Consider the following 72,089-nt stretch of genomic DNA (forward strand, 5'->3'; position numbering starts at 1 on the left):
CGCAGGGACCCCTGGTCCAAAAGATGCGTGTGCACCTGCCTCTTTTTGCTTGATGGTAATGAGCTCCATATCTGCTCTGCTCGATTCTTTTTTATAACTCAAAGGAGATTAACTCAAGATACAACCTAATCCTGTAGGTTGAGTCCTGCCTCATAACTGCCTCTAATCCTTTCTCATTAACATCATAGAGGTTAGAATTTACAACACATAGGGTAATTGTATCAGATCACAAAATGAGGGACAATCACACAATACTGGTAATCATGGCCTAGCCAAGTTGATGCACATTTTTGGGAGACACAAGTCAATCCATGACATTCCGCCCTTTGGTGCCCAAAAATTCATGTCCTTGACACATGTAAAACACTTTCACCCCATCATATCATCCTAAATCAACTCCAAGTCCAAATTCCACCCTGGGGCAACATTCCTCTTCATCTGTGAAATCCAGATGCAAGTTATTTGCTTCCAAACTCCAATGGTGGAACAGGCACAATGAAGACATTTCCATTACAAATCGGAGAAATTGGAGGGAAAGAAGGGATAAGGGGCACCAAGCAAGTCAGAACACATTACCTAGCTCTCAAGGCTTGAAAATGATCCCCTGTTCTCTAAGACCATTTAGGCAATAGCCCTAACCTTCAGATTCTGGGTGTTGAGCACACTCTGCAGATTCTGGGTGGAGGGCCTCCAATCCTGGGTTTCAGCTCTCCCTGCCAGGCCCACTGGAATGGCAATTCTGTTCCCTCAGTTTTGGGAGGTCCCATTCTCCTAATTCATCTGAGTGGTGAGCCTACACACTCGGGCCCAGCAGGCTGTTGTTTTGCCCCTTGGGCATGGCATCTCTACCCCCTCAGCTTTGGGCAGTGGATACGGACCCATTCCATTGGCATTCCTGAACAGCAGCCCCACACTCCAGAACTGAGTGGTGAAGATCTGACTCTTTGAAACCTAGGAGGCTGTGGCCCCACCCTTTGCATCCCCAGAGGCCATGGCTCCACACTTTTATACCCCAACGGTCATGGCCCTACACTTTGAGACTGAGGCAGCTCTGCTTTCTGTGTTACTTGTCTCTTCAGCTTCTGCTTCCTGGTTCCTTGGCCTCTCAGCCCCTCAGGCCTTGCTATGTGTGTCTTCCCTGCTGGGGCAAGTGTTCTGAAGCTCTTTAGCTTCACTGCTAAGTGCCTGGAGGCATCCTACTCTGCACTCTGCCACTAAACTTCGGTTGGAAGGTGCTCAGCTCTCTTGCTCCATGGGCCAGCAAGCCTAGCTCTGCTGATAAGTGCCCAAAGGGACCCCACTCCTCCAGGAAGCCTCCTTTGCAAAGCACTCAGCTCTGTCACTCCATGGGTTGTCATCAGTGCTGTTTCGTGCTGGTCTCCTGCTGCTGTTTCTCTGCTGCTGCTCATCATTGTCTTTGCCATCTCCAGTGTTACAGCTCTCCTCCCTCCCTTCTGTGTCCTTCACCAGAATTGTCTTTGATGCCCATAATTCCACCAGCAGCCTTTTCAAGTCAATCTAAGCTTTTAATGTTAGGCACTTTAAAACTCTTCTAGCCTATTTAAAACTTTTCCAGCCTCTACCTGTTACTCAATTCCAAAACTGCTTCTACATTATAGATATCTCTTAGAGCAGCACACCACTCTTCTGCTACCAGATTTTGTCTTAGTTATGTAGTGCTGCTATAACAAAAATATCATAAGTGGATGACTTTAACAAACAGAAATTTAGTCTCTCACAGTTCAGGAGGCTAGAAGACCAAATTCAGAGTGCAAGCTCCAGGGGAAGGCTTTCTCTCTCTATTAGCTCTCGAGGAAGGTTCTTGTCATCAGTCTTCACCTGGTCTAGGAGCTTCTTATCTCAGGTACCCTGGCTCTTCTTGCTTGGTGGTAGTGAGATCCCTATCCACTCTGCTTGATTCTCTTTTATATCTCAAAAGAGATTGACTCAAGATAAATCTAATCCTGTAGATTTCATCCTGCCTTATAATCACCTCTAATCCTGACTCATTAACACTCACACTTATATTTATAAAAATATGATCACAATATTCCCTGACTATTTGTTAGGAAGGTTTGGGCATGTGGATTGAGGTTGTTCTTCAATGATTTTAAACATGTGCTAAATGAGAATTGTTATTGGGGGAGGTAGGGCCATGATGCTGGGGATGGGGAGGGGATGCCCAGTGCTGCATAAAGTCTACTCTGATACCACAGCCTAGTGTAGTGAAGGCTCTGCCTGAGGTTAAAGACCAGCTTGCCTAATCGTAACAGTTGTGACCAGAATCTGATCTGGGAGTCCACTTGCTCTAAAAGTGTGATTCAGCAGCATAAGCCTGGTATGGAAAAGCACATCTTTGGCAGTCAGTGGACCTGGGTTGAAATTCGGGGCCCACCCTTTTGCTAGCTGTGTGATATTGGGCAGAATGTCCAATATTTCTGATCTTCAATTTACTTCTCTGTGAAAGAAAAATATAAGAACCCGCCTCATGGGGGCTATTGAAGATTAAATGTATGTTGAATGTGCAGATATGGGAAGTTTCAGATTCAAGACTTACCTCTGTCCTTTGAGGGAGCAGTGATGGTTCAGTGATAGAATTCCCGACTTCCATGCAGGAGACCTGGGTTTGATCCTAGCCAATGCACCTCATGTACAAGCAATTCCTATCTGCCAGTGGAGGCTTACATGTTGGTATGATGTTGGACAGGTTTTGGGAGCTTCCAGACTAATACAAATTAGGAAGAAATTCCTGGCAATCTACTTCTGAAAATCAGCCAGTGAACATCCTATGGACCACAATGGTCTCATTCCATTGTGCATGAGGTTGCCATGAGTGCCAATTCGATGGCAACTAACAACAACTTGAGGGGTAGTGTGTTATGTGCCCCATTTCAGAATATCTGAGCAGTAATTTAGCTGAAATGTTGCTTCATCCATTTGTTCATTTATTCATTCATTGCTCCATTGGCTCTGTAGGACATGTCCCTCTGGACCACGCCATAACTGTAAGACAGCACTCCAAATCTGCGTGGTGTTCATACATTGTACCCGATTCCTAGAAAGCCAAGACACCATTAGAAAAAGGGCACCGATAACTAATACGGATTGCTCCATAAATACCACATCCTTCCCACCAGAGCCTGAATGCACGTTTGCACATGGAAAGTAGCTTTTATTACTTCCAAGAATCACACCACATACAACAGGGAAAGTTCCATAATGAGCATTCCCCCCTCAAAAGCTGTCTGGGTAGAGGTGACGACTTTTCCTTGCACATCCCACTTTGTGCCATGAGTGACGTGCTTAAATGGGACCCTAACCTACTGCAAGTCTCCCCCGGCGAGGTAGGTTCACTTAGGTGGACTGTAAGCTTATGCTATGCATGCCCAACCTGTGCCATAGCTGAGGAGACTAAGAAAACTTCCTCTCCCAGCTATTTTATACCTCCAGCCTAAGTGACTAAGGAGCCTGGGTGGCACGAGTGGTTAAGTGCTTGACTACTAACCAAAAGGTTGGTGGTTCAAACCCACCAGCCACTCTGTGGGAGAAAGATGTGGCAGGCAGTCTGCTCCTGTAAAGACTACAGCCTTGGAAACCCTATGGGGGCAGCTCTACTCTGTTTTATAGGGTTGTAATGACTCGAAATCAACTCCATGGCAATGGATTTGGTTTTTGGATTTTAAGTGATTAATTGTATCTTTTTAACTCCACTTTAACAAACATCCTACTACTTCATGTTCCCAGTAACTTCCTGAGGAGGTAGGGTGATTAGCCCAGAATTGTAACTTTTTAACCTTGTGTCTCAGCCATCTAGTGCTGCTATAACAGAAATACCACAAGTGTATGGCTCTAACAAAGAGAAGTTTATTCTTTCACAGTCCAGTAGGCTAGAGGGCCGAATTCAGGGCACCAGCTCCAGGGGAAGGTTTTCTCTGTTGGCTCTGGAGGAAGGTCCTTCTCATCAGTCTCCCTTTGGTCTGGGAACATCTCAGTGCAGGAACCTCAGGTCCAAAGGACACGCTCTGCTCCCGGCACTGCTTTCTTGCTGGTATGAGGTCCCCCTCTGTGCTCGCTTCCCTTTCCATTTTATCTCTTGAGAGATAAAAGGTGGTGCAGGCCACACCCCAGGGAAACTCCTTTTACATTGGATCAGAGATGTGACCTGGGTAAGGGTGGTGTTACAATCCCACGATAATCCTCTTTTAACATAAAATTACAATCACAAAATGGAGGTCAGCCACACAATACTGGTAATCATGGCCTAACCAAGTCTCCACATTTTGGGGGGACACAATTCAATCCATGACACCTTCCTAACAAACAGCAGGCCTCAGTGGCGATGGTGGGTTTTTCTGAGGACTAAAGATGCCAGCAGGGAGAGGAATGGAGAAAACCATGGCTGCCTGGCTTGTCTGCAGGACTTGCTCCTCACAAGCTCATTTCCTCAAGGCTGAGCATGAAATACATGACACCGGGCTGGTGTTGAGGGTATAATTTTGATGAAGTCAGACCCTATCTTGGTCCTGGCAGTCTTGTGGAGGTGCTGACCACTTAAACGGTGATCATAATCCAGGGTGATTCAGGGCTACATTAGGGGATGCGCGTGGTGCTCTAGGGGCATTTGGAGAGTACACTAACCTGGCTGCAGCGGGGCCAAGGAAAGCCGAGGTCCAAAGGATAAGAAGATGAGGCAAAGAGCAAATCATAACACACAGAGGCCAAAGAGCTGGAGACCATGTGGCCCCTCTATACACTTTGGTAGGGCTGGGATGTCAAATATGGGTCCACCATGGGTATTGAATGTCAAATAGAAGATTAGAGAGACAATAAGCTACTCATGCCCAAGAGTACTCTCTTTGCCTCCCTGATGGAGTCCCTTACCTCAGATGTTGGTACCATGGACATCGGCATCACCAGAAGATAGCATTTTAAACCTTAAACCAAAACTATTCCCTGAAGTCTTCTTTGAACCAAAAAATACCTTATCCTGATTACTAAATTATGTCTGCTTTGCGCATTGTGCTGTTTTAAAGAATTATCCATGTGAGATCAAATTGACAATGACAACTCGAAAGACTGGATGGGAAGGTTAGGAGGCAGAGAGTTTAAGTTAATGGTGGTAGAATAATTTGGAAAAGGATAGCAAGATGGTAGCACAACTTGAGGCATGTAATAAATGTCACCGAATTGTGCACGTAGAAACGGTGAAATAGTGTATCTTTAGCTGCGTACTTCACCAAAAAAAAAAAAAAAAAGATAGGATGCTGAGGCATTCCACACATTTGGAGTTTGAACTTGACATGCATTTTTCCCTAGAAACAATGTGGTAAATAGAGACAGGACTAGGTTAGAGCAGGGCCGGTTAAGCTTCCCCCACCTTTCCCCCTTTTTGCACATAGACTGGGGGCGGGGGGTTGAGGAGGAGAAGACAAGCAGGGCAGAGAGTGGAGTAAACAACCTGACCCATCCCTTGGAGATCAGAACAGAACACACGGGCCCCTATGAGCAAGAGGTACCCGCTGAGGGGTGTTACGAACTGAAATATTGCAAATAAACTTTTAATGTAGATCTTGCAGGACTCCACAGGAGCAGAGTGTGTGCAAAAGAAGTAAAAGCAAACACTGTTTGTCCTTTCCGTGCCCACCAAAAGGGGCGAAGTGACAAAGGGACCCAGTGCACCTGCCTCACATCCTATAATGAGTTATGTCAAGGGAAACTGAAGGACTTCCATCTTGAAGAAATCCTATTTGCACATCTGTATTTACATAACCCAACCCCTTCTCAGAAACCTCTGCCCTTCCCCCCAGAACCTCATGAATAAACATCAAAAGCCCCTCCTCCCCACCTTGTTGAAACCCTTAAATACTTGGCTCTTAGGCAAATCAGTGAGACAGTAGTCTCTGTGAAGGTTCTAGCCCTTACTGTCTCATTTTGCTAGCTGCTGGCAAAATAAATTTGCTTGTGTGACTCCAGGCTGTCTCAATAGTCTTACTGGGTGGCACGAATCCAGTTGGGTTCAACCGAGTAAGGGGCCCTCAGTGACAAAAGGTGGTTAGATGTAGTTATGATAGTGCTATATATAACATCTTCAGGTGCATTATTCATATAAATAGGTAAGGTATAGAAAAGTGAGGGAGGGGGGCCTGTCTTTCCTGCCTGGACTCCTTTGGAATGCTGTGCAGAGCTGCAGTCCTCCATCTGGCCTCTGAGCCTGACTCAGACCCTCAGGTGGGGTGTGCTGGTCCCACGGTTGGAATTTGAAAGTTTTGGTCAGAGGAGGCTCTCTCTACACTGTTTCCATGGTTCTGCTGCTCCCTGTTGTTTACTATTTGGCCCATGTCCTCACATTGATGCTACCTGCTGGCCCCTGAACGCACTGGAGTCTGGAACCCTTTCCTGAGGCAGTGGAGGTTAGAGATGACATCATCCCTTCTGACTGAGTCTTTACGGCTCTGTGTTAGTCCACGTACAAAGTCAAGCATGATAGTTGAGGAAGAGTCCAGAGGTGGCCTCTCACTTTTCTCTAATCTTCCTCCCTTTCTTCTTATCTTGCCCACCTAGTACTTTTCTAGCTCAATTAAATTAAATTCATTTCAGCAGAAGCATGCGGAATACCCACCATCTGCCTGGCCCAATGCAAAGACTAACAAACCACAGTGCTTACGCCCATGGGCCTTCTGGTCTGGTTTCAGGCGTGGAGGATGGACAGGGACAGGCGTAGTGGCCAGCTCTACACCAGGTGATAGGTGCCGTGGTGAGTGGATTCCAAAGAAGGACCCAGGAGGAGTCCCTTTGAGATCTTTTTTTTTTTAATTGTAAAAATATGTATAATGTATTTGCCAATTTAACGGTTTTCACACGTACAATTTACTGATATTGATCATATTAATCACGTATGCAACCCTTGCCAACTCATGGCAACCCCATGTGTATAGAGTAGAACCGCTCCGTAGGGTTTTCAAGGCTGTGGCTTTTGGAAGTAGATCACCAGCTTTTCTTTGAGGCACCCCCGGGTGAGTTTAAACTACCAACCTTTTGGTTAGTAGCCGAGCTCTTGATCATTTGCACTACCCAGGGATTCCACCCTCCTAAACAACTGTTGCCAAATTTCCCATCACCGTAGACAGTAACTCATTGCTTCCTTATCAATGATCCCCTTTCTCTCCCTCCCACCCCTGGTAACCCTGACGACTGGGGCATGAAGAAGAGACCTGAGGGACCAGCGGGAATTAGCCAGACCAATGCACGTGCACTCCAGGCTCAGAGTAAAACACGAGCAAAGGACCAGACACTTAGCTAGCGCAGTCAGGATATTGTGGGATGGAAAAACGGCTGGGACAGAAGCAGAGGGAGTGGAGGCGGTGAGAGGTGAGAATGGGGAGGCCAGCTCTGACCTTTGCTGTCACTCCCAGTGGCATGGAGGGTGGTACTTAGCACCTCCTGGCAGCACTCCGAGCTAAGATGCGTGCTGACTCCTGTCCTACAGGAAGTCTGTATTTTTCAAAAGTTTCCTTAGAGGAAAGAGTCCCAGAAGAGCAGAGGGGCTGAGTCTTTGCTGGCAGGAAAAGTGAATTAAATGCAGGCCAACCCCAAAATAGCTCCTGGAGGTTGACCAGATGGAAATTAGATTACTGGTCTGTGTGAGTATAACCCTCAAGAGGCCAGTAAGGCGGTAAGAATGAGGGAATGATACCTTCTAGACTGCCGGTGAGCAAATGCTCCTGCCTCAGTCCCAGCTCAGGAAACGTTACAGGAAAAAAAAAAAAAATTCTATGCGCCACATCTTTTAAAAAGTTCAAAACGCAAACTGTTTTTGAGTGCCCTAGGGGGAAAAATTGCCTTATTAATAGAAGAGAACTGAGAAGATTGGATCCTGGGTGGTGCAAACGGTGAATTCTCTCAGCCGCTAACTGGGAGGTTGGAGTCCACCCAGAGGTGCCTTGGAAGAAAGGCCTGGTGATCTACTTCCAAAAAATCAGCCATTGAAAACCCTGTGGAGTGCAGTTCTACTCTGACACACATGGGGTCGTCATGAGTTGGAGTCGACTTGAGGGCAACTGCTAACCCAGAAGATTATTGACACTGCTGTTTAAGATATTAACATCCGAACGCGTTTGAGAAGTAACAATCTAGAGGCAGCTTTTCAATCATCCTTCCTGTGCTGGGAAGAATTCAGCTATTCCCTGTAGGTTATCTATCACCGACTGTGTGGTGCCCCATTTGGAAATTGCACCCAGCCTCAGAAAGGCGTGGGACACTTTGGTGAGTGGCATCTGGGATCTTAAACACGAGCAAGCTGCTGTCTAAGGTACATCAATTGGTCTCATCCCAATTGGAGCAAAGGAGAATGAAGAACACCAAAGACACAAGGAAAATATGAGCCCAAGAGAAAGAAAGGATCACATAGACCAGGGACTCAATCAGCCTGAGACTGGAAGAACTAGATGGTGCCTGGCTACTGCCAGTGACTTCCTGACAGGAAACACGACAGAGAATCCCTGATGGAGCAGGAGAAAAGTGGGATGCAGACCTCAAATTCTAGTAAAAAGACCAGACTTAATGGTCTGACTGAGACTGGAGGGACCTCAGAGGTCTGGACTCTCTGTTAGGCCAAAACTAAAACCATTCTGGAAGCCAACTCTTCAGACAAAGATTAGACTGGACTATGAGACATAAAATGATACTGGTGAGGAGTGTACTTCTCAGCTCAAGTAGACAAATGAGACTGTGTGTACAGCTCCTGTCTGGGAGCAAGATGAGAAGGCAGAGGAGGGCAGGAGCTGGGTGAATGGACATGGGAAATACAAGATTGAAAGAAGGAGTGTGCTGTCACATTGTAGAGAGAGCACCTAGGGTCAGGTAACAATGTGTGTATAACTTTTTGTATGAGAAACTTGAATTGTAAACTTTCACTTCAAGCACAATAAAAAAAAAGGATGGGAGTCTGTGGGTGTTGCAAATGGTCAAGCACTCAACTACTAATCAAAAGGTTGGTGGTTAGAACCCACCTAAAGGCACCTGAGAAGAAAGGCCTGGTGATCTGCTCCTGAAAGATCACAGCCATGAAAACCCTATGGAGCACAGTTCTACTCTGACACACATGGGGTCACTATGAGTTGGAATCAACTTGGTGGCAACTGGTTTGGTTTTCAGAAAAAGGCAAGTTTGCAGTCTTGACCTCTTGCATGTGTCTGGCCTTTAGCAGAAGTCCACGTGCCTGAGAAGACCCAGAGCCAGGATGCTATGTAAACATGTAACGTGGATGCTGTTTTGCCCTCCTTCTTTCATCACCGCGTTGTTTTGGGAACTCAGTTCAGGGAAATGACGAAGCCCAGCCTTGCAGCCTGCCCTGAGCTGCCAGCATCCCCTGGACACCCAGAGGCAGGCCCATCTGATTTCCTCATCTTCAAGTTGCAGGAAGTAGTGGCTCAGGGACTGTACACACACCTCAGTCTCTTGAGAAGGCTGGGCTTCAGGAAAGGAGCTTTAGATTTAGAGTAAGCAGGAGAAAGGATTTCATCCAGCTTCTCGGAAACTCCCGGACCTGATGCTTGTCATCTGCTGCTAAATTTAGCCTTAGCATTTGCCTTGCACAGGATATAACGCCAAACGTGGCCGAAATTTTGGGATGAATTTAGATAAACAGCTTGGCTACTGAAGATTTTTACCTGTTACCGGTCCAAAACTTGTCAAGGACTATAAGCATGACTCAGAACAATTTCAATTAAGGTGACAAGAATAGAAGGAAACAGCAATATAAATACTCAGTGGCTCTCTCTCTTTTTTTTCCTATATGCATAGTTTATATGACTCTAAAGTGGTTAGAGGTAAACCATTTTACTCTTTTTGGTTTTTATGTTGTGTGTAAGCTGATTCCTGTGTTTGGGTAAGATTGAGAAGTGCTTCAGTACCCCCTCATTGAAGGCTTACTGGACGCCCTCATTCCCACCCTCTTCCTGGACAGGCAGAATAAACTCCCTGGCCCCTTGAATTCCCAGAACACCCAGTATGTGCCTCTGTTACAGTACGAGTTGCTTAGAGCATAATGTTTGTCCATGAGTCTGTCTACCCCGTCGGGCTTTATACTCCACTAGGGACCGTTTCTCGTTCACTTTTGTGTTCTCAGTGTGAATAGTGTCTGGCACATAGTAGGCATGTATTTGATGCTAAGTGGTGGTCCTGGCTCTGAGGGATGATGTTTTTGACAGTCAAGTGACAATGAAATGGAGTATAAGCCTCATGTAAAGAGAGTAGGGGGTAGGGGAATGACCAAAGGAGCCGGAGACCAGAGATTGTTCTTTTGTTCATTACAAGTTTTTGTCATCTTGGACAAGTCATTAGTTTCACCTTTTTTTACCCATGAAGTGATAATACTGATTTCCGTGTAGATTTTTGGGAAGGTATCAAATGGTGTAATAGATATGAAAATGCTTTTTACTTTTTTACTGTGGTAAAAGTATACACAGCAAAGCATATGCCAGTTCAACGATTCCTACACGCATGACTCAGTGACATTGTTTACATTCTTCAAGTTTTCCAATCAACTCGCTATCTTTTTCCAAATTATTCCATCACCTTTGACATAAACTCAATGGCCCCAAACAAAAACTCCCTCTTCCCCTCTCCCTTCCACTCCTGATAACCACTAATAATCTTTGGTTCCTATATATTTGCTTATTTCATATAAGTGAGATCGTACAGTATTTGTCCTTTTGTGACTTACGTATTTCACTTACCATGATGTTCTCAAGGTTCATCCATGTTGTGGCATGCATCAGGACTTCATTTCTCTTTATGGTGGAGTAATACTCCATTGTATGGATAGACCACATTTTGTTTATCTGTTTATCTGTTACTGGACCTTTGGGTTGTTTCCACCTTTTGTCTGTGGTGAAAAGTGCTGCAATGAACATTGGTGTACAGGTTTCTGTTTATATTCCTGCCTTCACCTCTTCTGGGTATACACCTTGGGAAATGCTTTGTAAGCTGTGATGAGTGAATGCAGGAGAAGCATCAGCATTGATTGGAGAGACCTATCTGAATGATCTTGGCCATGTGAATGACCTTGACCACGTAAATTATTTAACCTGTTGTAGATTCTTCATCTGTAAGAAAATTGTCAGTGCTATTTCCCAGGGTGGTTGTGAGGATCAGAAGACATACCACACCTGGATATGCTTTGAAGATTATTAGGGTCTGTGAACCAGAGTCATGAGATCATTAGATAAGGAGGGAAGGAACTTGTCCAGAGTCCCCCTCCTCCCTGCCCATCTCCCCACTAGAAATTCTAGGCGTGGGGGGTGGGGGGCGGTGGGCAGGAGGCAAGAGCCCCTTGGACTCTGAGTTCCCGCAGCTGCAGGGGGGAGAGCCCTGCTGTACAGTAACCCAGATGGACTGAATTCTTGGCAGACAGCTATGAGGCCGGGGTGGGAGAAGGCAGTCTAGCTGCCGCTGGTGAAATCCCACTGCCAGGTGTACAAACAAACACAATCATTTCTGGTCTGTCTGGACCCAAACTGTATGGGTAATGTTGCTCACTCTTTAATGGACTAGATCAGCCTTTCTGCCAGCCAGACAAGATAAGCAAGAAGGGTTCTTATCTGTGCGCTGACAATAAAGCTTGATTAAATAGAACCCTAATAAGCCACCACTACAGCCAGTGCCATCGGCGATCCCCACTCATAGCGATCCTAGAAGACAGAGTAGAACTGCCCCACAGGGCTTCCAAGGCTGTAAATCTTTACGGAGGCAGACTGCCACATCTTACTCTCGCAGAGCTGCTGATGGGTTCCAACTGCTGACCTTTCCATTAGCAGCTGAGCGCTTTAACCACTGCACCATGAGGCCTCCTTCCCTCATAAACAGGGCACTCAATTAGCCAGAATTATGTTGCTACGTTTCGCATTTACAAGAAGGATTAGCGAGCCAACACGCAGAGCATGAGCGTCAGGATAATACGTTAAGGTATTAAATGGTGCCGCCTTAGAAGAATGCAGCTGATTGAGAGATTGTTCTGCTTTACTCATTTCATCCCAGCTGTCTCATGCCAGGAAAGTTGTTGCTGTGTGCTGTCGATTTGATTCTGACTCATAGTGACCCCATGTGGCAGAGCAGAACTGCCCCATAGGGTTTCCTAGTTTGTAATCGTCATGGGAGCTTATCACTGAGTCTTTCTCCCAAGGAGCTGCTGGGTGGGTTTGAACTGCCAACCTTTTGAAGTTTCGTTTGGCAGCCAAGTGCTTAACCATTGCACTACCGGGGCTCCCTGCCTGGAAAGTAGACAGGTCTTTTAGGTTCACTTGATTACAAGCTCTCGGCAAAGAAGAGAGGGGTGAGCACCTCTGGGGTTAGCAAGTGGAAGCTGGGGTGCGGGAGTGGAGGTGGAGAGATATCCTCAGACTGGGGAGCTAGTTGACACTGGGGGTCTCCCTGAGTCACAGCGCCCTCCCCCCTGCTCTGTCTATATTCAGCTTAGCAATAGGACCTTGGATGGAAATGGTTGTGTATGGTTTCCAGGGGGCTGAACCCTAGGAAATGGGGCCCCCAACCACAGCCCCCGCCCCAGCCATGACTGGATTCCTCTCCACCTAACAGGGATGGTAAATAACAGACAGAATTTCAGGAGACCATGCGGGCCTTTGTATGACTCCAGTAGGTCTGGAAGCCCCAGTAAGCGTTGAGATTGGAATTTGGAATCATAGCTCCGAGTTGGGTTTAATGACAGTAAATAGGTGTGACATTTTCTGCACAGCTGAATACGAGTTTGCAGAGTTAGCCTCACTCGGCTGCCAGGGTTTATTTCAGAGGTCAGTTGATATTAAGTCCGGTTTCCAGCATCTGCAGCTCAGGACTGTAGGAGCTTGGAGAGTTGGGGTAGAACAAGAGGAGAGCTGACGGCGACGTTTCAGAACTCAGGGTGGTGGCGTGTGGCTAAGACTGTGACTCACCTGAGCCAGAGTTGGAAGTGTCTCTCATCTCTCTCCCCCTGGGAATCCCAGAAAACCTTGGAGGTTGTGACAATGTCAAACCATTAATGAGTTACTGTGCTAAACATGTTTCACACTCAACTCATTTAATCCCTGTAACAGCCTTGGAAGGTGAGCATTGTTACTAACCTCGCATTTTACAGGTAAAGAAACTGAGGTACAGAGATGCTCAAGATCACGTAGTCAATAAAGGGCAAAGCCAAGAGTGAACCAGCTTCTCTGGCTTCAAAGTTCACGCCCTTAGCAACTACATGAGCCTGGCTGTGTGGCTTCAGAGTGTATTCTCTGAGCAACTACACTCTTCTACCAGCCGACCTTGAACCATCACCTCTGCGTTGGGAGTTGTTCCTGGGCAGCCACCATGGGTGCTCGGGATGTTAATCCAAGCAGGATTCTAAATCATCAAGGATAAATATGCATATTCTTTTGTGATTAGTAAGAGGCAAAGTATTATTTTTTAGGACAAATTATACAAGTCCTAAAACAAAAAGGGATTTCTGGATAACCGTTGGTTATTTCATCTCAGCGATACAAAGCAATTCTTTCGGTGGCACATTTTGGTTACTCGAGATTTTATTTCAACAAGCAGCTTACAGTAACTAAGGCATTCTTGAAGTGGATTCAAGCGAATTCCTCTTGCGCCACTCTAACGAAACCAAATCTGGTCTGCTTTGTAAGGCTCTTCTTTGGAAACATTGACAATCTCAGCCTGAAACTGCAAAACCATTCTTTGTTTTCTGGCAGGAACGTTGAATTCTGGCAGAGGGGATGTGGCAAGCAATTTCCTTTGGACCATTCCATTTAAATTAAATTTGACTAGGGATTTGGAGAGCATTATTACTACCCTGGGGAATTCCTGTCTGGATGGAAATAGAGCTTAGTATTTGTTTATAGGTAAATACCCCAAAGACATCACAGGTGAGGGCTTAGAGGATAAAGCAGCAATAGCATTTTCGACAAGGCCTTTATTTTGTATGTGGGCACTTTCCACGTAACACTGTTTTCTGGATTTGAAGAGAATATTTCTCATTGTACTCCCAACCTGTGGTTGAATGGAAGCAGGGTCCTATGAAAATGGATACATTTAGATTTTTTGTGGGTTTTAATTTTATCCTCACTAAAAGAGATCAACAACTAAGGGACTGGAAGCTTCCTTTGTTAGAAGCCTTGAGACCACCCCATCCCTCCCACTATTCTCCCCCTTGGGAACTGCTGCAGGGGTGTCTGCCTCAATAAAAACAGGTCCCAGTGGTGAGAAAATCATCGAATGAAAGACATCTGGGTGGCTTCTGACAACCATTTGTCCTTAGTATCTTGCTACTCCATTTTGTTTCTGATTTAGCTTTTCCTTTGGACCTGAAAAAGTCATCAATATGTCCATCCATCCACCACCCACCCACACTTCCACCCATCCGTCCATCCAGTTGTCCGTTCATTCTTCTCTTCAGGTATTATCTACTTTCTCTGTGATAGGCTTCCCTCAGTGCCTCAGGCTCTTCTGTTCTGCTCTCCTTGTGGGACCTGGGAACTCTTGGTGGCACCCTTCTTTCACCACACTGGGGCATAGGGGGCTCATTTTCTGAGACCCTTCCCTTGGCCAATACTACTGATTATAGTACCATTTTGAATGGCCTTTGGTTTCTATCCAGCACTTCCCCTGCAAGATTTTGAACCCACAGGGCTGGAGTGGGGGCAGGGAGGGGTCCTGAGGGAAGGAGAGACCAGGACTGTTCTCTTCCCCAAAGTCCTGCGGGGTGGGAGCCACCCTCATATCACACCCTACCTTCTTTCACTTGCTTTTTATGGTCAGCTGAAAAGATTTGGGTCTATATATATTAAAAAAAAGCTTTGGGAATCCTGATAATACCCTTTCTCTTATGTCTTTCTTACAATGTCCATTGCCTTCAGGATGGAGTACAGTTTGAAATTCACAGCATAGCAATGGTGTCTCTTTTCCAGTTGACATCCCCTTCCTGAGGCCCTAAATCTTAGTAGTGTGCACCAGTTTTGATGGCAGATGAGCTGCAAAGTAGGGGGCAACATGTGACCACTGGGAAGACATAGCGTGATAGTTCAAAGCATCCCTCAACACATGTGAACCTGTGTAAGCCCCACCCTGGAGTAGCTTGACCCCATCTCCCACAGAGGACACTGCCTTGAATGATGGTACTCCCTTTCATGTGACATGGAGTGGCTGCCTTCCTCCTTATACTGGGTTCTGATGGATGCGGCCATTTCGAAGATCAAAATTGGAAGTAAAGCTCTTGTGTGCGTGTATATGTATATATATATACAGAGAGATTTACCTCAAGGGCTTGGCTTATGCAATTGTAGGGGGCTGGCAAGTCGAAAATCTGTAGGTCAGGCAACAGGCTGTGGATCCTGTGGGCTTACATCCTAAGACCCACAGATCAGGTGACAGGAAGAGAGCAGAGTGGCGGCGGGGGGAGTGGTGGCAAGAGAGAGAGTATGTATGTGTTCTGCCAAAATATTTATAGTCTGGAGGTAGAACGCACCCTTTTCAACTGAGTATTGATTGCGTCACATTAGGTTACATTATGGAAAGTGATTACATTGCGTTGTATTAGATTATTTTATGGAACTGCAACTAGTTTAGTATTTGGCCAAACCACTGGGAGCCACAGGCTAGTCAAGTTGACACATAAAATTAGCCATCACAGCTCCTGCGCTGGGAATCCCTATGTATGATTCTAAACCCGGGTGCTGGTCTCAGCTTCTCCTGGACAATTTGGCCCCATGTGCAGAAGCAGTGGCTGTCACCATCTGCAGGCCAGCAAACTCGCAAAGCTTCTCCAGTCTGCATTCCTTATCTTTAACTCGCTGGACTTTGGCATCAAATGCAAGCACCCTGTCAAACTTAGGTAGGTTCAAGACTGCTTGTCTATGGCCAGGGGGACAAAGCCAGGCTACCTCAGAGGACAATTTGGCTTTGGGGCCCAGTTTGTGACCATAATGTGCTCCTTCTGTCTGGCATTCGGAGCTTGTCCCAGCCCTCTCAGGGGAAGCAATCTAACCAGACCCATGGGGGTAGCACTTGCTAAATTCCTCATCATCATTATGGTCAAAGGACTCAAACATTTCATTCTCTGTCACACCTCTGTACCTTTGCACATTCTATTCCATCTTTTTAGGACTCTTCCTATTCCTAATCTTTCATTCAACAAATCTATTAGAACTAGCTGGGCACTGCTCTGGGTACCAACACTGGTCTAAGTGCTACTTGTCCTTTTGGTCTTGCTCCAGCATACAATTCCATCTTTTGGGGGAATACCTTGATCACCCCCTCCCCCTTTTGCATCCCTCTTCCCTCTTCTTCTGGCCGTGAATTAGAGGCTCCTCTTCTGTTCTTTTAGAAGGAGGTGCCTGCTCCTATCACAGCCCTCATCACAGTAGATTGTCACTGTGTTCTGGGCCAGCCTCCTTTCTGAGCTTGTTCATTCCACAAAAGGCAAGGTCTGCGTCTTATCCTTCAGCACCTAGCACACTTTCTGGCACACAGTAGGCCCTCAGTGAAACGCATTAAATGAATGAATACAAGAATGAATTCTGTTAATGCCCTTTCTAAATTACATTCTGGCTAAATATTGTCGAAGACGACGTACCTGAGGCTGTGAAAAGAAACCGGAGCAATTTAGTGTGATTTTAATTTTAACCTGACCTTGAGGCTCTAGGGTGAGAAAACAGAAGATGAAAGACAAAATATTGGATTTAAGAAGTGATAATTTCCTCAATGTTTAGAGTTTTTAAAAATTCTGTGCAATTTTATTCAGAGAGGAAAGAAGAAGAAGAAGAAAAAAAAAAAAACCCAAAAAACAGTACTGTAGGAGAGGGCTGTGCATTTTATCTTGTTTCTGGGGCAACTAAGTGAGTAACTGTTAGCGAGAGGAGAAAATTTGAAGCAGAGCCTCAGAGAGTGAATTCAATGTTAAAACAAAACAAAACCAAAACAAATCGCCCTGAAAACTCTGCCTAGTAAAGCATTTATTAGGGATTTGGAAGGAACTGATCACATTCAACAGAGACAACACCAAATAGGATAGTAGTTTGGGGTCATTTAGCACTCCCAGATGATGCAAAACAAAACACAAAACACAAATATCCAAGAGCAGAAGGGTAGGAATTGAAACCAAAATAAAAGGAGCTGCAGTAAATTCCGTGTATAGAATGTTCTCCTGGTGGAGGCTGAGGAGGCGATGGTGAAACCGTGGAAATTTTATGAGTGTTCAAGTCCACAGAGACACAGCAGGGCCGTTTTTCTGATGTTTACAGCAAAGAAGACATGTCAAGTTGGAACGGTGCAGGTAAGCCATCTCGCCAGGCTAGCTGGGAAATGCCATCAGCCTGAGGGTGCGTGCAGGGAAACAGTGCTGGGATTTCCCTGAACAGGGCCGGCAGGGAGACCGTGGTGCTCTGAGTACCCCTGCATCTCACCTCTTGCTGTTGTTCTCTGGCCAGGAGCATTCTCATTGGGGCTCCATCGGGAGAAAATTTCAGGTCTATTATTGTTCAGCGTGGTTGTTTTCCTCCTAATTTTGTTCTGCGAATCAGTCAGTTCGTTGTCATGGGGACAACCATTTAGACAATTCATCTGGCAGGGGCCAGGGATGGAGAGTACCCAATAAGCAAGGTATGCACGGGCTTGCTTGTGCTTACTTACTAACCTGTAATGCACATTTTCACCTGTTTTTCACCGTGTGAGATTGTGCACTGCAGATTAGTAAGCAAACACAATTAAGCCCTTGAGTACCTTGCTTACTGTAAGCCCACGCGTACTCTGCTTACCGGTGAATCCGCCCCTGACAGTGGCCTTGTTAAATGAGCAGAACAGGACTGAAAGAAGCATCTCTTTTAGGACACAAACCTGTTGCCTTGGAGTCAGTTCCAACTCATAGCGACCCTGCCCCCATAGAGCTTCCAAGGAGCACCTGGTAGATTTGAACTGCCAACATTTTGGTTAGCAGTCGCAGGGCTTAACCACCACGCCACCAGGGTTTCCTTAGGACACAAAAGACCCCCCTCATTCCCTCAGGAACATTCTGTCTCTGCCGGGGTAGTAGCTTCTCACAAGGCTTCCCAGAGCCCGGGCGTCTCCATCATCCATTTTTCTCAGCAACTACTTGAAATACATTTATGTATTGCTTCATACATGCCCTGATGTGTGACTTCTGCAGAAATTGCTGACTTCCCTGAATGTCGGGATTCCCCCTGCTCCCCACATCTGGTCATGACACGCCCAGTCTACAGGAGTCCCCTCCCTGTTCCCAGCCTAGAATGTGCAGATGAGCTGCTTCTTTCTGTGTATGGCATCAAATATGAGACCTCTGCTGCTTCGGGCCCCCGGAACAGTTCCATCTGCAGTAGGTGTCTGTAGCACCAAGCCTAGTGGTTAGAGAACTGGCCCCCAAATCGTGGTGCAGGGGGCACAGCTGCAAGCCTAGAGCTAAGGAAAGGTACTGTAAGAGCCACGGGGAAGGATGCAGTTGTTGGTGGTGGCTGTCCAGTTGATTCCAACTCATGGCGACACCATGCGTGCAGAGTAAAGCTGCTCCATGGGGTTACCAAAGCTGTGGCCTTTCGGAAGCAGATCACCAGGCCTCTCTTCTGAAGCACCTCTGGCTGGGTTCAAACTGCTAACCTGTTGACTAGCAGTTGACTGCTTAGCCATTTGTGCCACTGAGGGACTCCTTTGTGAAAAACAGCTGGGCCCAATGTGTTTTATTCCATAGAAGCAAAGGGAAGCCATTCTCAGGACATCACTCTGGAGACTGTGTGTAACAAAGCATTAAGCAGGGATTTGTAAGCAACCGATCACATTCACCAGAAACAACAACATCTAACAGGGGGTCATTTAACACCCCAAATAATACTGGGACAAACAGTATTGCATATCTCAATAACAATTATCTCTATTACCACGAGGCACAAATATTGGTCATTAGAATGATAGCAACAGTTCTGAAGAAAAGCTAACTATATACGCATATATATGAACAGTGGTTAAGAGCTCGACTGCTAACCAAAATGCTGGCAGTTTGAATCCACCAGCCGTTCCTTAGAAACCCTATAGGGTGGTTCTACTCTGTCCTGTAAGGTCACTATGAGTCTGAATCAACTCAGTAGTAATGAGTTTGATATGCATATGGAGCCCTGGTGGCACAGTGGTCAAGAGCTCGGCTGCTAACCAAAAGGTCAGCAGTTTGAATCCACCAGCTGCTCCTTGGAAACAGTATGGGGCAGTTCTCCTCTGTCCTAGAGGGTCGCTATGAGCTGGAACCAACTTAGACGGCAACAGGTTTTTGTTTTTGTTTTTTTAATATACGCACACACAGACACATATGTTTTTAAGGAGGTGAAATGTACAGTCTGTTTTAGGACTACCAAATTGTTAAAATAAGAAAAGAATATCTGTTTATGGAAAATTAAATTATGTCAACTACTACCTTATATTATGATGCTGGTAAAATTAAGAGTTCTTATATGTGGATTAAAAACAAAAAACCATTGCCACTGAGTCGATTTTGACTCATAGTGACCCACAGGACAGAGTAGAACTGCCCCCACAGGGTTTCCAAGGAGTGACTGGTGGATTTGAACTGCCAGCCTTCTGGTCAGCAGCCATAGCTCTTAACTACTCCACCACCAGGGCCCTGAGAGCATTGGAAACCGTGGTGGAGTAGTGGTTAAGAACTATGGCTGCTAACCAAAAACTCAGCAGTTCAAATCCACCAGCCGCTCCTTGGAAACTAACATGGAATGGATTCGGTTTGGGTTTTTGTTTACATGTAGACTGGAGCCCTGGTGGCTCAGTGGTTAAGAACTCAGCTGCTAACCAAAGGTTGCCAGTTCAAATCCACCAGTCACTTCTTGGAAACCCTATGGGGCAGCTCTACTCTGTCCTATAGGGCCACCATTAGTCAGAATCAACTCAATAGCACAGGTTTTTGGTTTTTTATATGTGGATTAAGGAACCGTGGCAGTGCAGTGGTTAAGCACTTGACTGCTAACTAAAAGGTCAGCATTTTGAACCCACCATCTGCTCCGAGGGAGAAAGATGTGTCAGTCTGCTTCTGTGAAGATTACAGCCTTGAAAATTCTATGGGGCTGTTCTACACTGTCCTATAGGGTCGCTATGAGTTGGAAATGACTCTATGGCAATGGGGGTATATATGGATTTTGCAGAAGCACTGATAGAGTGGGGAAGGCCTTAGCAATCATCTGTTATGGTGGGTTTAAAATTATTATCCTTTCTGAGATGGAATCTTATGTAGAAGCGCCTCTGTATAAAACCCCTCTAGGGTCGCTATGAGTCGGAAGTGTCTCGACGGCACTGGGTTTTTTTGGTTTTTCTCTGCAGGTATGTGGGAAGAAGTTTTAAAAACCACCAGTTTGGGGCACCAGTGCAGAGCTGAGACAGGTCCTGTGATGTCTCCGAGGGCCTGCGGCTCGTCCAGGCAGAGGGGGAGACTTGTGCCCAGGTCAGGTGATGTCTAACCCAGAGCTCCTTGCCTTCCACTGCACAGCGTGACTTCCAGAGCAACCATCCTGGGTACTGGCTCCTCAGCCTAGCCTGTTCTTTTGAGAACTGGGTGAGTTTAAGAAAGCAACTCCTGGAGGCTGCCTTTTCCAAAGCCCATCAGGAGCAACCTTAATAATTATACTGAAAATAACTATCATTTATAGAGCCTTCACTAAAGTCAGCCCTGTTCTAAGAAATTTACATACGGTATCTCACTGAACCCTCACAATGACCCCTAGTGTTGTTTTTGTTGTTGTTCGTTGCCATCTAGTTGGCTCTGACTCATGGTGACGCTGTGTACAACAGAACAAAACATTTGCTGGTCCAGCGCCATCTTCATGAATGTTGGTACGCTCGAGTCCACTGTTGCAGCTACTGTGTGTTTTGAGTATATTTCAACCAAGGGGATCATCTTCCACTACTTACTACATTGGACAATGCTCTGTAGTGATCCATAAGGTTTTCATTGGCTAATTTTCAGAAGTAGATCACCAGGCCTTTCTTCCTAGGCGGTTTTAATGTGGAAGCTCTGCTGAAACCTATCTGCCATGGGTGACCCTGCTGGTATTTGAAATACCAGTGGCAAAGCTTCCAGCGTCACAACAACACACAAGCCACCATAGGCACGACAAACTGACAGACAGGTGGTAGGAACCTAGGGTAAGGTGCTCTTACTCCTTCTCCATCTTACAGGGAGTGCAGAGATGTTATGTTGTTGTGTGGTGTCATGGTAAGAGGCACAGCTGGGGATGGAACACCAGCTATCTGGCTCTGGAGTCTTAATTAGCTCTGCCTTTAGGACAGGGTAAGGGTCACTCCTCTGTGAGCTGGGTGTCCTATAATACACCAGTAGTCCTCTGGTCAGGGCTGGGGCTAGCACATGAGGCTGATTTTGTGCAAAGGTACAACTGTGATTGACATATGGGTGTTTCCCAAGCTGAGAACACCGGCACAGACTTGAACCCTGTGCCTCGTTCAACATCAAGTAATGAAATAGAAAGCCAGCTGCCAGCCATAGCCCCACATTCTTGTTTTCTATTTGCACAGAGATCAAGGGTCTCTTGATCTAGGATCACACAGATCAAGGGGTTAGAGTTTGTTAAACCACCAGAGATCTTTTGGTCCCATTTGACAAGACCACATGGAGCAGGAAGCCATTTTAGTATTAAATAGTAACTGCTGGTCTGTCCTCTGTTGTTGTGTGCAGAACCCATAGGGTTTCCAAGGCTGTAAGCTTTACAAAAGCGGATTACCACATTTTTCTCCTGAGAAGCAGCTGGTGGGTTCCAACTGCTGACCTTTCGGTTAGCAGCTGAGAGCTTAACCATTGAGCCAGTAGGTCTTCTTTATGGGAAGAATAGCATTATGCTATTATCTCTCCTGGAAACCCTGGTGGCATAGTGGCTAAGAGCTACGACTGTTAACCAAAAGGTCAGCAGTTCGAATCACCAGGCACTCCTTGGAAACCCTGTGGGGCAGTTCTACTCTGTCCCGTAGGGTCACTATGAGTCGAAATTGATTTTTTTTGGTTTATCATCTCTCCTTTGCCAGCACTTTGCTGGCAGAGAAACACACACAGACACACACACAGACACACACACACACGCCATCCAGGTGGAATTGGAAGCCGAAGGAATTGTGATTGGCTGAGAAAGAAGGTTAGGAAGTTAACCACGGAGATGAAGCTTGCAGATTTAACTTAATGTTGATTTCAGTTTCAGGAGAAAGAAACTTCCTGGAATGCAGCTGAGAGCATGCCCTCGAGTGGGAATCTCTGGTGTTTCATTCTGCCCGAGGCTCTCCCCCTTTCCCACAGCCCCCCACATGCATGTGTCTTACACTGGGGGCATTTTGAAGGGCTGCGCCTTCATTCCAGAGAGGGAGAGTGGCCTAAAAAGTGTCTTCAGTCTAACGTACTTCTGTAAAATGTGACTGGGAAATCCCAGACAGATAAATTCCCAGAATAAGATACTTTTCTTTCCTATGCTGCTTGAAAAACATCGGGGCCCTTTCTTAAGAATGATTTTTAGGAAATAAACAACCACTCTGGTTTGGCCTTTTTAACACAAAGTGATTTTAAAATAACCAGCCATTGGGATCAAACACTGGGCTAACTATTGCTTGGGTCCCTGTTTCTGGTGTGAGTTCTCTTCTCGAGGCCTGGAGGAAAATGGCACCATTCAGGGCTGGGGCTGCCTAAGATGGCATCTTCCTGTGACTGTTAGTACAAACACTCACCCATTCATCCCTGGCCGCCTGACCACCCAGAAACAATGTGACTGACACATAAACTGTGCCGAGCAAGGGACAGGTGGGCTCTCTGAGCTTGGGGCCCTGCCAGTCCTCCCAACTTGGAGTGAGACGCTCTCGAGTAAACACTGTCCGAATTAATTGAACCTGACCTAGGAGATAATGGTTTTTACGGAAAGTAATTATGGCAGGCAGCTTGGTATATTTTAACGCGCTAAATCTAACTCATGCCAAACCCTTGCACTGTTGCCGTGTGTGTGTATGTTTTTTAAATCTCTCTCTGTCTCCCTTTGCTTCTGTTTCTTTCACTCGGTTTACACTTACTGACATCTCTCCCTCTTCTTTCTGGCATGTTTAGATCTTACATAGGGGTTGTACTGAATGATTGCAACCAGTGGACATGGACTACAGCATTAAAACTTCAGGTGCCCCGTGGTCCACTGATTTAGTAAATGTGTATAGTTCTGTGCGCATGTCTGTCTGTCTGTCTGTCTGTGTGGACCTCTCTGTCTGTAATGGATATGGGAATTCAGGATAGAAATGACATAATGCATCATCTATGGAAGGCAGCAGTGGGGACCAGCGGATACAAAAATGCTTCAGACAAATTCTCTGCCTTCAAGTAGCATATTGTTGGTAGTGCTGGTGGGTGGTGTGAAAGGGGGAAGAGGGAAGTTATGTCAACAACTAGCCTTGGGAACACAAGGCAGAATGAGGTCCAGACACCTGTCACGAGAGTGCAGATGGAGAAGTTACTAGTTCTGAGTAGGGCTTCTAGGATTGGGAAGAGTATTATGGATTGAATTGTATCCCCTCAAAATATGTGTTGAAGTCCTGGCACTTGTACCTGTCGATGTGGTCTTGTCTGGAAATAGAGATTTTCTTTTATGTTAATGAGGTCATACCAGTGTAGGGAAGACCCTAAACCTAATCACTTTTGAGTAGTAAAAAGACCAGAATAGATACAGAGACCCACACAAGAGGAACACGGATGTCAAGGAGTGCCAAGGGAAGCCAAAGATTACTGGTAAACACCATAAGAAAGAGGCTTACAGAAGGAATCTGCACATCCAAGGCCACGATTTGGACTTTTAGCCTCCAGAACTATGAGAAAATAAATTTTTGTTCTTGAAAGCCACCCAATTGTGGTATTTCTGTTAAGACTGCTCTAGGTAACTAAGACAACAGGCTAAGTTTATCTCCTTCCTTTCAAGGGTTACCTTCTGTTTCAGTTAGAACTGTTTTTGTTTGCAAGTAACAGAATACTTGACTAAGTATTATGAGTGAATTAACTCATAATTATACTATTGACTTAAGAGGAAGTCTGGAGCTAAGTGGTCCCACAGTTTCTTCTGTGACTTGATTGTCCACTCTTTTTCCATCCTCTTTTGCCACCCTGATATTTTGTTCTCATGCCTCATGGTCTTAAAATGGCTGCTGTAATTCCAGACATCACCTGAGCATCTTAAGCTTCGAAGATGGGGCAAGGGCAAAAGACCTCCTCTTCGTTAGGTGCTAGGTTTTTATTTTTCAAGAAACAACCATCTCTCCTAAAGCCCCCAATAAATTTTTCCTTATATTCCATGGTCTGAACAGAGTGGCTAGTAGCTGCACGGGATGGGAATGTGAATATCTAGCAAAGAGGACTGAGAAGACCATGATTCAGTGTTGAATTGGCCAACCAACGCCTTCCTCTAGTAGCTTGGAGAAAAAGAATATTCATCTCACACCTGCTACTGAGCTGTCCCCTGCTGTAGAAGTTCTTCTCACCAAGTACCCTTTTCTGCCATTTGCTTTATAGCTGGATCCCACCAGAATCCTTCAACTATAGTTCTCTTAAAACAATACTGCTTCCTCCACACAGGTCTCCACAGAGGATTTCAGATCCGACAGACCTGGGTTCAAATCCCATCCCAGAGGCACCGCTCAACAACACTGGGATGTTGGGCAAGTTACTGAACCTTGTCACTCACTAAAAATGCATGTAATGATCTGTTTCTCCTTACATTATTGTGGTGATTAAATAATGAATGTAAAGTACTAGCACTGTCCCTTGCCCAGAGCGGTGCTCCATAAGTAGTGGTTTTCTCCGTCCCCACATTTTCTTCATGATAGTCCCTGACACTTATTGAGTGCTTACTGTGTGCCAGGCACAGCATTATGTGCTTCATACAAATGAACTCATTTAACCCTCAAAACAACCCAATGAAATCTGTGCTACACTAACTCCCTTAACAGTTGAGAAAATGAGGGCTAAATGTGCCCCACTTCCAGAAATAGCGAGAGGCAGAATGAAGACGGAGTCCAGGTGATTAGTGGATCCAGAGCCCTTACTTACTGAACTATATACTTCCTCCCACACACACACACATTTGTTTCTTTCCTAGAAATGGTTTCATGCCCAACTAGGACAAAAGCTTCCTATTAGACAATAAACATTAGACAATAGGCAAGCCGAGTAACCACACATTGTGTGGCTGCATAGCTTGGGGAATGGTGAGCATCCCAAAGGGCGTAAGGTCTGTGTCCTGTCTGAGGTGGTGACACGGCAGGAGGGCCAAATCACAAAAGGAATGAGAGGGAGTAAGTGCTCAGCCCTACACACCGGGCTATAACTCAGCAGAGGGTTTCCTTCAACCTCGAGTTTGGTTAGCCAATCCTTCAGTAATACTACAGCATCCAGTTCCTACGCAAGGAAGACGGCCCTCCAAGAAGCAGGGACTGGAAACCTCCTGCTTCCAACAGGGGCCCTGAGCAGCTAGATTACTTGCCAGGTGGGGACCACTGAGGTGTCAAAAAGATCAATATCAGAACCCAGTGGATTTGGCATAAAGTCATTTTTTTTAATTAATATTTTATTGTGTTTAAGGTAAAAGTTTACACCACAAATTAGGTTCCCATTTAACAATTTGTACACGAATTAATCAGTGATATTGGTTACATTGTTTTCACAATGTGTCATTATCTTCATTAATTCTGTTCTGGTTGTACCATTTCCAGTACTCTAGTTTCCCTTGATTTTTTTATGCGTTTCCTTTCATTTTTGGTGATTTCCAATTTTCCTACATTCATACTTTGTACATTCCACGTTCTGATTAGTAATGGATGCTTGGAGCTGTTTCTTCTCATTATGAGTCGCGCCGCATCAGTAAGTGAAGGTCCCGAAAGTTTTACTCCATCCACATCATCAAGGTCGACTCTACTTTGAGGAGGCATCTCTTCCCCAGTTGTATTTTGAGTGCCTTCCAACACGAGGAGCTTATCTTCTGGTACTATATCAGACGAAGTTCTGCTGCTATTCATAGGATTTTCACTGGCCAATTCTTTTCAGAAGTAGACCATCAGGTCCTTCTTCCTAGTCTGTCTTAGTCTGGAAGTTTAACTGAAACCTGACCACCATGGGTGACCCTGCTGGTATTTGAAATACCAGTGGCATACCTCTCAGCATCACAGGAACACACAGCCCCCACAGTACGACAAACTGACAGATGAGTGGTATCAACAGTGGGCTGCAACAATGGGCTCAAACATAGCAACAATCGTGAGGATGGGGCAGGATTGGACAGTGTTTCTTTCTGTTGTATATAGAGTTGCTCTGAGCCGGAACTGACTTGATGGCACCTAACAACAACAGTTTCCCTGCCCCGTTACCTTGTCATCTTCACTTTAGAGTAATTTTTGACCATTTGGCCTTCTATGGATGATTTTTCTTAAAGAAGCTCATTATTCATGGGTGATACTTTTTATTCTATGAAATCATTTTTATATTTTTCCTAGAATACGGCTTTTCCAATGGAAATAAGACAGAACAGTATTTCATGGGGGAAAATAGTCACCTTTCCTTTGGCTTCAGAAAAGGCTGTTAGTGAAAGCTGTTGTCGAGTCCTATGGTGACCTCACACACGATGGAACAAAATGTTGCCCAGTTCTACACCATCTCCATGATGGGTTAGAGATTGGACCGTTGTGACCCATAGAGTTTTCATTGGCTGATTTTTAGAAGTAGATCATCAGGCCTTTCTTCCTAGTCCATCTTAGTTTGAAGGCTCCACTGAAAACCCTTCAGCATCATGGCTACACCCAAGCTTCCACTGACAGATGGCTGTGTTTGAGATGTATTGGCTGAGAATCGAATCTGGGCCTCGCACATGGAGGATGAGAATTCTACCACTGAACTACTGCTGCTCCCCTTCAGAAAAGCCTGCCCAGGTTGTACTGAATGGCTGCCCAGGTTGTACTGATGGATACTGGCTATGGCATCAAAACATCAGGTGTTCCATGGCACATAGGACCTAATGCACCTTTAGATCTGAGATTCTCAGAAAACCAAGGAAGAAAGAGAATTAAAATGGAAAACTGAATCCCTGCTCTGTTGGCTGTTGTCTGTTTAAGTAATTTCAATTTGATTTTTGGATGGCGATATTTCTTTCCTAAGGGAACCATGGAGCCAAACATCAGTGCCTGCGTTAAGGTACTTTCCATTAAAAGAAACGGACGAATCACAAATCATGCTGGAAGGTCTTTTATGAGGTCATAACATTTTTTATTTTATTTTGTTTTTAATGGAATTACAAAAGAGTTTATGAGGTGGGGGCAGTGGTGGTTCAGTGGTAGAATTATCGCCTTCCATGCAGGAGAGCCTGGTTTGGTACCCAGCCAAAACACCTCACTCCCAGCCACAACTTGGCATTCAGTGGAGGCTTATATGTTGCTATGGCGCTGAACTGGTTTCAGTGGAGCTTCCAGACTAAGACGGAGTAGGAAGAAAGGCCTGCTGATCTACTGAAAATCTGTCAATGAAAACCTTACAGCTCACAATGGTCTGATCTCATTATGTGTGGGGTCACCATGAGCCAGGGCCAACTTGACCACAGCTAACAATAACAGAAACAAAAATTCTCACAACTGGACCAATAAGCAACATCATGATAAATGGAGAAAAGATTGAAGTTGTCAAGGATTTCATTTTACTGGGATCCACAGTTAACACCCATGGAAACAGCAGCCAAGAAATCAAAAGATGCATTGCACTGGGCAAATCTGCTGTAAAAAACCTCTTCAAAGTGTTAAGCAAAGATGTCTCCTTGAAGACTAAGATGCAACTGACTGAAGCCATGATGTTTTCAGTCGCCTCATATGCATGAGAAAGCTGGACAGTGAATAAGGAGGACCAAAGAAGAATTGACACCTTTGAATTGTGGTGTTGGTGAAGAGTATTGAATATACCATGGGCTGCCAAAAGAACAAACAAATCTGTTTTGGAAGAAATACAGCCAGAATGCTCCTTAGAAGCAAGGATGGTGAGACTACATCTCACAGACTTTGGACATGTTGTCAGGAGGGATCAGTCCCTGGAGAGGGACATCATGCTTGGTAGAGGGTCAGCAAAAAAGAGGAGGACCCTCAACAAGAAGGATTGACACAGTGGCTGCAACAATGGGCTCAAGGATAACAATGATTGTGAGAATGGTATAGGACCGGGCAGTGCTTTATTCTGTCGTACATAGGGTCTCTATGACTCAGAACCAATTCTACGGTACCTAACAACAACAACGACAACAATAACATGCAGTATGTGATGGTTAAGGTTGTGTGTCAACTTGGCTGGGCCATGATTCTCAGTGGTTTAGCAGTCTTGATGTAGTTGGCAGTCGTATAATGATGTGGTCTCTCTCAGCATTGCTAAACCCTTGATAATACAGGTTTACCATTTTAAAAGTGATTTCTTGATATTTTATCTTACATAATCCTCACAATAACCTTGGAATGAAACTAAAGATAGAGGAGATTTTATTATTATCCCTTTTTAAAGAGGAAACCTGGGCTGGAGCAGTTAGGTGTCTTGCCTGACATCATGGATTGAATTATGCCCCCTCAAAAATGTGTGTATTAACTTAGGCCATGATTCCCAGTATTCTGTGGTTGTCTTCCATTTTGTGATTATAATTTTATGTTAAAGAGGATTAGGGTGGGATTGTAATACCACCCTTACCCAGGTCACATCCCTGGTCCAAAGTAAAGGGAGTTTCCCTGGGGTGTGGCCTGCACCACCTTTTATGTCTCAAGAGATAAAAGGAAAGGGAGGCAAGCAGAGAGTTGGGGACCTCATATCACCAAGAAAGCAGCACCAGGAGCAGAGCGTGTCCTTTGGACATGGGGTCCCTGTGCCTCAGAAGCTCCTTGACCAGGGGAAGACTGAGGACAAGGATCTTCCTCCAGAGCCAACAGAGAGAGAAAGTCTTCCCCTGGAGCTGACACCCTGAATTTGGACTGGTAACCTATTAGACTGTGGGAAAATAAATTTCTCTTTGTTAAAGCCATTTATTTGTGGTATTTCTGTTACGGCAGGACTAGATGACTAAGACACCTGAGGTCAGACATATGACAAGTAAGTGATGAGGGAAGGCCTGAATTCTCTTCTTTGGAATGCAAATCCCACCGAGCCATACTGCCTTTCCACTGGAAACTGGGCTTTCTCCCTAAGTTTCCCTAAGAGTTGGGGATTCTTTGATTCACAATGCATCAGGAGGGTACTGTTCAGCACAAATGATGGAGACAAGAATGTGTTGAGTCACCAGCATGCTGTTGTCTTATGGCCAAAGCTGCTGTTAGGTTCAGCTGGGCTTTGGAAATATGGTGGCTCATGAGGAGGCCTAGAGTATGTCAATATTCTAGAATCGTAGAGTCTTAGAATGTGGATTATGGAAGGGACTCCAGTGGTTTCTCAGGCTAGTTCTCACAGACGAGGAAAATGAGACTCAGGGAGGCTAACTGACCTACCCAAGGCCACAGAGCTAAGGCAGAGCCAGCAGTTGGGTTCAGATCTATCTTCAGGTGCCCAGCCCAGTGTGCTTCTTTCTGTTCCTAGCATTTGGGTATCTTTTTGTTGTCTGAAACTACAGAATGTAAGCGGGTAAGTAAGTGATTAAAAGGAAGCAATAGAACATGATGGTTGGAGTCAAGGGCTTTGAAGTCAGCGAGACCCAAGTTTGCGTTCCACCTCTTCTAATTGCCATTGGTTGTAAGATGGTTGTGTACCTCCAAGTGCCACATTCAAGGCAGGAAGAAGGGGAAAGGGCAGGGTCAGCCAGCCTAGGCTGTCTTTTTTCCTAAAAAATAAACCAAGAACTAAACCCATTACCTTTGAGTCAATTCCAACTCATGGCGACCCCATGTGCTACAGAGTAGAGCTGTTCCATAGTGTTTTCTTGGCTGTAATCTTTACAGAAATAGATCACCAGGCCTTTCTTTCACAGCACTGCTGGGTGGGTTTGAACTGCCAACCTTTAGGTTAGGAATCAAGTGTAAACCATTTGTGTCACCCAGGGATAATTTATTCTGGAAGCTGCATTCAGGAGTTTTCTGCTTACACTTCATAGGCCAGAATGAGCCACCTGGCTATGCAGAGCTGCAAGGGAAAGTGAACCTTAAGCTCTGGCCTCTATAGTGGGAGGCCACAGAAGAAGGGCCTTAAGGAGGTATGTCACAGCATCTGCCTCAGATCAAGCTCAGAATTTCAGGGATTGGGGGAGTGTGATACAGTCCCTGGCTCAGCCTCAGGTATTGAAGCAGGTCACCTGTAGAAGCAAGACAGCAGCCGAGGTCGATACTCCTGAGCTCTTAAAAGCCTGGTGGGATTCTCTCTTCTTTGTGACAATTCTGTCTTCATTTCCCAGGACCACCTGTGGGATAACAATAATAATCTTTCTCTAAGTATAACTCAGGGCTTTTGTGAAGATAAAACGCGGCCATAATTATTAAAAGAACTTGGTTGAAATTAAAAAAAAATTAATTCCTAGAATATAAAGTGATTTCCTACTGTAACACGGATATCATCTAGGGGCTTTCCTACTCCTTAAGAAGCAGGTTTTTAAAAAGTTTTCAAAAGAGAAGATGTCATTTCGAGGGCTAAGGTGTGTCTGACCCAAATCATGGGCGTTTTCATTGCCTCATATGCATGCAAAGTTGGATAGCGTAAAAGGAAGACAGAAAAAGAATTGATGTATTCAAATTATGGTGCTGCTACAGAATATTGAATATACCATGGACTGTCAGAAGAAACAACGAATCTGTCTTAGAAGAAATACAACCAAATGTTCCTTAGAAGCAAGGATGGCAAGACTTCAGCTCACTTACTTTGGTTATGGCATCAGGAAAGACCAATTGCTAGAAAAGGACATCATGTCTGGTAAAGCAGAAGGCCAACAAAAATGAGGGCAACTCTCGATGAGATGGATTAATACAATACCTGCAACAATGGACTCAAACATACCAACGATCAAAAAAATGGTGTGGGACTGGGTAGAGTTTCCTTCGGTTGTACAGAAGGTCGCTATGAGTCGAAGCTGACTCAAGGGCAACTAATAACATCAAAGGGCCAGGTAAAATTGTTTCAAGTCTTCATTTCGTACTTGGTGGTATTTCCCAGGTTGTCTCCAAGACGTCTTCATGTCCAAAGGAGGCTTAGTTTCTCACAGTCAGCTCTAGCATGGAGTCCCATCTCGGCTGCGTTGGTTCCCTTTAGGGACAACATCGCTGCCTGTGTGTGCTATCCCTCCCCCTTTGACCCAGAATGGATCTCAGGCCTGGGCCTCAGATCTTTCTTCTATTTCCAGCAGCCTCCCCAAGGTCCAGGTATGTGCATTTTACTGAAAAGTGAGTTGAGGACCAAGCAATTGACATCAAAGCTAGGGAAAATCCAATGGAAGAAAAACAAAAAACATTGCACCATTGTTTTTGCAATAGCTTAGTTAGAATTATTACTTTCAAGTGCGTTTTCTCCTTTGGGGCAGGCTTATAAAAAGACTCTGTTTGGGCCATTGTTTGCATAGTACTGGGTTCCTGGACAGGGTGGGTGCTTAATTAGCTAAGTAAGAGCAGGAAGCAACCACTCATATATTTGAAAACTTTTAAGAAAGTTTGGGGAATAGGAAGTAGAATGTCTTTTTTGGTTAACTGGGGTATAAAAAGGCATTTTTTTTTTCCCTTAAACTTTCATTTTCTCTTGTGAAAATTTTTCTTATCGTTATCTTGGTGGATGGGGTAGATTTCAGTTTGAAACTCTGGTCACCTCCCATGAGGTTAGGGGGACTTTGCTGAAAAAATTATGTACAGATACATTCTGGTTATATATATATATATATATACACACACACATATATATATATTCTGGTTATATATATATATATATATAAAACCAGTTAACCAGTTGTAATCCAGTTGATTCCAACTCCTGGTGACCCAACTATGTCAGAGTAGAACTGTACTCCACATGATTTTCAATGGCTGATTTGGGGGAAGTAGATTACCTTTCTTCCAAGGACTTGAACCTCTAACCTTTGGATTTGCAGCTGAGTATGCTAACAGTTTGCACCACTCAAGGACTCCACATATACATACATATATATGCGCATATACATAATTATAAATAATATAGATTAAATAGTTTAATATTTGCCTGCACCCTATGTTATTTCTCTCCGCACCCTACCCACTCACCAAGGTTCTTTGCGGGCTACAGAAGCTGCATCCTTGAGATGGGCTTGAAGAAATCAGTTCCAGGGTCTTGGCCATACATAACCTCACTGAGTGTTCTCGCCTTTCTGCTTGGGAACTCCTTTGGGCCTTGAATATACCCCATATGCTTGCTGTGAAGATTGGAATTGTCTTTACAAAGCTTCTTCAATGCCCTGAAGACTCTCTGATGGACTTTTCTAGGCAGCTTGTGTAGGAAGCTCTTCCTAACTATGGTTTCAGGAAGTCAGACTCTGATGTCAGAAGCTGCAGCGATAAGATTGAGCAGGGAGATCACTGCTGAGAGGATATAGACTATGTTTTTCTACGACGAGAATGGAAAAGATGCCCCTGTTTCAGCCTATTGGAGTTGATGGGTCAGATTACTTAATAGATCAGCTCCTCGCTTAAGGCCTGATAGATTTCAGCTGCATTTTATTTTATTGTATTGGTGGGAGAAGAAGCATGCGGGAGCATTGGTTGGGAGGAACTTAAGTACTTTTACTTGTGTTAATGTTTCCTCCCTTTGAGCTGTAATGTGAGATCTCTCCTCAGAGGAACCAGGAATGGAAGCAATCATCTGGGTTTGATTTCTCCTCATCCTGCAGGTGAGGAGCAGAGGACCACAAAGAGAAATCAACTGGGACCATGAGGAGAGAGGAAAAATACCTCTTCAACGTGTTTATTACCTATCGTGAAAAGTCAAATAGATTTCTAGAAAGTTGTTTTGTGTGATCTTCTTGAAGGATATGTTGAACAGCCACTTTATTCAAATAACTGGTTGCTGACAAGTTGACTCTGATTCATGGTGGCCCTGTGTTTGTCAGAGTTTGCCCCCAAATAGTTTCACTCAGTGGGTGATGGGAAACTGAGTTTTTCATGAAGTTCTTTCTTTGGAAGGAAGAACAGTCTCCCCCAACCCAATCTTATTTTATAAATGAAGAAACAGAACTTTAAGAAACATTTGTTTACATAGAAAACAAGGTCTGAGAAAAGCAATGTGGTGCAATGGATTGCTTTTGTGTGGCCTTTTTCACCATGGTCTTGTAACTCCCACTCAATTCATTGGATGGGACTGTGAAAATAAGGCAATTGTGGCCCACCAAGGGGATTGGTCAGTTGCCTCAAAAGAAAGCTAAGTCCAGAGCAGAAGGAGCATCCCACTACCACCAAGGAAAAAGGATCAAGAGCAGAGCATGTCCTTTGGACCCAGCACTGAGAAGATCCTGGAACCAGGAGACTGAGAGAGAGAACTGTAACACTGAATATGACTGGAAGTGGTGGCAGAGAAACTTACCGGTGCAGTGGAATTCCTCTGGGCGCTTATTGGCAGAGCTAAAAGAGCTTATCACAGTTGCCCAGTAGGACCAGAGAGAAGCAAGCCTGTAAGCAGAGCTGAGACGAGGCTGTCATGATGGAAGAACTGTATCCTGAGCGTTCCTGAACCTGAACTGTAAGCTGTTACTTTCCTATTAAACCCCATAATCATGAGTATTCTCTGTGAGTTCTTTGTGGTCATTGCAATGAGTTATTGAACCCAGCAGAGTAGAGAGTACCATTAGAGATGGTTGGTGTCAGAATTGGTAAAGATGGTGGAGAAAGGAGGCATGCCTGACCTCCACCTCATAGGAATCAGCTTTAGGCTGTTGGTCTTGATTTTCCTTCCCCTTTGTGAAAAGAGGTCAGATGCCACCCCCACACCATTTTTGCAACCATTTACATCATATTAAGGCTTATCTATTGTTCTCATGACTCCCTTGCTGCCTCTGTGGCTGGGGTTGGGGGGAAATTAGATGACACAGCCAGTCTGATCATCTTATTGGTGTTTCCTTGGGTGCCCTAGGCCAAATTGTTATATCGGCAGAGTAGATATCCATATAGTCCTATCTTTCCAGATGAATTTCCACCTATTTTGTTCTAATAAGGAAATCCTGGTAGCATAGTGATTAAGAGCTATAGCTGCTAACCAAAATGTTGGCAGGTTGAATCTACCAGGCATATTCTCCAAATACGGCATTTTCTTTGCTGTTTCTTTGCCTTTACATATTCCTTCTCTCTAGATCCCCACTCTTATTTTCTCCTCTGGGTAAACCCCGACTTACCCTTCAAGACCATTCTCAGGGGTCACCCCTTCAAGGGACCCTTCCCTGATGCCCCAGCCACTTTATAATATCTCTGTCACAGCCCCAGCCACACTGAAATTTGTTGATCTTTGATCAGGCGTCTCCATCTCTCTTTGTCCTGTATGTACTCCTTGAGGACAGCGAGCCGGGCTCTTTCAACTGTGTAGACTTTCACCTCAGCAATACCTGACACTTACCATAGGTCTGTGTACTTATTTTTATCAATCAATCCTGCCATTCTCCAAGCTGGAAAAGTACCACCAGTGACATAACTTCCACGGAAACCTATGTTGATTCACTCCCATTACACCTAACCTCTTGTGGGAGTGGCTGGAAGCTCATAGAAAGCAGCTCACAGCTGTGAAGAGTGGTCAGGCGAGCTGAGCAGCCACCGTTTTACATTCAGATTCTAATCTTTATTGACTATCAACCTGCACCAGGCATTTTCTGTCCACTATCTCATTTAGTCTTCACAACAGCACTGTGAAGTATTAATATCCTTCCTTAACATGTGAAGAAACTGAGGCAAAGGGATTAGTACTTGGCTTAAAGTCACAGATTTCCCAAATGGAAAGCCAGGTTTGGATCTTGGTCCAGTGAAGGCTAAAGATGGTGTTCTTGACCTTTGAGTTACATTGCCCTTTAATACATCTGCCACAAAATGCTTTTAAGTAGAGAGGGCTGGGATAGGTGGCTCACCCTGGGCGGTTCACCTCTTGGCTTAGAGTAAGATTCCCAAATGGAATTAGGCCTGGAGGCTTGAACTAGTGGTGAATGTTTGGTGATCTATTTGGAAGGGCACCCATGGGCCACTTGGAAGCAGGGGATCTGCAATGTCTACAACCAGGAGTGTCATTGTTGAAGACCATGTATAATGGGCTTCACACACACACACACACACACTCACACATTCAAGCACACAAACACACTCACGCTCAGGCACACACACACAAAGACACACTAAGGCACCATCATACACACACTCATACACACTCACATTCATAGGCACACAAACTCACACAGAGACACCCCACTCTCTTATATACACACACACACATACTCACATACACTCACACACTCACTCTCACACACACAGACACCCCCACTCTCTCACACGTACACTCACACAAACACACACATACTCACACAGACATTCCCCACACAGACACACACACAGATACCCCACAGTCTTACACACACACTAACACACTCAGACACACACATAGACACACACAGTCAAGTCTTATACACACAGGTATCTCCCATTCTCTCACGCACACACACACACATACACACACACACGCATCCACGTGAGTCCAGTCCCCAAGACAACGTCAGCTGTTTGTTTGAGACCAGGCAGCAAAGGCCCCCACTGGCAAGGGGGAAAGTCCTGTGTGGGGCTTGGCAAGAGGCCCCACAGCTGACTTCAAAACAACACCAGTAAGAGCAAGCCCCAGGGAGCTCACTGCCCTGTATTTTCTCAGGGTTCTGAACAGTGTTTTGGGGTGAGAATGGGAAGTGGGGGGTGGACTAAGGAGCAGGCGGGGGGGGGGGCTTCCAGCTGTTCTAGGCCAGTCCTGGTCAGTGGTGAGAGCCTGGCATTTGTCTGGGCTTGGCAACCCTGGAGGCCTTTGCTGCTTGCTGCAGACCAAAGAGCTGCCAGAAAACGCTTGAGAACAAAGCGGCAATAAACACACGGTGAACCCTTTTACCAGCTGGCTCCATCCCAGACCAAAAAGAGAAATGAGTTGCTGGGGTAAGAGTGTGTGTGTGTGTGTCTTAAGTTGATGGGAAAGAAAAACCTTGTTTTAGATTGGAATGTCAGTTTAGGGCATTTAAAGTTCTGATTAAATGAATACAGCAAATTTTATTTGCTCAAGCAGATCCCCTGAAAAAGCTGACCTGTGAAATATGCTGGAACATCTCAGCACCTTAGATTTTCCTAAGTATTAACATTTCAGGAGGAAAAGGCAAAGCATTTACTTGGCTTAAGAATGTGTTTTCTGAATAGGGGAACTCACCATCATCATTCTCATCATCTCAGGGTCATTATCATTATCATCCTTTATTGAGCAGCTTTTCCAAACTGCCAATCTGCTAGAAGTTTACAGATATTATCTATAATTTTCTAGCTTGTTGTCTTTGTCCCCACTTTACAGATGAAGAAATCGGAGTTCAGATTGGATAAGTAATTTATCTGTTCACAGTCACACTGCTGGAGTTTGAACTTAAGTCTCTCGGGCTTCAAAATCTATCTTATTTCTCCGGCCATTCTCTGTGTGTGAATATTTATTATTACTAACTTGGGGTCCAATGCAGATCAAAACTAGGCAGTAGAATACAGGAATGAGTGTTTTTTCAACATTACGGGCTTTTTATAGAGAATTTCACGTAGTTGTGCTTTTACCGAAACAATGGATCCAGGAGTCAGGGACTGGATTCCATTTCTAGTTCCAAATTACTTCTGTACTTCTCTGGTAAAATAAAACTTGCCTTTACCTCTATTTCATGAGACTCAGTGAATTCATGTGTGCAAGTTGCTCCCAGTGTCTTAGAAGCAAGGTATTGACACGTTTTGCTAGTTGTTATTGTTGTTTTGCCTTTTTTTTTTTTAATATCAGACCACATATACTTTCTTTTTAACTGGACTGAAGTTTCTGGAAAGGTTTAGGTGAAGGGCCTGTCGTGAACTTTCAGGGTGAAGTGACTCAGAGCCTGAGGGTAGTGAGGAGGTTGGCATGGTCAGCTTACCATCTGGAAAGTTCTTTGTGGTCTTCCTTTCATGTGAGGGCTTGCTATTAAGAAAACATTGGGGTGTCTAGGAGTTGCACGTTCCCATTTTGTAAGAGGGGAAAATACAATCAAGTGTCCAAATGTAACTTGGCTCTTTTGGTGTCACAGATGTGTCTAAACACGAAGGTCACACTTAATATAAAATAATGGAATAAAACCAAGCACCCGGTATGATTCTCACCTTTAACAAAGCAAGTCGAACAACAAAACAAACAAACAAAAAAAACCCTTCAGGAATTTTCTGACTGAAATAATTTTTAGATACATCTGTGAAACTGTTGAAAATTTACCAATCCTCTGTGAGGACAGAGACAACCCACAATCGCTAGGAAGCCCTAGGCTAAAAATATCTAACGTTAATTTAACAGTTTTCAAAAGATTTTCGTGATTGAACTAATATCCTCACAACAATTCTGTATCCTTTTCATGATAACGAACTGGACACAGAGCAGGCGGGTACCTTGTCCAAGCTCACACAGATAGGTAGTTCTTTGACTCCATTATTCATACTTGGTTCATTCATTAATGAACTCATTAATTCAAAAAATATTTATTGGCAACTATTATGGGTTAAATTGTGTCCTCCCACAAAATATGTTGAAGTCTTAACCCCTGGTGTCTGTGGACAGGACCTTATTTGGAAGTAGGGTCTTTGGAGATGTTATCAGGTAACACGAGGTCATCCTGGAATAGGGTGGGTCCTAACTGGACATCACTGGTATCTTTATAAGAAGAGGAGAAGAGACAGGGGGAGACTTAGTGGGAAGGCAGCCACGTGAAGACAGAGGAAGAGATGGAGTTGTGCTGCCCCAAACCAAGGAACGTCTGGGGCTTCCTTGTGAACAACAGCACATGGAAAACTCAGGTAAAATGTGCATAGTGGTTTCAATTACTGTATTTTTTCACAAATAAGGTGCCCACACGTATAACGCACAGTACAGCACACTTATGAAAATAGTGTCGGGGGGAGCAAAAAAAAAGTATAATGTGCACGTTATTTGTATAAAAATGTGGTAGTAGGCAGGGCTGAGGGCCTCGCCTAATGACACTAGATGCACAGATTGTGACTAACGAGGCAAATCTCAGAGGAAAGCAAGCTGACATGCATCCTTGACACCCACCACAGCATGGTTAGCCTTCCCGTTCACTGGATCCTCTTCACCAAGGTGTTCTGCTGCCAGGCAATTAAACGTAGTGACTTCTTGGCTTCATGGTATTTCTTCTGTGAAATAACACAGTGAACCCATTGTCCAGGGACTGCTATGCCACCAGCAAAGGCAATTTTGTGTGCGTGCGTTCACGTGTGCGTGTGTGCATGCATTCGTGTGTGCATGTATACATTTATGTGTGCATGTATGCACGTCTGCATGTGTGCATGTGTACACGCAGAGAAGTCTCCGCGGCGGTCCTGTATGTGGTTGGGCAATTTGTAATGATATCCTGGTGTTCGCTAAAGATAATGGCAAACGTGTCCCAACACAGAGCCCATTTCTCAATGAGGCCACCACCTGATTAATTTCACCATGCTGGTGGATGTGTGCTGAGTTTTAATGCCCTTGATTTCAGTCAATGGCAGCTTTGTTAGTGTTAATAGCAAGCAAGACAAATTTGTTTGGAATCAAGGACTTGTGGATGCCTGAATATGCTGCCTTTCTCTGAGCTGAAAATGACTGCAACTTGAGATCGAAGAGTTGGGTGGAATTGTCTCTTCATGGAAAGGCATTTTAGCAACTGGAATTAATGGTCACGAAAGCTTTCGGAACTTTGAACAATCCCACTTTTCTCCTCTGGGAATCAGTCAAGGTTCTTAAATATAGATTTTACACGTCCTTCCCCTTGGAAGCTCGTCCAATGGGAAGGTCAGTTCCAGGGTTCTGAGCTGCCCCTCATTTCCCCTTTCCTTTCTTTTTTTGTGTGAAGCGTCTGGATCTGAGGGGACAGAAGGGCTAGTTAGTCTTCCACCTTTCATGGTGTTGGTGGGTCAGACAGGAAGGGGCTTTGTTTTAGTCGTGGATTCTTGCCAGAGTCTAGCCTCCTGAGTGGCTGGGGGGGCAGAGCTTCCCACTGCAGAGCTGGGGCAGATGAAAGGAAAAAGAGATGCTCTTACCCGAGATAGCAACACCTGAACACACCTGCCCACACACCTGCAGACACACACACATGTGCGTGCCATTTGGGTGCAGGGTGACTATCTATTTGATATTTACCTTTTCCAAAACAGAGTTTGAAAACACACAGACTTGGTTTTGAGCCCCGTCTCTATCGCTTGTTGACCTGTGACTCTGGGTAAGAGCCTTGGTTTTCTTGTTTATAAAATGAGGGAAAAATGAAAGTTCCAAATCATAGTGTTGCTGCAAGGGTTAGAGGAAATAACGTATATACAGCATGATACCTGAAATATTCTAAGTGTCCAATAAGTGACACCAAAAACAACAACAACAACACAAATCCATTGCCATCAAGTTGATTCCGACTCATAGTGACCCTGTAGGACAGAGTAGAACTGCCCCACAGGGTTTCCAAGTAGCAGCTGGTGGATTTGAACTACCGACCTTTTGGTTGGCAGCCATAGTTCTTAACCATTGCACTACCAGGGCTCCCAATAAATGATAAAAAACTCAAAAACCAAACCAAACCCGTTGCCATCGAGTCAATTCCGACTCATAGCAGCCCTATAGGACAGAGTAGAACTGTCCCAAAGAGTTTCCAAGGAGCGCCTACTGGATTCGAACTACTGACCCTTTGGTTAGCAGCCGTAGCGCTTAACCACTACACCACCAGGGTTTCCCCACATTTGACACGCACTTAAATAAACCAATTCTTGGAGGAACTGTTAATGGGGAGAGGAACGGGGGTCTTTGCCCTCAGGAGCCTGTGGTCTTTGGTGCTGTAGATTGCAAGAAGCATTGGAGCTCAAAGCAAAGGGAGAGAATGGAGACGGTCTCTCTACAGTTCTCATCCTCCATTGGATGCAGCTCAAACCAAATCAGCACAAATCCCGGCTGCACTAAATAAACCAGCCCCCACCCCCCTTGCTGTTTAGTCAATTCCAACTCAAAGCAACCCTATAGGACATAGTAGAACTGCCCCATAGGGTTTCCAGGGAGCAGCTGGTAGATTTGAACTGCCGACCTTTTGGTTAGCAGCCACGTTCTTAACCACTGCGCCACCAGGGCCCTGCACTAAATAAAAAGCATGGGGAAACAAGGTCAAAGTGACTGAGGCTAAGAGAACCAACGCAACTGCCTCCTTATCTCTCCTGAGAGTAAAGCTGAAGAGCAGCCCCAAGTGACCAAACTCCAGGACGCACAGATGGGCCTTGCCCCCACCCCAGCACAGCCTCGGATGAATCACACACCAGAGAACAACGAGGCCATTTTTTGTGAGCCATTTGTCAAGCTGACATCCCGGCCCAGAGTTATTTAGGGCTTTCTAAGGGCACTTCTTTCCCTTCCCGCTGCAGGAAGCACCTGCGTGGCTGTCGAGTTGTGGTTTTGCTCAATAGCACTTTGATATCCTGCCGCCATGGAGTGCGGCTGATGCAAAGATAGGGAGGCCTAGAGAGGACGATGAGAAAGAGGATCACTCATTCCTCAGGGATTGGGGGCTGGATGCTGTCTGGAGGTGGGCTTCTCACTGAGTTCTGTGGGGCATCCCCCAGCAAGGAGGCTCTGAGTCCTGGGCTGGCTGGGCTCGGAACATAACTGATGCTCCCATGAGGCCAGGTCCCCCGCCTGGAGCAGAGCTATGCTCCTTGCCAACTACTTAGAGAGAAAGCAGACCCGTCAGATGAGCGTGACTAGGGAAAAACGGGTCTTCTGATTCAGGTAAATGACTTAAGGGAGAGGGAACTTGGAGAAGGATCAGAGGAGAACAACATAAGTAATTAGAAGACTTGGCAAAGGAGCTCTTGAAAGCGGTTGGGGGAATTAGAGTTGTTGAGTCTAGGGAGGGCAAGGGTAGAGGAAGAGCCGCTCTGATTACAGGGAGAATAATTGTGCAGAGATTAGTGGTCATTTCCAGTGAAAATATGATGCGGGCTAGAGATGTTTCAATTGCTGCTGGAGGGTTTTGTCCAATGCATGCCATCCTGTCTGGGTTTTTGCATTGTTATTAATGAGGTGGTGGGTCCTCTTCCTTGGAGATTTGCATGAATGAAAATGACATTCTCCAGGCCAGAATAGCTTAGGCAAAGTCTTAATGGTTTTCCCTTCAGTTTACACTGCTCAATACTTCCCCCCGCCCCACCAATGTTTATGTGTGGATAGGTTTGGCAGCCTCTCGCTAGTATCTGGCATTCCATCTCTGCCTCTTTCCATCCATCCTGCAAAATGAGGTCCTGCTTATCTTCCTTAAATTCATCTTGGGTTATGGTAGTGTCCTGCTTAAAAAACCCTGATGCCTCATTCGTTAATTCATTCATTCAGTCATGCAACAGATGATAGCAAAACCAATAAAGTGTATAAATATATAGAGAGAGATTTATATCAAGGAAATGGCTTATGTGGTTGTAGAGGTTGGAATGTCCCAAGTTTGTGGGTCAGGCTGGAGGCTTCTCCTGATTCGCGTAGCCACAAGGGCTGACGAAGCCAAGATGGGCAAGTTAGAGAGCAGGCCTCTGGCTCACAGGCTGGAAAGACCAATGAATCCCAAGATCGGTAGGCAAGATAGGTAAGCTGCTTGTCAAGTCCCAAGAACCAGAGGTCAGATGAACGGGAGCCAGCTGCAGGATCCAGAGCAAGCAAAAGCCCACGAGCCTTGCCAGAAAGTCTACCAATATTGGATGCAGGCCACACCCCCAAGGAAACCCTCTTTCAACTGATTGGCTACTCACAGCAGATCCCATCGTGGAGGTGATCTCATTATATCAAATCTCATCATGGAAGTGATCGCAACATCATATGACTGTCAAACCACTGAGAGTCATGGCTCAGCCAAGTTGACACACAACCTTAGCCGTCACAGCAGTACTACACCTTGGGGGTACGACATTGCACAGAACGCAGCAGGGCCTGAAGGAGTTCACACCGTCTGCGTTCCCTTGCCCTGGACTTTTCCAAGGCCCCCATCCTCCGTTCTTAATATGTCTTTCTGACCTCTGGTCCCCCATGAAATCCCTTCTTCTACCATGGCCAACCCATTCCGTGCCCTTCCTATTGCTATTACTTCTGCATAGGATATCCTGAGCCAAAGCCCATTTCTCCTTGAAAGCTAACACAAGTTTCACTTCCTTTAGGAGGACTTCTGTGGTCGCTTGAACTTTTAGAATTTTCTAGTAACTCAGCACCTATGGTGCTTACTTCTTTTTGTTGTTAGCTACTGTTGTTTTCCTAGCGACTCATAGTGACTCCATGCCCAATGGAACAAAATGCTGCCTAGTCCTGCACTATCCCTAGGGTTTTCATTGGCTGATTTTCAGAAGTAGATTGCCAGGCCTTTCCTCCTGCACTTAGTCTGGAAGATCTACCGACACCTGTTCAGCATCATAGCACAATGTAAGTCTCCACCGATGGACAGGTGGTGGCTGCACGTGAGTGCTTACTTGGCATTAGTTATTTTCTGCCTGAGTTCAGAGAGCAAGCAGGGCGGCTGCTGCGGTTCCTCTGACCACTTCGGCACCCACTCACTGAGGATGAGTCTTGAGAGGGCTGTGACTGTGTGGACCTTCACTTCTAACCCACAGCCCTGCTGTGGGGGGTGACGCTTGCAATGTGGGGTTGGCCGTGTGCTTCCACGGCGTGAAGGAAAGGGAGAGAGTGTGGAGCTTCCGTGGTGACCCTGTGTGTTTCAGCATAGAACTGTGCTCCACAGGGTTTTCAATGGCTGATTTTTTGGAAGTAGATTACCAGGCCTTTGTTCCAAGGTACCTCTAAGTGGACTCTAACCTCCAACCTTCCAGTTAGCAGCCCAGTGTGTTAACTGTTGGCACCACCTGGGACTTCGTGAGTCAGAATCAACTCGACAGCAACTGGTTTGTAGAACCTCTAAACTTAAAGGGAGAAAAGCTTTGGGAATTGTTTATAAAACTGCCTTATTTTATAGATGTGGAAACTGAGGACCAGAGGGAGTGGGGAGTGAAAAACTGGTTTACCCAAAGCCACAAGGTGAGGGAGTAGCAGAGTCAAACCCCATCTCCTTGCCCACTAAACTACCCTGTCTCCACACAGCCTGGCAACTGGAACCCTAAAGAGCCTAATGTGTCAGGGTACAGAGGAAAGAAATAGGAAGTGTGTTAATTTCCTATTGTTGCTGTAACAAATTACCACAAATTCGTGGCTTAAACAACACAAATTTATTATTTTTATAGTTCTGTAGGTCAGAAATCTTACACGTGTATCACTGAGCTAAAATCAAGGTGTTGGTAGGGCTGCGTTCCTTCCTGCAGATTGTAGGGGAGAATCCATTTCCTTGCCTTTTCCAGCTCCTAGAAATTGCTCATACTTTTGGCTCACGGCTCCCTGTTCCACCGTCAAGTTTAGCAACACAAGGCTGAACCCTTCTCACGTGGCACCACGCTGACCTCTGCCACCCTTGTCCACTCTTACTTAAGGACCTTTGCAATTACAGTGAGCCCATGTGAATAATCCTGGATAATCTCCTCATCTCCAGGCCAACTAATTAGCAACCCTAATTCTCCTTTGCCATGTAATTTAACATATTCAGAGGTTTCAAGGATTAGGGCATGAGCATTTTGGGGGATGCCATTATTCTGCCTACTACTGAAAAGGAGGAAGAAAGTAAGAAAATGAGAACAAAGACCAACTGTCATGAATTGAATTTTATCCTCCAAAAATATCTGCCAACTTGGCTGGGTAATGATTCTAAGTATTGTTTGATTGTCTACCGTTTTTTTGTCTGATGAGATTCTCCTACGTGTTGTAAATCCTGTCACTATGATGTAATGAGATGGATTAGCAGCAGTTGTATTGATAAGATCTACAAGATTAGATAGTGTCTTAAGCCAATCTCTCTTAGATATAAAAGAGAGAAGTGAGTAGGGAGACAGGGGGACCTCATACCGCCAAGAAAGCAGTGCCGGGAGACGAGCGCATCCCTTGAACCTGAGGTTCCTGCATTGAGATGCTCCCAGACCAAGGGAAGACTGATGACAAGGACCTTCCTCCAGAGCCGACAGAGAGAGAAAGCCTTCCCCTGGAGCCAGCACCCTAAATTCAGACTTCTAGCCTACTGGACTGTGAGAAAATAAGTTTCTCTTTGTTAAAGCCACCCACTTGTGGTATTTCTGTTATAGCAGCACTAGATAACTAAGGCACCTTTTTTTTCTCTCTCTCTTGATTTCTCTAATTCTCTATGACAAGAAAAAAAATTTGTTTGAAGACATTTTAGACCCTATGTTCAGCCACAGCCGCCTTTTTTGAGCCATGGTCTGGTTAATTTGGTCGAGACACAAAGGAAAGGGGCAAGATCGCTGAAAGCTATAGAAAAAGAGGCTCACAGATATTGGTTGATACAGGATGGGAACAAAGGGGACACTTCTCTAATCTCTAAGAGCCTGCTAGGAGTCCCTGGTGGTGGAAATGGTTAACACACTCGGCAGCTAACTGAAGGTTGGAGGTTGGAGTCCACACTGAGGTGCCTCAGGAGAATGGCCGGGTGATCTTCTTCCCAACAATCAGCCATAGAAAAACTCTATGGAGCACAGCTCTACTCTGGCACACACGGGGTCACCCTGAGTCGGGATCGGATCCCCCAGCTTTAAGCATATTGGTTTAGCTCGCCAATAGGGGGGTTTATATGAGGCCAAACTAAGAAATCAAGCCTGTGGCCATTGAGCTGATTCCAACTCATGACGACCCCATGTGTTACAGAGTAGAACTGCTCCACATGAGTTTTCTTGGCTGTAACATTTATGGAAGCAGATCACCAGGCCTTTCTCCTGCAGTGTCACCGGGCGGGTTTGAACCACCAACCTTTAGGTCAGTAGTCAAGTACAAGCCGTTTGTGCCACACATCTAAATGGAATTTCCAACTTCAAGGCCTTTTGGTCACTAAAATCAGTTAATAGTGCATCAGGAAAATGTTCTGGGCATTTGAAAAAAAGGAATCAACCAATTTCAGGTTGGGATGGTTTCACAGACTCTCGACCTCTCAGAGTCCAAGGAATCTTAAGAGTTTCCTTATCTGGGCTCACGCCTAATGCAAGACCCTCTATAAGACCCCTGACCACCCATTCTCATTCTTCTTTTGAGGCTCCGGCCAGAGCTAGGAAACCATCTATGTTCCCTTACATCTTCCCCAAGTCTCTGAGTATATGATTTTCCATGAATCCCAAACTTCATCTCTTGGTGTTGGTAGGAAAAATCAGGCACACTCTCCTTTCTGATCATTTCTCTGCCAGGATGGTGGGATTTGACTGTTGTTATAGTTCCATGTGGAGGGTCTGAGATCCCCTACACTACTTGTAGTCCTTAAACCTCACTTACAGGACTGTGAGCTTAGGAAGGAGGATCCAAAAGAGAAGTCATCTGCCATAGACCTGGCAGCCTTCATAGGTATCTCTCTTCCTCAGATACTGGACTGGCCGTTTAATCTTCCTGTCACCCTTTCTTCCACATATTCCAGTAATAGATCCTGGTCCTCTGGCCACAGAGGGGGGCACATGACCCAAAAGAGCCAGTCACATACGTCACATCCTTAGTCACAGTGAACGGGCCAATAAGCATCATACTTCAGGAACTTTTCCGACCCAGCTGAGGGGGCAATGGGGCCTCCTATCTGCTCAGGTCAGAAGCCCTGAGAAGGTGAGCTTTTCCCTTGGCCACCTGCTCACCTCACAGAGGAACCCATTTGGGAGAAAGGCAACAGGCAGGAGTAAAAAGGAGAGCAAGCAGGTCCTTTGGTGTTTTGGGGTCCCTTGATGCAGCCATCCTTTTTTATGCTTGGTTATAGGAACAAATAGATTTTGCTTTCAGGCTTAAGCCAGTCTAAGCTGCTTTCCTTCCATTTGTAACCCATGAGTCCTGAATAATTTAGGGCCTTTCTTTCTCAGATTTCCTGTTTTCTAGAAACTCTGAAAAGTCAACTAAAGATCAAAAACTGTTAGTCTTAGAGTCCAACCTGTCCATGATGGTTTGGGGAAGAATCAGGAGAAAGAGAGGATGGGAGGTCACAACAACTCGTATTTGTGAGGCCTAGTGAGATGGTATCTGTGGGTGAATCTTGGGGACTGTCACCTTTGCTCCTTTTGGGACTTCAGTGTGGTTAAGATAAATCAAGGCTCCAAACTCAGGTCAATCTTGAGGTCCCAAAGTGAGGGCTTTTCTATTTTATGAGCATGTGTTATGTGTTTGGTGCAAATCAGAGGTTTGAAAAGTACTTAGGAGATTTGATGGTAAGCCCAATGTTTTGGCAGCAAAGAAGAAGGAAGAAAGAAAGGAAGGAAAGGGAGGGAGAAAGGAAGAAGGAAAGAGGGAGGGAGAAAGGAAGATGGAAAGAAGGAAGGACAAAGAGAGGGAGGGAAGGAAAGAAAGAGAGGGAAGGAGGGAGGGAGGGAAGGAAGAAGGGAGGGAAGGAAGGAGGGAGTAGAGGAAGCTAGGAAAGTAGTAGAGAAAGTAAGATACTACCCCATCAACAAAGTACTGATTCAGTATCTCCTGGGTTTGTAAGGCCATGCTAGTTCCACCTTGTCATGCCAAAGCCACAAGTGGAAACCTTTTTTGCGACAACAGACACTGAGAGTTAGGTGTGTCTGGTGTAAGAAAAATGCACACCCAGGTTAGAATGGCGAACAGCAAAGAAAACGGACAATTACTCATGAAGGCTTTTAAGTAAGGAACGAGAACAAATGGGCCCACGTTGAAAGTAGAAGTTAAGTTAAAACATATGGAAAATGTTTCATGAGAGTCGTTTAAAGTCGGGCACAGTCTACACAGAGAGGCGGTGTGGTGTCTGCTTCCAAGGAAGGCTGCTGTGAGTGGCTTAGACTGAACCCCTGGCTGCCTCACCAAGCGCAATCACAGGGCTTCGCGACCCCGCTCCGCACATCTGCTTTTCAGTAACTCGCTGGAGGGAAGGCGAGTTGTCCCCTTGGACCCTTCAACATAATCTATCTAAGAGTTTTGCATTTTTTCCTGGCAGAGTCGATTTTTCATGTTTGTTTTGTGAAAGCTTTAATTTTTCTTCTTCTTTTTTTTTTTTTTGCAGTAAACAGTTGAACAAAATGTATAGGTTTGTCCAAACTTTTTAAACTCTCCCAGACACAGATACAGTGTTTATTTATGTAGCTTCTAGAAAGTCAGAATGGCTCTGAAGGGTCAGGAGATACCTGAACTTTTGACTCTGACGGCTGTACGCGTATTGTTTTAGCTTAACAATGGAAAATGAGCGGCCTTTCTTAAGCCACATCTTGCTCGCCGAGCCTTTCCCCCTGTGCAGACTGTGTCAACCAGCAAACACTGAAAATACCCCAGGAAGCCATCTCACGTCATTGTGAGAGGACTAGTCACCACACACCACTTGGTTTTCCTTCCTGACTGCCTGGTGTTCCCATGTCGTTTCTGTCATCGTCCTGAGACTGTAGCCCCTGGGCCTGGGCAGGACAGCCTGTCTCAGCATGAGCTCTTATGTAAGTGGCTGCGGGGAGACCTGGCAGTAAACAAACATTTTTCCAGCCCTCATTTTCTTTTTTTTTTTTTTCCGCTGCAGTCTTGAGAACTCTTTCTCCGAGTCACTCCTACAAAAAAAAAACAGGATGGCAAATTTCCAGCTTAGAAATTTCTAGGTGGGAAAACCAGAACAAAGTAAACTAAAAATGTTAAAGTAAATGAAATTATTGAGAACCGGCCCTCTAGATATTTCTGTACATGGGGCTCTGCAGCAGCGGTTCAGAAGTCTGGTCCTTCATCCTGCTGGATGTAAATTACCAGCTGCCACGGAGCTGACTCCAACTGATGGCAGCCCTGTGTGTGTCAGGGAAGAAATGTGATCCAGAGGATTTTCAAGCGCTGATTTTTCGGATGTAGATCACTAGGCCTTTCTTCCAAGGTGCCTCCGGGCGGGCTCAAACCTCCAACCTTTTAGTTAGCAGCCAAATGTCCACTGTTGGCAGCAGCCAAGGACTCCATGTTGCACATAACCATTGGTCAATTACATGGTCACTTCCAGACCCACTGGTGGAGGGCCAGAAAATGATAGGTCCTAACCTGGGAATGGAAAGGGACTGTGATGTTGTGGCTCTCAATCCTTGTCTTCCCAGTGTCAAAGTCAGACTCGCTGTATGAACAAAGTGCATTCATACGGATGAGAACAATGGGTCCCAATATTTGTGGGATATTTCCCTGGGCCATCCCAGCCTAGGGGGACTCAAAGGAGGAACAATTTACAACAGCAGTCTCAAAACACTGTGCCTCTAACACCCATTACTGAACTCAGTGGAGAGCCAACCCCGGTTCCTCCTACCCATGCGGGCAGTTCCTGTGGGTGTCTCAGAAGGACATCCGGACAGACAGGAAACCCTCTTGCTTTTCTGGGGTGCATCCTGGGGGCTGAAGCTGTGGCTCCTGTGGTTGACACAGGACATCACCTGTGAGGGCTGCTGGTATCAGCTGCTTTTCTAAAGCAGTCATCACTCCTGTCCCCTGCAGTAAGATCCACATTGTGAGCCTCAGCCAGGATGACCTTATGCTCTCAGGTTCCTCGCAGTGGCTGGAGCACTCCCTTGTGCTGAAGACCAAGCTGACTTCTCCATGTCACTGAGTGCTTCGATGAGAATTCGGTGATTCAGTGGTAGAATCCTCACCTTCCATGCGGGAGACCCGGGTTCAATTCCCGGCCAGGGTACCTCATGTACAGTCACCACCCATCTGTCAGTGGAGGCCTGCATGTTGCTACCAGGCTGAACAGATACCAGCGGGGCTTCCAGACTAGGATGAAATGTCTGGCAATCTACTTCCAAAAATGAGTCAATGAAAATCCTATGGATCACAATGGTCCAATTAGCAACTGATCATGAGGATGGTGCAGGACCAGGCAGCATTTCGTTCTGTTGTGCGTGAGATCACCATGATTCCGGGACTCGCTCAAGGGCAGCTAACAGCAACAACTGTCAGTCAAATCATTTTGCAGTGAATTACCAAGCGAGATTGCTTATTTTGGGGGTGGTAGGGATAAGAAAAGGAGGCCTGGTGGCACAGTGGTTAAAGCACTCAGCTTCTGATCGAAAGGTGGGAGGTTTGAACCCACCAGCCGCTCTGTGGGAGAAAGATGTGGCAGCCTGCTTCCATAAAGATTTATAGCCTTGGAAACCCTATGGGGCTGTTCTACTCTGTCCTTTAGGGTTGCTGTGAGTTGGAATCCACTCCACAGCAACAGACTTGTTTTTTGTTTTTCTTTTAGCAATAGAAAAAAAAAAAGTAGAGCGTCAGCAAAAAAAGAGGAAGGCCTTCAATAAGATGGATCGACAGTTGCTGCAATAATGGGCTCAGACCTAGCACGGACTGAGAGAGTGGCCCAGGACCAGGCAGTGTTTCCTTCTGCTGTATAGAGGGTCGCTATGAGTTGGAACTGACTCGATGGCACCTAACAACAACAACAGCTAGGGATAGGAAGCACATCCAGAGTTTCTTTTCGTTTTTCTTAGATCTCCCGAGGCCCCTGAGAGAGGACTTACTGCCTGTAACCTGGAAACATTGCTACATGTCCAAGAAGTTGCACTCTGGTGATTGGCAAGACTGGGTCTCTGGCTGTCTGAATTCCATGTCTCTCATCATTGTCTCCTCAATGTCTGTGTTAGTTTAGGTAGGTGGTGTGCTTCTAGGAATTTGCCCATTTCTTCTAGGTTTTCAAATTTGTTGGAGTACAATTTTTCATAATATTCCGTTACGTTTTATCTCAGTTGGTTCTGTTGTAGTGTAACCCATCTCATTTCCTATTTTGGTTATTTGTATCTTCTCATTTGTCAGTTTGGCCAGTGGTTTGTCAATTCATTGATCCTTTCAAAGAATCAACTTCTAGTCTTGTCGATTCTTTCTACTGTTTTTCTGTTTATTTCTGTCCTGATCTTTATTATTTCCTTTTTTCTGGTGACTGTGGACTACTTTCGCTGCTCCTTTTCTGTTTGTTCAAGTTGAAGGGATAAGCTATTAGTTTTGGTCCTTCTTTTTTGATGTGTGCATTTATTGCTATAAATTCTCCCCTGAGCACTGCTTTTGCCGTGTTCCAAAGGTTTTGCTATGTTGTGTTTTCTCTCTCGTTGGAGTCTAAGAGTTTTGCAATTTAATTTTTAATTTCTTCTACTACCCAATAGTTTTTAAGTAAGGTGTTATTCAGTTTCCATGTATTTAATTTCTTACCCTTGTTCTTTCTATTATTGATTTCTAGTTTTACATCATTGTGATCAGAGAAGATGCTTTATATCATTTCAATGTTTTTGAATTTATTGAGGGTCGCTTTGTGGCCTAAAATATATTCTGTGCTGGGGAAGGTTCTGTGTGCGTTGGAGAAGAATGTGTTCTTTGCTGCTGTTGTGTGGTGGGCTCTGTATGTCTATGAGGTCTAGTTGGTTGATTATGTTCTTCTGTATCTTTGTTTAGTTTCTTTCTGGTCATTCTGTGCATCATTGGAAGTGGTGTGTTAGAGTCTCCTACTATATTGTAGAACTATTTCTCTTTTCAGTTTTGTTAGAATTTGTTTTATGTATTTTGGAGCTTTATCATTGGGTTGTAAATATTTATTATGGTTATGTGCACTTGGTGGTTCCATCCTTTAGTCATTACATAATGCTCTTCTTTGTCTCTTATAATGGATTCTGACTTAAAGTCTATTTTATCAAAGATGATCATTGCCATTCCTGCTCACTTTTGTTTACTGTTTGCTTGATGTATATTTTTTCCCTTCTTTGATTTTTAACTTACTTACGTCTATAGGGTCGCTATGAGCTTGAATCGACGTGACAGCAGTGGGTTTTTTCTTTTTATGTCTTTGTGTCTAAGGTGTGTCTCTTGTAGACATTGTATTGATAGGTCGTGTATTTTAATCAGCTCTGCCACTCTCTGTCTCGATTGGTGCATTTAAACCATTTAAATTCAATATGATTATCAATAGGTATGAATTTATTTCAGCCATTATGTTATGCTGTGTGTGCATGTGTGTGCGTGTGTGTGTGTGTGTGGTGTTCATGATTTCTTTGTTCCTCTTAATTTTCTGCGCTGAGTTCTTTTTGTTTATGGATTTTCTTTTTGTGTCCTTAATTGTTGATTTTGTGTTTACTGAGTCTTTGATTTTCTTCTTCATTTTGGTGGATAGATTTATTAATTTTCTTTGTGGTTACCCTGAAATTTACCTTTTCTTCTTAAGTTTAGAACAATGTGTTATATCTTCATATCACCTTGACTTCTTCTCCATATGGAAGTTCTGTAGCTACACCATTTATTCTCCTTTTTTGTTTTAAAGTTGTTTTCGTTTACAGATTGACATCTCTGATTCTCTGCTTTCAGTTCTGCAGCTTTATTTTGCTTTTGAGAATTCTTTATCTGGCTTGGTATCTGGGTGATGGGGTTGCGTGTTTTAATCCCAGGTTGTTGTCTGATGTCATTGGTTCTCTGTTCAAAGGACTCCCTTTAATATTTCTTGTAAGGTTGGTCTGGTTTTTACAAATGCCCTTAGTTTCTGTTTATCTGGCAACGTCATAGTTTCGCCATAGTATTCGAAAGACCATTTTGCTGAATATGTGATTCTTGGTTGGCAATTATTTTCTTTCAGGATTTTATTTTTGTCATCCCATTGCATTCTTGCCTGCACAGTTACTGCTGAGAAATAAGTGCTTAGTCTTACTGGTGCCCCTTTGTAGGTGATATTTTATTTTTCACAAGCTGCTGTAAGAATTCTTTTTTTATCTCTGGTTTTGGAAAATTCGATTATGATATGTCTTGGTGACTTTCTTTTGGGGTCTATCCTTATGGGTTGTGTTGTGCTTCTTGGATGGAAACTTTCTTGTCTTTCATGATATTAGGGAAGTTTTCTGCCAATAAATCTTCAAAAAATTCTCTCTCTACTTTTTTTCCCCCTCCTTCTGTTCTGGAATTCCTATTACATGTAAATTATTCCTCTTGATAGTGTCCCACATAACTCTCAGGCTTTCTTCATTTTTCATCCTTCTTTTTCTGATTGTTCCTCAAACAAATTAGTATCGAGGAATTTATCCTCTATTTCACTAATTCTTTCTTCCATTGATTCAATTCTACTTTTGTGTCCTTACATTGAGTTATCTATTTCTGATATTTTATTGTTAATCTTTTGAATTTTGTAGTTGTTTTTGTATGGTTTCTAATTGTCTATTTATTTTGTCATTTTGTTCTTGTATCGTTCTTGGCAAAAAACAAGGCTCCAGGAATTGATGGAATATCAATCGAGATGTTTCAACAAACAGATACAGCGCTAGAAATATGGAAGACAGCTTCCTGGCCAACTGATTGGAAGAGATCCATATTTATGCCTATTCCCAAGAAAGGTGATCCAAACAAATGTGGAAATTATAGAACAATATCATTAATATCACACGCAAGCAAAATTCTGCTGAAGATCATTCAAAAATGGCTGCAGCAGTATATCAACAGGGAACTGCCAGAAATTCAGGGTGGTTTCAGAAGAGGACGTGGAACCAGGGATATCATTGCTGATGTCAGATGGATCCTGGCTGAAAGCAGAGAATACCAGAAGGATGTTTACTTGTGTTTTATTGATTATGGAAAGGCATTTGACTGTGTGGATCATAACAAACTATGAATAACACCACAAAGAATGGGAATTCCAGAACACTGAATTGTGCTCATGAGGAACCTGTACATAGATCAAGAAGCAGTTGTTCGGACAGAACAAGGGGATACTGATTGGTTTAAAGTCAGGAAAGGTGTGCATCAGGGTTGTATTCTTTCACCATACCTATATGTATAAAGTGAACAAATAATCCGAGAAGCTGGACTATATGAAGAAGAACGGGGCATCAGGATTGGAGGAAGACTCATCAACAACCGGTGTTATGCAGATGACACAACCTTGCTTGCTGAAAGCGAAGAGGACTTGAAGCACTTACTAATGAAGATCAAAGACCACAGCTTTCAGTATGGATTACACCTCAACATAAAGAAACAAAAATCCTCACAACTGGACCAATGAGCAGCATCATGATAAACAGAGAACAGATTGAAGTTGTCAATGATTTCATTTTACTTGGATCCACAATCAACAGCCATGGAAGCAGCAGTCAAGAAATCAAAAGACGCATTACATTGGGCAAATCTGCTGCAAAGGACTTCAAAGTGTTGAAGAGCAAAGATGTCACCCTGAAGACTAAGGTGCACCTGACCCAAGCCATGGTATTTTCAATCGCATCATATGCATGTGAAAGCTGGACAATGAATAAGGAAGACCGAAGAAGAGTTGATGCCTTTGAATTGTGGTGTTGGTGAAGAATATTGAATATACCATGGACTGCCAAAAAAACGAACAATTCTGTCTTAGAAGAAGTACAACCAGAATGCTCCTTGGAAGCAAGGATGGCGAGACTGTGTCTTACATAATTTGGACATGTTGTCAGGAGGGATCAGTCCCTAGAGAAGGACATCATGCTTAGCAGAGTACAGGGTCAGCGGAATAGAGGAAGACCCTCAACAAGGTGGATTGACACAGTGGCTGCAACAATGAGCTCAAGCATGACAGCAATTGTGAGGATGGCGCAGGACCGGGCAGCGTTTCGTTCTGTTGTGCATAGGGTCGCTATGAGCCGGAACCTACTTGATGGCACCTAACAACAACAACAACAACGACGTTGTTGTCCTGAGGTCTTTTAGAGTTTTGTCTGTGTTTTCCTTGATCTCTTTGAGGATCCTATATATAAGTCTTTTGAATTCCCAATCAGGTATTTCTATTACCATTTTTTTCCTCAAGCTTTTCTGCCCCTTTACTTCGCTCACTTCTTTGAGCCATCTTATCCTGTTTCTTCATATTTGTTTTGTCTGCTGTATCTGAGGCGTTAAGGTCTTTATTTGTATATTTATTGATTGCATGTATGTTTGTTTTGTGCTGATTTTTTGTTTTGTTTTGTTTTGATGTATTAGGAGCTTTGTTTCTTCTCTTTCTTTTTAGAATGTCTTTTTTCCTTTGTATTATTTTAATTGTTGTTTTGTGGTTCTGGTCTGTGTATAACTTTGGTGGTGTTTGTTGGCTGAGCATGATTGCCTCTCACTAGTAAGTATGATGGGTCATGCCCATGTGCAAGTCCTCTGTGGTTAGGTATATGTCTTCACTTACCAGATTGAGTAAAGGTGTGAGTACAGGCTCTTTCCCTGATATGAATTGAGAAGTATTGGTGGTCAGGGTCCCTCCACAGCCCTAGTGGGACTGTGGGGTCCTTCCAGGTTGGAGCTAGAAGTTAATCCGTTCTCCACAGGTCAGGGCAGGATGTCTCTGTATTGCTGTGAGGGAGTGCTACCCAAATGGACAGGGAAGGCCCACTGTGTATACACAAATTGGTGTCTCTAGGGATTTCAGTGCAAGTGCAGAAGGCCTGCAGGAACCGTTTGGGTGTGGGATGTGCGACGTTGCAGCTGGGTGGCTGTTGGGCGAAGGCACTAGGAGTCTCCTGCTCATTGTTTGGCAGAGGTACAATTGGTGCCCGTCAGGATGTGACTGATGTTGCTGATGAGGTGATATGTCTGTCCAGCTGGTTACTGGGGCATGGGTGTAAGGAGCATTCTCACCAGTCATTGGGTTAGGTGCTGTATGTGTGTGCCACTGGTTGCCGGGTGGTTGGGGTGAGGGTGCATGGGTCACCAGTCACCAGATAGTGGCATGGGAACTGGCACTGCTGGTTGTTGAGTGGGTGGGGTAGTTTGGGGGGTGGGTGGAACAGGCACAGAGTGCCCGCACCTTAGAGAGGGGTGGTGAGTGTGGCTGGGCTTGCGCCTGTCTGCCAGGGCTCCTGCACCTCAGGGAGAAGTGGCAGGTGTGGCCAGGCTTGTGCACGGAAGGGCAAGCCACCTGCACCTAAGGTTAGGGAGAGTGGGCGTGGTTGGGCTTGCACATAAGTGTGGGCCTCCTGCAGCTCAGGGAGGGGTAGAGGGTGTGGCTACTCCTGCATGCATCTGCTGGGGACTCCTGCACCTCAGGGAGGGAGTGGTGGGTGTGGCCAGGTGAGGCCCTGTCTGTGCCTCAGGGCACATGCTAATGCAGATGGCAGGTGGGACGACTGCTTGAACTGGGCCGGTTCTGCTGGGAGGCTTCTAGTCCTTATTCTGTGAGTTGACTTTTCGCTGGGTAGTTCCTGTATAAATGGCCTGGTGCCTCCACCAACAAGCAGTCCCTGTACTAATTCCTAGCTCCTCCCTTCTTTCACTTACCAGAGGGGCTGGAGCTCTCACTTGCCCCTCTGTTCCTCCTTTACTCCCCTGCAGATACCCTCTCCCTTTCTATATTTCCTCCTTCCCCAAGGCTCAGATGACTCAGTCTGTTTCATTTACCTTACAGGCACTTCCTCATGGTTCCCCGGTTTCAAAGCTATACAACTCCTGTGCTTTCTCCCCAGGGGTGCCCCGTTCCTGGCCACGTCCTGCCCACCTTGTCGTTTCTTTCCAGGGTTGTTTGTGCAGAACATCTGCCACCAGCTCTGCTCTCTTTGCAGATGCTTTCTGGGGTTCCTCACTCCAGGCTGTAGTTCGATGCTGTCCCAAAATGACCATGCTGCTCTGTGCCAGCAGGAGGGTCCAGTTGATCCATGAATCTCTGTTTTCCTGCTGGCCTCTTTCTGCTTCTCCTTCCAATCAGTGCTCAGTCTGCTTCTTGAATTCTCCGCTTGATGTTCTGGGATCTGAGGTCAATTTTTGTGCCTGTTTTACTTAGTTTCTTGAGGCCTTGTCAGGGAGTCATTACAGTGTATGTATCTAAGGTGCTATATTGACGAGAACTCTCCTAAATGTAGCTTTTATTTAAAGAACCACAAGGTTGGTGGTTGGAATCCACCAGCCACACCATGAGAGAAAGACTCACCAATCTGCTCCTGTAAAGATTATAGCCTTGGAAACCTTATGGGGCAGTTCTGCTCTGTCCTATAGGGTTGCTATGAGTCAGAATCTACTCACAGGCAGTGGTTGGGTTTGGTTTAGTTTGCAGGCTGGAGTGACCAGAAGAGGTAATTACTTTGAGGGGTATGTAAGAAAGTCTGTGATAGAGAGACATGAGCTGACTGCATCCAGTGGGGTAATGCGAGTGGGTAAGGTACCTTGTGGAAGCAACCCTGGTGGCATAATGACTAAGCACTTGGCTGCTAAGTAAAAGGCTGGCTTTTAGAAAAAAAAAAAACCATGAGAAAAGACCTGACGATCTACTTTTGTAAAGACTGCAACCTAGAAAACCCTATCCGGCAGTCCTACTCTGTCCCATGGGGTCATTGTGAGTGAGCTGGAATCGACTCGATGGCACACAAAAACAATGGTGCCTTATGGAGTCTATGGGTAATAGGTACCATTCTAAGTACTTTATATATATTCATTCCTTTTATTTAATGCTCACAACAGCTGTATAAAGTCACCATTATTATTTTTACCTGCTTTAAAGTTGAGGAAACTGAGTCACAACAGGGTTCAAGAAAGTATTGGAGTTTGGTTCTTTGCTTCAGAACCTCTATTTTTCAAGTTTACCTGGAGCTTACTAGATCTTGAGGGACTAATCATGCTAAACCCACCACTAATTAATTATATGCCACAAGACACATGTGTTCCTGTACAATGACAGCCACCACCATTCCAGTAACTGAAATACTCATTTCCATGAGCCAGGGCACCCCTTTTGGGTATTCCAGTTCCTAGCAGGGAGTAAAATAAGAATCAGAAGATTGCTCAGTGAGCATAGAATCAAAACAAAGCTAATTGCATAATCTCTGGGGAAATTTCGACCAGACTAACGAAGAATCTGGTAACTCATCCTTGATGTGCTTAGCGCACTTCTTCCTAGTGAACGGATCTTTCTCCTGTGCATGGTGCTCAACTCCCCTTACCAGAGTCATCTCCACCACCTTATGCCAGGTCACTTACATTAGAGCTGGGTAGGCTCTCACTTGTTGTCCCCGGGTGGCACAAATGGCTAAGTGCCCGACTACTAACTGAAAGGTTGGAGGTTCAAATCCAGCCAAAGTCATCGCAGAAGAAAGGCCTGGTGATCTGCCTTGAAAACCCTATGGAGCAGTTCTACTCTGCACACATGGGATCGCCTTGAGTCGGAACTGAGTCGATGGCAAACAGAAAGGCTGTCATTTCTTTACATTGCTGTATTCTGGGCTGGGATTTGATCCCAAACATCATGATCCCAGTAGCAGGTTGTTTATAAGCCAACGCTGAGGACGCTGATCTACAGAAGGCCTGCTGATTTCCACAGGCTTCCATTCCTCAGAGTGGCCAGTATCTGGGCCTGTATGTGCTGACTAGACTTGGCACTTAGGTAGCTTTAAAGAGGGACAGAACGTAACGTGTTAAAATGTGATTATGTTGGTTCTGTCGTGAACTTAGGGTAATGATGGCAGACTGGCCCCTTGAAGGTAAATTAACTCTGTAAAATCACCTACCTGTGTGGCATTAAATAATTAAACAACGCAACTCCACTTGGGTAGGCTTCAAGAGGGACTCAGGAAGGAGCCATAAAGTAAATGACTTGGCATCACCAACAAGTTGGTTTTTGTTTTGTTTTGTTTTCGTTTGGTAATCCTCTACCTGGAAGTTGTCTTTTTCTTGCCAAATGTCAGGGTGATTCATAAAACCGTCTAATGCTGATGTAAAGAGAAATTGCTAGAGGAGATTTTAAAGGACATCCTCTGGGAGCCCTTAAAGTGTCATATAAGAGGATTATAAGGATGATGATAATAATAATAATGGCTAATATTAATTTTTATTTTTACTACTTAGGTACCAGGGATTGTGGTATTGTGCTAGCTGCATAAAAAAATTATGCTATTTCATCCAAACACCTTATGAGATAGTCACTTTCAATGTTCTCATTTTACAGCTGAGAAAACTGGGTTGTGGATCAGCAATGGTTATAGATATAAATTTGATGGTTCTGTTCTTAAATTCTGAACTTCAAGCATTGAGGATTGGCTGAAATTAGAACTCCATAGGTACGGAAACCCTGGTGGCGTAGTGGTTAAAAGCTACTGCTGCTAACCAAAAGGTCGGCAGTTTGAATCCACCAGGTGCTCCTTGGAAACTCTATGGGGCATTTCTACTCTGTCCTATTACTCAAGTGGTGTTGTGGATTGAATTGTGTCCCCCCAAATGTGTGTCCACTTGGCCGGGCCATGATTCCCAGTATTGCGTGATTGTCCACCATTTTGTCATCTGATGTGATTTTCGTATGTGTTGTAAATCCTATCTCTATGACGTTGATGAAGCAAGATTAGAGGCAGTTATGTTGATGAGGTGGGACTCAATCTACAAGATCAAGTTGTGTCTTGGGTTAGTCTCTTTTGAGATATAAAAAAGAGAATTGAGCAGAGAGAGGGGACCTCGTACCACCAAGAAAGCAGTGCCAGGAGCAGACTGCATCATTTGGACCTGAGATTCCTGAGTTGAGAAGCTCCTAGACCAGGGGAAGATTGACAATAAGAGCTGGCAGAGAGAGAAAGATTTCCGCTAGAGCTGGTGCCCTTAATTTGGGCTTCTAGCCTCCTAAACTGTAAGGGAATAAATTTCTCTTTGTTAAAGCCATCTACTTGCGGTACTTCTGTTGTAGCAGCACCAGGTGATTAAGATACACCTGGCTAAATGTTCTCCTGAGATCCTTTAGTGAGAAGGAATGGGAGAGAACACCAGAATCATTTAATCTCTTGTTAGATGGGAATATTAATTGTAATTGGTGCAATATGTACATTTATGTTCAACTTAACTTCAAGGAAATTAGTTATAGAGTCCCTGGGCCGTGCAAATGGTTAATGCACTTGACTAGTAACGGAAAGGCTAGAGGTTCGAGTCCACCCTGAGGCACCTCAGAAGAAAGACCTAGGGATCTACTATTTCTGAAAAGTCAGCCACTGGAAACCCTAAGGAGCACAGTTCTACTCTGACACACATGGGGTCACCGTGAGTCAGAATCGGTTTGATGGCGACTGGTTTTTTAAACCATGATGTGGATTTTGTCCTTCTTTCTAACCTTTTTTGTTCCATTATGAACTGCAGAGTTAATAGAAGCCCTTCAGGGATTGTTAGAGGCAGAGATAGCCGCCTGATCATTACATAGTCACCGGTCTTCTCCTCCCTGGGAAGTGGTGTAAATATATCCATTAATAAAAGAGGAAGTGGCAGCTGTGAGGCGCTAAGCAATTCTCACCAGGTGTCAGAGCTAGATAATTCACAGGTGAGGGGTTCCCAAGGAGCCCTAGAGGTGCAGTGGTAAAGCACTTGGCTGCTAACTGAAAGGTTGGCAGTTCGAACTCTCCAGCTGTTCAATGGGAGAAAGATGTGGCAGTTTGCTTCCACAAAGATTTACAGCTTTGGAAACCCTATGGGGGCAGTTCTACTGTGTCCTATAGGGTCGCTATGAGTCGGAATTGACTCAATGGCAGTGGGTAATAAAGGGACTGGAGTCCCTGGGTGGTACAAATGGTTAAGCGCTCCTCCTATACCTGCCACCAAGAGCCCATCCTCAGCTACCATAGGCTTCATTTAGCTTATTGCTGTGCCTATTGGTGTGCGGTGACAGCAAGAATATGATTTGTGACTTCCTGAACTACTTTTTATGTACAAGTCAGCTCTTTGAAAGCAAAGTCAAGATACAGTAATAGTAATAATAAGAGTAGTTGGAAATTTACTTCCAAAAAAGCAGGAATTCCTGGGTGGTGCAAACAGCTAAACCTCTTTGCTGCTAACCCAAAGGTTGGATGTTTGAGTCCACCCACAGGTGCCTGGGAAGAAAGGCCTGGTGATCTACTTCCTAAAAATCAGGCGCTGAAAACCCTATGGAGCACACTTGTTCTCTGCACACATGGAGTCACCATGAGTCAAAGCCAACTCGATAGCAACCAGTTTTTTTTTTTTTACTTTCTAATTAAAGCAGAGCTCACACAGCACTTACACAGCATCTACTATGAGCTGGGGACTGTTTTCAGCATGTTGTATTAATCCTTGGTTACTTTGTCCTGTTATCTTCATAAAGCAGTTTCTTTTTGTGTGTGTGAGGGGGGACACACGATGCTAGAATTTCTGTTTTGTGTTTCTCCTCTCAAAATCAACCTCCCAAAATGAATTTCAGCAGGCTGGACTGAAATGGAATCTGATTCTAATGTGTGGCTCCAAAAATGGTACCACTGTAAAACTTGCATCTTTGACAAAGAAGGTGCCAGACAAAAGCGAAATTCTAAGGCCTAGCCCTAGATTCCCCCAGGCCCGGTCTTCCTGAGCGTGTTTCTCAGAATCCGTGGTGCCTTCGCTCCTGTCTCCTCCCTTGTTTCCTCCCCTGGCCCCACAAAATATTTCTTTTTCATCGTCAAGAGCCACAGGCTAATTACTTTGTACAGCAACACCCCCATGCTCCTCCGGCTCTGGGGGCCAAGACTCCTGGTCTCTCTGGACCTTAGTACACGTTCCGGCACCCTGGGAGGGTGGAGGCCACTCTGTCTGACTCCTGGTGCCAGCACAGAGCGCAGACGTCAATGAGAGACACATGTGTGCAGTCAAGGGGAGCCTTCAGCTCCCAGGCTCCAAAGGCACGCTCAAAACCATGCCCTGTGCAGTAATTCCCCTCATAAATCTCTGCTGGAACTACAAATTATTTAGACTATCCAGTTTCATTTCCTACTCCTCTCCCATTGGATTCAAAGGATTCCAGATTTAAGAAAAAGAGACATCGAGTCTGAATTAAGCCTCGTCGTTAACTTGTCTTTAAGTCTCTCATTTCACAGGGGAAGCCAAGGAGTGGGGAGAGGTGGGGGTAGCAGGAACCGAGGCAGGGATCAGAAGATGTCTGCCGACAAAAGGGCATTTGTAAAGCGAAACTTGCTATGGACTTTATAACACTGAAGATTTTTTGCCAGTTGCTGTTGATTCTACTCTGACTCATGGTGACCCCATGTGTGTCGGAGTAGAACTGCACTCCGTAGGGTTTTCGATGGGCAATTTTTCAGAAGTAGATTGCCAGGCCTTTCTTCTAAGGCACATTTGGGTAGATTTGAACTTTCAACCTTTCAGTTAGCAGTCAAGAGTGCTAGCCATTTACACTACCCAGGGACTCCATACTGAAGAGAGTAAAGCCTAAATGAGAAACAAACAAACAAAAAAGCCCAGCCGATCTCCCTGTGAATATAGTACTTTTAATTGTCCTGGAATGGCACACCTCCTAAAGTCTGGAATAGGAAGTAAACAATATTTGGGGTCCCAACGAGGAAATAATGACAGCTTTTTAGAGTGCAGCTGCCGCCATTTTCTGTGATTAGGCTTCTATCCTCCTCTTGGCCTTGGCATTGGGTCTAGGGTGCTATTTGATCCCTACAGCTTTCCTCCACCCAGCTCCAGTACCTGCTTGCAGCCTTCCTCTTGCCCAGCACACAAACAAGCTTTAAATGACAAGGAAAGAAAACAGGACAGCTGTTCCAAGGCCCGAGGTGGGGATTTCCCAGAGTCTGAGATGAGAGGCAACCTGCTCTCCCCACCAGGTCTGGAGGAGCCAGGAGTAAGACTGAAACCACCATGAGTCAGACCTAGGGAATTTCAGTGTCCACACCCAATCTGTGAGATGGTGCTTAATTATGCCTGTTACCTTCAATGAAAAGGTCACCACTCTGTAGTAAATGATTAATTGCTGGCTGCTTCACATGCTGTTCTGCTTCTAACCCCTTTTCATTTTGGGTTAATTTTTTTAGAAAGCCATGATGTGCTGAGTTTTGTTTTATGGGGCTGTAGCCACAGTTAATGGTCAGTTGGCAAGCTGGTGCCAGCAACTCTGTCTAGGATTGAAGGGCAGGGCTGGGCATCGTGATACTCAATTTGTAGTTCAAGCTCTGCTGTAAGTTGTTCTGCCCAAGTCAAGTTCATTGAATGACTGGGGACCATTGGATAATCACTCTGGCCTGAGCAGGGAAGGAAGAAAAGATGTGGGTACCAGCTCCTAGAGAGACCATTCATCTGGCCACGCCATGTCTGCACTCGGTCTCCTAGCAGATAACTTGCTGTCATCAGCCCTCAGAGTGACTGACCCAGAAGATCAGGCAGGACCCCACTTGGGACCTGTCAACACACTTCCTGGGAAGAAGCCTTAGCCAAGAGTCATGCTCAGCCCAGTCTCGTTTGCTGGCTTTCTGCATTGATGTCATGGCAGGGGGGAAGCGGGAGACTTGCCAGATTTGATCCAGAACCAGTCATCAAAATTTAGCACCTTCATTTTCCTCAAGAGCATAAATGTTAAGGGTCTGCTTTGTGGCAGATGATTTTTAGGGGGAATGAGGGGTATGGGGATTGGCAGATGAGGGGGTGCCAAGTGCGTTCTGGTGATTTCTTCACCTTTTACTACCCGTATCTATGTGGGGCACATTTAATGTCTCTCCTAAGCTCCTTAAGAAACAGAAACACGTCATCTGTGCTCACACACAGGAGCCAATCCAGTCGTCTGGGGCCTGAAGCTTTATAGCTGTGGGAGCTTGTTTAAGAAAATTAGATATGTATAAGCATATTTCCTCAGATTGAGGAAAGAAATCAAAATAAATTACAAATTTGAAAAAGCTGACAATCGCAAAGATCCAGGAAAAAAAAAAAATAGCATACTGTTTTTATTAACTGTCTGGCACACTTCTGTAATATTGCTTTTCCCAAACTTTTTGGCTCCATACTCTTCATATGACAACACAATTGTGGAAAAAAGTAGAACGGTAATGCAGCCATTCTTTTAACGTGGCTCATCTTTTTTTTTTTTTTTTTAATTTTGAATTGAATAGTTGAGTTTCATAAACCTGCGACTCACATAAGGACATATTTGCTATTTATAGTATTGCTGCAAGTTGTGCCCTATAACACAGAGAGAACGTCTGTTTTTAGTACATGTCCAGGAGAATCAAATTCTCTATTTACAATTTTTCATGTCTGGTGACTAGAAGAATTTTCCACAGACCAGCTTCTGGCTCCACAATTCTAAACCTTGATTATCCGGCATTTCTCAGATATTTTCAGGGCCAGATTCTGCATAACACTCTTACTTTGTGATGTGACCTCTGGCAGTAAGCCTTCAAAGCATGATGCTAGGTGAGTTGGCACAGTAGCTTATAGGACTCTTTCTAGAAGCAATTCCCACACTGTGGTGAATAGGAGCTGTGATTGTTAAGGTTTTGTGTCAACTTGGCTGGGCCACGATTCTGTGTTTGGCAGTTATGATGTAGTTTGACAGTGGCATGGTGATGTGATCACCTCCATGATGAGATTTGATATAATGTGATCACCTCCATTGATGGGCAATGCTGTGAGTAGACAATTAGTTGAAAGGGAGTTTCCTTGAAGGTGTGGCCTATGTTGAATATAAGTGGACTTTTGCTCATGGGCTTTTGCTTGCTTTGGATTCTGTATCTGGCTCCTGTTCATCTGATCTCCAGTTGCTGGGACTTGAGCTAGCAGCTCACCTGCAGTCTCACCTGCCAATCTTGGGATTCACTGATCTTTGCAGGCTGTGAGTAAGAGCCCTGCTCTTGACCTGCCAATCTTGGGTTCGCCAGCCTCTATCCCGATCCACAGACATGGAATGTTCCAGCCTCTACAGGCATGTGAGTCACTTTCTTGATATAAATCTCTACATATTTATACTCTTTACTGGTTCTGCTTCTCTAGAGAACCTAGACTAAGACAGAAGCCCTGCTGGCACAGTAGTTAAAACACTCAGCTGATAACTGAAAGGTAGGAGGTTTCAACCCTCCAGTAGCTCTGGAGGGGGAAAAGATGTGGCAGTCTACTTCCATACAGATTTACCGCCTTGGAAACCCAATGGGGCAGCTCTGTTCTGTCCTATAGGGTCACTGTAAGTCAGAGTTGACTCACTGGCGGTAGGCTTGATTTGGTTTTAGATGAATAGGTGTACAGCTTACTGCAGACTATATAAATATATCCATTAAACCTAAGGTGAACGCATCTCCAACTCAACTTGCTTTAGCAGGATTCCAAAATTGCTGCAGCCACTCCAAAGCAGCCCCCAGAAGGGCAAGTGTGGTGGAAGTGAAGCCATAGTGGAAGAAAGAGTTTTAACTCAATACGGTTAAAATATCTTACTTTTGCAAATTTTACAAAAATCACGGGACCTTGTTAGCACTTTACTAAAGCTGGTCTGAGGTCTTGGTTGAGCCTTTGCAAGTGAAGGACCCCGAAGCTTAAGCTTCATTAACTTAACAGTATATCTTCTTGTGGAGGCCCTGGGTGATGCAAATGTGCTCAGCTGTTAACCAAAAGATTGGCAGTTTGAGTCCATCCGGAGGTGTGTTGGAAGAAAGGCCTGGTGATCTAATTCAGAAAAATAGCCATTAAAAAATAGCCATGGAGCACAGTTCTCCTCTGACACACACTGAGCTGCCATGAGTCAGAGTCAGCTCATCCGCAAGTGGTTTTAAATCTGCCTCTGCTTGTATCCATTTTACAGCCTCGTTCGCTGCCAAGTACATCGATGGAAGGGCACATCCCAGCCACGTGTGGGGGCCAGGCAACCTCTCTGACCGACCTGGGGCCTTGGGGAAGTAGCCCTGGGACCAGCCAAGGGAAACTGAGAAGGATGTTTCAAACTCAGGGTCTTTTTGGATCATGACGTTATTCAAAAGCACAGAGCGGCCTTGGATGTTAGTGAAGATGAGCGGGCAGCCTGAGTATGACAGAGAAGAAGACAGCGTAGGGCATGAAAGGAGTCTCTGGTGGTATAAACAGTTTGAAAACGCTTGGCCGCTAAATAAAAGGTTGGAGGTTCAAAGTCTACCCAGAAAAAGGCACCTCGGAAAAAAGGACTGCTGGTGTACTTCTGAAAAATGAGCCATTGGAAACCCTGTGAAGCTCAGTTCTACTCTGACACATGTGGGGTCTCCATGAGTTGGAGCTGACTCAATGCAACTGGTTTTTGGTTTAGGGGTGGGGAGAGAAGGACAAAAAAAAAAACAAGAAATTTCCTAATTAGACCTTCAGCTCTCCTCCTACCAATGGCAATTCTGTGTGTACCTTCTGAAAGGAGAGTGAGTCAGAGGTCACTTCTGGGTACATCAAGGTTTCAGAAGTGACCCGCCAATGACACCCTTCTGCTGGCCCTGGAGAGGATCCATTGCTGTCTCTGAGGTTTTCCCTGTCTGTGTTTCTATGAGGCCTCAGTAGTTAGCTCTTTTTCTGCATGAGAAACAGGTTTGTTGGGCGGGAGGTGGAATGTGATCTGTGAGAGAGATTTGTGAATGTTTAGAGAGCCATTGCCGAGCTGGGGCATGACCTCACAGCTCTCCAATTCCTAGCCTTCTAGGGCTCTGGTCCTCTCCTGTTCATTCATTGATTTGTTAACGGTACTGACTTCGCATTGGTAGCTACGCTTCTAGTGCGGAGGAAAGAACAGTGGGCAAGACTTGCCAAGCCCCTGCCCTCAGGCAGCTTCCATTCCAGTGAGGGAGACAATTAGTCTATACGCCAATGATATCAAACAGCTTCAGAAAGTGGCAAGTGCCATGGAGAAAATAAAACAGGGAGATAGATGGGGTATGGAGAGGCTGGAGGACCATGCAGCAATTTTAGGAGTACGTTCCCTTTTAAGAAGATGACATCTGGAACTGGAATGACGAGAAGGAGGCAGCTCTGTAAGCAGCCAGGGCAAGAAAAAATATCATGAAACATGTCCTTTTAAAAGAAGAAGGTGTTGAATCCTGAGTAATCCTGAGCGATTGCAACCACAGACGTTCAATACCACCAGCTGCCGTCTAGTTGACTCTGACTCATGGAAACCCTGTGTGTGTAGCATCCTCCCAATAGTGATAATTAAAAGTGTCTCCAGACATTTCTAAATGTCTCCCACAAGGTAGAATAGCTCTGGGTTGAGAACCTTTGCCACAGGGTATGGTGAAGCCACCAAATTAAAGCAGCCTGGGTCCCTGAATCATTGCATGGAGGATAGCCATCACCAGTTGACTAGGAAAGCCCACACTGTATGGTCACATGAGTGATAAATAAATGTTTATCATGTTAAGCCACAAATATTTAGGGGCTTATTTGTTACAGAAGCTATGTTACTGTAACCAATCTAACACACAGTATGTTGTGAACAAAGAAACAAAACAAAATAAAAAATCACAATCTTTTTGTCTCTTCAATACTACTAATTAGTTGTGTAACTGTAGATAAGTGACTCAACTTCTCTGAGCCTTAGTTTTTCTCATCTGAAAATAAGGTAATGTTAAATTAGATCTGTGGCTTCCAAGTATTTATAACTGCAGCCCACAGGAAGAAATACATTTTAAGCCCAAGCCCATTACTATAGAGCCAATTCTGACTCATAGTGACCCTACAGGACAGAGCAGGACTGCCCCATAGGGTTTCCAAGGCTGTAATCTTTACAGAAGCAGACTGTCATGACTTTCTTCCTCAGAGTGGCTAGTGGGTTCAAATTGCTGACCTTTCAGTTAGCAGCCAAGTGCTTAACCACTGTGCCCCCAGGGATCCTATGTACCTAGGACACACATAACCCTGAAAGAAGAGCTTCACAGAGCAATACTGACCATTACTCTATGAGCAAAGAACTCTAATGTAGATAGGATGCTGCTAGAACCCAGTACCAGCTCTTACTGTTGTGTCGATTCCAACTTACAGCAGTCTCGTGTGTGTCATAGTAGAGCTGTATTCCTTAGGGTTTTTAATGTCTGAGTTTTCAGAAGTATATCTTAAGGCCTTTTCTTCTGAGGAGCCTCTGGGTGGACTTGAACCAGCAACATTTTGATTCACAGCCGAATGCATTAAGCATTTGTACCACCCAGAGACTCTGATAGGATACTACAGAACCATTAAAGTATGGGTGTGAAGAGTTTGTAAGAAACCTGGAAAATGATGATATTATGTGTTGAAAAGCAAGAAATCGTAACTGAACTCTTTTTCACGGCAACTTTTAACTTTCTACATAAAACTCATTTTTGCTTAGATATGTTATTTTTCTAATGGAAATGAAACTTAATACTGCATTTCAGATCCAAAGAAAACCCAGGTTCTGGCCTCAGCTATGCTTCTGACAGACTGTATAATCTATAAAAGTGGTGTGAGGAAAATATGTTGCTTCCCCCAAGAATTCTGGTGGGAAAAAGAATGGCATTTCTTGAAGAACTTTCCAAGGGTCTGTTCTAGATAAACATAAGGTGTTATTCTATCTGCCTTTTACAATTGCAAAGGAAAAATATTATGAAACATATCCTTTTAAAAAATAAGGTGTTGAATCCTGAATAATTGCAACCACAGACATTCAACGGGGCAGGGAGGACAAACTAAAAAGGTAACCTATTTTTCTATAATCCCAAACTCTTTGCTTTGAATGAAAAAAAAATTCTGTGTCCCAAATGTGCAGGCTTCAGGAATTAGAGCCAGCTGCAGTGGAAGCGAAGGAACCAGTCTCTGTTGGGAGGTCCCCCTTTCTGGAACCTTCCATGGAAAGTTTTATGAAAACTGAGTTAGAATAGAGCTAACGAGGAGGTAGAAGCGCAGCCTTGAAGACTCCAATTTTTCCTACAGGACCTCAGAGTTGCTTCCTTTGCAAGGTAGCCTAGTGGGGTTATACATTACTTTGTCAATTGGTTCCAGAAGTTGGTCAACTGTTTTGATATCCCTCTGAGGAGTTTTCTTTTATTGCTTACAGCCCAGGCACCTCCTGAGACTGCAATTTCTTGGACCTCAATTGCCTGTGAAATCTCTTTTGGAAAGGTTAGAACAAGTATCAAGGGCACCGTCGTCTTGCTGTCTCCACCCAGGAACATTAGTGTTTCATGCCTCAGTGGATAAGAAGAGGAATTATGGGAGGTGGGAGAGGAAAGTTTTAAATGGATCTAAGGCAAAGCACGAGTTTGGGTGTCAGTGGAGAGCGTGTGTTGTGAGATGTTTCTTGTTCTAGACAGATAATAGAATGGGACATCATCGCTATCACCCGTCCTAGACCTCTCTAGTCTTGTAATTCCTGGGTGCTCTTGATAACAATACTGATAATATTGAAAATAATATTCAAAATAACCATTTAAGGAAGTTTAACTAAGTGCTGGACACTGTACCAACTACTTTATGTGTATTATTTTATTTAATTCTCCTAACAACCCAAGAAGTGAATTGTATTATCATACCCATTTTGTAAGTGAGAAGATAGATGCTTAAAAGGGGCTGGTGATTTGCCCAAATAGCCCAGCTAACAAGTGGCACTGCCAATTTTGAACCTGAGTCAGTTAGACTTCGAAGTTTATGCTATTAACCATTATGCTCTTCCATGTTCTTGATGCCCATAAGATGTCCACACTGGAAGTAGTTATGACATTCTAGAAGAGGTCTCATGGGTAATCAGTGCTAATGCGCCGTTAATGGTGGTGGCATCTTCTTTTGTTGCCACCTCTGTCTTTCCTTAAGAACTAATGCTTTTCCCCAAATCCTAATGTACTAGATCTGAGTCACTATGAGAACAATTTTCTTTGCTTCTTTCAAATTTGCCAGTTCATAATATTCCCTAAGCGACCATCTACAATTCCTCTCTTCTGCAAATAGACCCACTTTCCCCGATCACGTGCCATGTGGGCACATGACCCATGTTTAGCCACCGTGATTGGTCAAGACTTGGGCACACGATTCAATGCGCCAATCAGAATCCTTCCCTGAGATCTTCCTAACTGGAGATGAGAGAAGACTCTTCAGTTATATGAGTCAATAAATCACCTTTTATTATTATTATTTTAGCGTAAGTTATTCCAAGTTCAGTTTCTGAAAGAGTTCTGGCTGATACAACTTTATTCTCAGCTCTTCTCTGTTTTTCTGTTTCATTGTAGGTCTTTAGAAGACTTCAACTGTTAGAGATATCGGTTTTGTACCAATAAAAACTGAGAAGTTCACTTGGGAATAAACCAAAAATGAGACAAAGATGGAGAATGAGTACTGATGGGGAAACATCCTGATTGGTTGTAAGGGTTGGAGGGCACAGTTCCAGGGGAAGTGATAAAATTTCTTCTTGAAATATTTGTTTAAATATGGTAAGAAATTTTCATTAGGAGGAGGTCCAGAGAAAATGTTGCCCTGCCTAAATGTAGGAGAGTCCTAGTCCTGAGGACTTTCTGAATCTAGTCTTTAATACTTTATGCCAAGTTTGAGGACACTTCATACTTTAGGTTTTATAAAGTATTTCTCCTCTGGGTGCTTCTGTCTGCATGAATTTTTTATATTGGGTGTGTTTTTCTAGTGGAACCTTTTTCCACTGTGTACATCTGTTCCCCCTCCCCCCCCCCCCCCCGAGGGACATATAAGAAAAAATAAATCAGCTTGTTTTTCTATCTAAATGGAGGTTTGTGCTAAACACAAAAATCTAGCTAGGAGTAAATTATGCTCTGATCTTGAAGGATAAAATAAACACAAAGCAACACAAGGCTTGTGTTTTGCCAGAGGGAAATGGAATATGACGTTCAGAAGTTTCCAGTTCAGTTCCAAAATTAGAATAAATTTTGGCAAAATGCATACTCACATCCCATTAGGAATCTTATCATTTGAACTCAGAGCTGGCTACTCCATGCCTCGCTCATTCCGGTAGCTCCCTAGAGACCTGAGGGCCTGACTCCATGTGTTCTGGAGCTTCCCCAAGGCTGCTGTTTTTTTTCTGCGTTGTCAAGTCCCTCCCTCAGTTAGGATGAAAGCAGGGCAACATAAACTCAGTCGAACACTTGAAGGCCCACTTCCAGCTCCATTTCTTCTAGGAGGGCCAGCTGTTGCTGCTGGATTTGTGGAGAGAGTAGTTACCACTACATGGTTTTACAAACTGTAGCCCAAATACTTGGTGGTAGGTGTTGGCTCTAAGCTGCTCCTTGAGCTCTGGGTTACTATGAAAATTTCTTTGGTCGCATATTATACAAGAGACAGTTCATTTCCACATTAGAACCCTTCTTGACTAGGTAGTCTGGTTCAAGGTATATGAGTGTAGAAGCTCCTCTTAGTTCCTGCTGGGAAGTTCTTAATTAAAGACATGGTTGATAAAGTTTGGTAGAGGCTCAGCGAAAGTAAGGGAAGCTCTCAATAGGATGGATTGACACAATAGCCTCAACAATGGGCTCAAACATATCAAAGATCATGACTATGGCACAGGACTGGCAACGTTTTGTTTTATTATAGGTAGGATCCCTGCGACTCAGAGTTGACTTGATGGCAACTGACAACAATTAACGACAGCCAAATGGTGATCAGTTAGTGTTGAGCAATACTGTGTTGAGTTACACTCCAGGGGAATGCCCAGATTCCAAACTTCATCACCAAAGTGGACGTGCAGCTCTTCCTTCTTTTGTTTATGGGGTATCTCAGCACAAGATATCATCTTATCTCCCACTAATCGTGGATCAGAATATAGAGACTTTAGTCAACCAATGTTGCCTTAGCCTCCTAACATGCTATATTAATTTTGGCCTCCATACTTTGCCTCATTCCAGTTTTTCCTCTTGGAATGCCTCCCTCTACTCTATGCTCCAAATGCCATTCATCCTTCAAGTCCCCCTCAAATCTTACATCCTCTGTGAAGCATTCTTTTCAACAATTTCAGTCTACTTTGTTTGGCTCTCATTTCTCATTGCCTACACCACACAATCACTACTTCATTCATATTCACTCTTTTATTCTTCTGCAATTGTGTCCTGCAATTGTACCAAAACATTCTGAAGTCATGGCATGTATTTCAGACTTAAAAAATATATATCTCTTGCAGTGTAAAAAAGTGGAACTTGACATTTACTTAAAATTCCATATAAACCTATCAAAAGATATCTAAGATATTTACACCAAAAATTACAGAATATTACGGAGCTAAATTAAAGAAGACATAAGTAAATGAAGGAATAGATTATGCTCATGGATTGGAAGAGGTTAATTCTCTGCAAATTGTTCCATATAGTCAATTGATCTCAATCAAAACCCCACAGGTTTGTGTGTGAGGGTGTGTATGTATAAACTGACAAGCTTATTCTAAAATTTAAATGGAAATGCAAAGGACTAAGAACAGCTAGGACAATCTTGAAGAGCAAAATTAGAAGGCCTATACTACCAGATGGAACCCTGGTGGTGCAGTGGTTAAGAGATTGGCTGCTAACCAAAAGGTTGGCAGTTCAAATCCACCAGCTGCTCCTTGGAAATCCTAGGGGGCAGTTTTTCTCTGCCTATATAAAAAAAAAAAAAAAAAAAAAAAATTTTTTTTTTATATAGGTTGTTATGAGTCAGAATTGACTCGATGGCAATGGTTTGGTATACTACCAGAAGAAGCCCTGGTGGCGCAGTGGTTAAGCACTCTGCTGCTAACAGCAAGATTGGCAGCTTGAGCCCACCAGCAGCTCCACAGGAGAAAAATGTGGCAGTAGGCTTCTGTAAAGGCTGCAGCCTTGGAAACCCTGTGGGGCAGTTCTACTCCATCCTATAAGGTCACTATGAGTCAGAATCGAATTGATGGCAACAAGTGTTTTTTTTTTTTTATACTACTAGACATCAAGTCTTATTAAATGAAAACGCAATGGAAAATCAAGCCATAGTAATTAAGACACTGAAGCATTGACACAAGGATAGACAAATAGACAAATCCAAATCCAAACCAAAACCAAACCCAGTGCCGTCGAATTGATTCCGACTCATAGTGACCCTATAGGACAGGGTAGAACTGCCCCACAGAGTTTCCAAAGAGCACCTGGCGGATTTGAACTGCCGACCCTTTGGT

This window comes from Elephas maximus, chromosome 14 (assembly GCF_024166365.1).
Source record: "Elephas maximus indicus isolate mEleMax1 chromosome 14, mEleMax1 primary haplotype, whole genome shotgun sequence".
Taxonomy (NCBI): domain Eukaryota; kingdom Metazoa; phylum Chordata; class Mammalia; order Proboscidea; family Elephantidae; genus Elephas; species Elephas maximus.